The following is a 72,089-nucleotide window of genomic DNA, read 5'->3' as shown; positions in this document are numbered from 1 at the left end:
AAGTAAGCCGGCTCCGAAAATCAGGGGCGGCCGGACTTCCGCGATACCTAAATATTTCAAATTCATTGTAAACGATAAGTTCTAAATCCTTGTATTTTTTAAATGTGTCACATGCTCTGAGATGAGTTTTGTTAGCGAGAAAAATATCAATACCATGACGATTAATGTAATTAAGTATCTCGGTATTTTTATTTTTTATACCATTTGCATTAAAATATGCGACATTTAAACTACTCGAGGCAGTGATATGATAACTAGTAACATTAATATAAGGATTAGAATTCATAGTTCATATTGCTTAAGAGTTCAAATGCTTCAAATCCGATTTGGATTTTGTCAATTAGTGATTTTGCTGTCATAAATTTCTGGAAAAGTAATTTGCCTTGGTTGAATAAGTTTTTTAGCCATAATATGAATCCGGGGGCGGAGTTTTGTGCTTCTCCTGAACTTTCTGTGTTCCGATTGGTTTGACTTGTATTATTTTCGTTGTTATTATTTTCAACATTTTGGGTTTGATTTTGAGTAGGAAGCGGCGGAAAATTTTCTAAGTCCCTTGGAGGTGGGGGTGGGTTATTTCTCCTGGTATTACGATTTTCTTCTCTTTATTTCTGCTGGGCTATCTTCTCTTTTATATTATCAGGGTGCATTTCACATCCACGATAAGAACTTATATGCGTACCTCCGCAAAGGGCACAGGTACCAGGTAGATTTTTGTCTTTAGTACAAGTATACGTAGCATGATTTTGGCCGCATTTTAAACAGCGCGTTTTATGCTTACAGTGTGTTTTACTATGACTGTACCTTTGACAGTTGTGACACTGTGTCGGGCCTGGCGTAGTTTTGAAGCTAACAACTTTAATTCCTAAATCTAGGATATGCGTAATTTTATATATATATTTCCCTTCAATGCTTCTTTTATACTCCACTAAGAAGGTGAGCATTTTGACAATCTTGCCATTAATTTTCTTGGTGAACTGCTTAACAGCTTTAACTGGGATTCCTTTTTCAGTTAACTCTTCAAAGATGTCTTCTGTTTTAGTGTGTGCTGGGAGTTTTTTTTATCACAGCACGTATGGGTTTTTCATTTGGAAGAGGAAATGTGTGATACGGGATAGTTTTATCATCTAGTGATTAATCTTAAATTTAGTGATTAATCTATAATCATCTGAACTTTTAACTTTGATGTGTATATCAGTGCCTTTTTAAGTTACATTCTATTTGGGGAGTTAGCTTTTTAATTTCATCGCGGAGTTTTTTCCAATCGTTTACGTCCGAAATGATTATAGGAGGTATTCTATTAGAAGTTTTGAGTTTAACGAATCCTCCGCTATCTTGAGGGTTCTGAGAACTAATCACTTGAACATCCATATCGTCTTCGTTAGGGAGAGCGGAATATTTATTTTTAACAGATGTGGTTGAATGATTGTTATCTTCGCTAAGATTGCGTTTCTGGGTTTTTTTGGGATAGATCCATTCCTCTTTCTGTTTATCAGCAGTAGCCTTCTGAATGTTATCGGGATGTATTATTATGCTTTGCATATTTTGAGAATCAGTTGGTTTGCTAGTACTAGGCTTACTAACAGAAGATTCATTATCAATGGGAAAATTTTCATTAAGTTCATCAACTTTTTTGAACATTTTCATGACTAAGGACTTCAGTGAGTTTACAAATTTCATCAAGAGTAACCTTTCCATTTAGAATTTGATCACGTATTTAAGTTAATCCATAACTTATACTTATCAATTTAGAATTTGATCACGTATTTAAGTTAATCCATAACTTATACTTATCAATTTAGAATTTGATCACGTATTTATGTTAATCCATAACTTATACTTACCCTCGGGAGTGCCATTATCAATAATATCATGAATTAAATCCCTAAGAAAATCTAAATTCATAACATTAACCGAACCGAACATTTATAGCCGAATTATCGCGTGAAGCGCGATGTAAGCAGCTCAGCGAAATATGCCCTGTGGGCTGCTGACGTTAACTGCCTGGACGTAGGATTACGGAGTCATGGAGGTAGGAAGTAAGATGGAGTCGCCCTAAACAAGTTACTTCCGTACCCTGCTCTGAAGCACCGGCGATCCCTACGTGGTGACCAAAACATTGGGTCATTTACCATTGAGTTCTATGGGATTTGACGCGTTCGGATGTAAATATTTTGTAATTACGTCGTAAATATACATATGAATGTATATATTTTCTTTTTCTACAACACTTCAGAGTCCTAAGTATGTGAAAACAACATATTTTTAAACAACATTTCATTCTGAACGGAATTAAATGCTATACTTTTCACAGGACAGTTTTCTCAGAATGGTTTAATTTGAATGAAATATTTTCACAAGTTTTCGTTAATTACATTAGGAAAAAAAATTAAGGTAATTCGATTTTATTCGGTTAAGGTACAAAAATTAAGATCAAAGTTTATTGTATTATTAATATTAAAATTATGCATTATTTCTTTTCTATTTATAGAGCTTCTTCCTAAAATACTTTCTTAAATATGACATGATTTTTTTGGCTTCTGAGGCATCTTTTAAATCGAAAAATGTAAGTCAATTTACAATTAATGCTCTATTCGGTTCAGTTTAAATTAGAGATTAAATAGGTATTAAATAGTACTTGACTTTCTCTGAACATTTCTGAAAGGGAATAAAATAAGTTTTTTTTTTTTTTTTTTTTAAAGTATTATTTAAAACTTGTAACTGAGTTATTATAAAATGTAAGGGGAATAATTCTTTTAATTATACTTATCAGATTTTTTTTTACCCTTCATTTCAACAATACATATTCCAAAACTCTTTATTCCGTTCTTAAGTGCGCATCTCATAGCATTTGCTTTATAATACCTTTTAACAGATTGCTTTCCAATACGAACAATTCTTGCTTATATAGTTTTATAACGTATTTGTCAACAGGATTTCAATTTATGTTTACAATTCAATATTAAGGTTATTATATATTTAGATAACATTTATAATCATTATAAATTAGATGCATTTAATAATTAGATTTCTTCACAGCACTTTCATAGTTGTTTATAAGTGAATAAATTCTTCATTTCAAATGCATTTATAAATAATTTAATGAATATTTAAGTATTTTGTCAAAGGCAGATACATGCTTTTTGCAAGCACATGCATAAATACCCATACATATTTCCTATTTTTCATTTCCGGCATGTGCAAATCTTTAATTTCTGCGCATTCACTATATTTTTCGTGTAAAGTAATTTACACTAATCTAGCATACACCCGAAAGTTTTACATAAAAAATATATATGAATATAATTTGAACGAAAATTATAAGTATTATTTTTAATACCCACTCAAAGGTCAGTTTTTCTTCAAAATTCCTCCACGATGGCATCTCTCTCTTTAGGCAGATAGCCCTTGCATGCGTTACTCTATTTAATAAAAACTTAATCTGACCTATGTGCCTAATTACAAATATTTTAACATACATAATTTTATATTTACATTTAGCCATCAAGTTTCAAACTTTTCAAATCTTCTAGAAAATAAATTTTGGCAGATCTCTTTTAGCAATTTTCTTAAAATCTATATTTTTGTAGTGCAACAGCTTAGAATTTTATAAAACAAATTCATAATCAAAGTCGCTGTTGTTATTTATCGAAAAATAACCAAGATGTGATTTTTGCGTAAATGTCAGTAAACTATACAAATTGCTATTATCCATCACACTATGAATGTTTCTTTAATGCGAAAGTGTCCCTTTTTCGATTTCTATGGAACTGTCGTGTGTCGAAATACTATCAGAATCTTGTCAAGCGAGCTTCTGAATGTAAACAAAGAACACCCCATCTGGTGACCCAAGCTTCAAAGCAGTGCTTCACTTTTAGCGCGGGTTGGCCCCTCCTCCCTTTCCTACCTCCATGTACGGAGTACTAAGGTAGGAAGGTAGAGGGTGTGACCAAGAAGCCACATGGCCCGAGAGAGCGCAGAGAACCTGAGAGGCGGAGCCTAGGAGCAGTAAGGTGCTAGGACGGTTGATGAGAAAAGATCAGTGGAGAAAATCCTAAGTTGACAATTCCTAATAAGTTCACAGCTGAGATAAAATATGTTAAGATACAAAACATGAATACAATGAGATACAAAATAAGTACGAAGGGATTAAATAAGAAAATACAGTATTACTTTTAACATTACATACTTAAAGATACAATACACGTTTAAATTAAAAGGGTGTGCTATATACATATTTACAGGCGGAAAGCACGATACGTCGGAAAGTTAGCGTCCCGGGTCAGGTGGGCGGCCAGTGGTCTGAGTTGACAGTCGTCTTCAATTCAATTAATTGCTTTCTTAAAGAAATTGTCGTTCATCCGGTGCAGAAAATTTAGGACAGGCTCGATTTTAAGATCCGTGTGTAGAGTTTTGTTTGAGACGTAGTAATGTGCATGAGTCATAGTACGCAGCAGCTTGTTCCGCATAATTTGCAGTTTATCCAAATCCCTAATCCTCATAGTAGGCAGGCGAGGCGTACGAGAAAATGGGTCTGATGACCGAAATGTACAGATGCCTCTTTCTTCGTAAGTCTAATTTTGAATCGTAACTGAGTAGAGGGGTGAGACTTTGAATCACGCCGATAGTTTTCCCCCGAAAATGCATAATGTGGTCCTTCCAGTTGAACTTGATGTTGAGTACAATACCTAAATACTTTGCCTTGTTAACGCGGGGGACCTCAGTGTTGAAGAGCATAAGTTTTTCAGTAATATTAGTCCGTGAGTGTTTCCTCCTTATAATCAGTAGTTGGGACTTATCCGCATTGATACGTATCCGCTATTTGCGACACCAGTGCTCAATTGGATCGCAAAGTTGGGGTTTGCCGACTTCACTGCTAGTTCAGTGTCGTCAGTGCAGCATCCAAGAAAATAATTATAATCCAGGTTGGCCCTTGGTAGATCTGCGACAAAAAAAAAGTACAAGACCGGACTTAAAATACTCCCTTGTGGTACGCCGGCCCTAATTCTCTTAAAGTCCGAGCAGTCTTCTCCTAGAGAAACGTGAAATTTACGCCCGTACAAAAAGGAGTGAATAATCCTGATAAGAGCAGGCGAAAAGCCGTGGTTAATAAGCCTGAAAATAAGCCCCTCATGCCAGACGCGATCGAAGGCTTTCACCACGTCCAGCATAAGGCGACAGTCTGATGATTATGTAGAGAGCTGAAGACAGTCTGAAGATTCAAGATTCGTAATATCCGACTTTGTAGTTGTAGCGTCTGACTGTGATTTTGATGGGAAGTTTACATCTTTCAAAACTGGGAATTCAGACAACGGAGGAGAGTTTTCTGATAGCATCTTCCGAGCTGGATTCAGTTTCTTCTTGGTAGTGGGTTCACGAATTTTTACACGCAATTTGCACATCTTAGACGTGGATATGTGTTCCTGTTTGCAGTTCGCGCAAGTAGGTTTCTGTTCTTTAGTAAGTTTGCAGGTGTAGGTTAGGTGACCCTGTCCACAATTGAGGAATCTCAGCGCGTTATTATAGAAAATCTGGCTGTGGCCATAGCGCTAGCATCTAAAGCAAATCATGGTGCTTCGGTTACTTCTAAGTCGTCGAAACTTTACCCGGAGGTCTAGTAAGGTTTTCTTTCTGTAAATGCTCCTGCCTTCGTCAAGAAAACAGGGAGCTTAACTTCTTTGCCGTTTATTTTAATGGTAAACTGCGAGACGCTGAGTACTGGAAATCCATCTTTTATTAATTCATCCTTGATTTTATTAACAGGTGAGTCATCTGGTAGGCCGCGGATAACAATTTTCAGCGGTGTTTCCTTCGTCTGTCTAAACGTGCTGAACTGCATTTCATCCTTCATGAGTACCGCTAGTGCCCTGTCCCTGTTGAGAAGTCCATGCGGGCTGTTCGGTGTGTTTTCGCCCCACCGGCACAGTCAACTGAGGAAGGCCTCTGTATCATGTTTAAGGTGCTCTAGAAGCTACCAGGTAATGTTGCCAACTTGGAGTTAATATCCCTATCTCTGCGATCAATCGAGTTAAAAATCAGGGTGATTTTGTCTCTTATCAGGACGCCGACGTAATCATTAACGCCGTGCTTGGTGAACTTTTCCGTTAAATCGCTCCATTTCACATCTGGTCTGGAGCAGATAATCGGAGGAAGTCTTTCGTTTTTAACATCAGTCTTATTCGCCATGTCATGCGTAGGATCGATGACTTCTTCATTAACTTTCTTAGCACAGTCCATGGGAACAGGAGCAGGAACTGTGGTAAGAGCTTCAAAGCTATTCTTCGTGACTAATTCGAAAGTCGAGGCAGCAACGGGAATCTTCTTGATATTAGATTTCAGCGGTTCCGCAGCCGAAGCAGTTACAATTTTCGCTACTCTGGTCGGAGTTTTCCACTCGTCATCTTTTGGCTTATCAGGCTTGAGAAACTGCTTTCTCTCCCTTTCGGCTTGCCTTCTAGTAAATTCCACCACAACCGAATCACTCTTCGGATAATCCTTTAAATAATCGTTTTCGTAAAATTGCTCCACAGCACAATGTTCCTGTAACATTATGGTGTAGAAAGTCTTCAGTTTTGCGCAGCGCCGATTTCACAGGCTTGCCGTTTCGTAATTCCTCTTGTAAAACATCTACTTTTTGTAGAGCTTCATTAATTTCTTTATTGTCACTATCATCAATTTCATATCCAAACGACTTAAGAATAGCATACGCTTGATCAACAATGACCGTGCGATGTTCGTTAGGCATACTGAATATGCGAGGCATGGGACGTGCGTCTGATAATCATGTGGTAAGAACCAAATCGTAGCGTAGAAGCAGACAACCTTGACGCATGAAAGCCTTCCCTCGAGGAGCGTATCTGGATCTGGATCGTAAATTACTGGCCTCTACTACAAAGAGTAATCACCAGTTGATATCTTGGCCCTTGGGCTCTTACTTTATTTTATTTATTTTTTTAAAAATTCAATCAAAGGCCACTATCTTGTGTGCCGCGTCCTGGGGACGAAAAAACTAAGAAACACAGGTGGCAAGTCAGGAAAATCATTCCTTCGTGAAAGTTCAAGCATTTAAACAAAGATGCTGAAATTAGTCCATTTAAGCAATAATTCGTTCGTAAATACATGAATAGGTGCAGCTGAAGTCTTACAGTTAGCAGCTACGTGGGCGTGCATAGAACAGGAGAAACAAGTACATCGTAAAGTCACATGACTTAAAGTCAAATTCAGATTGATCCTTGCTTTAAGCAGAGCGGTCATGATGATAAGACGCAAAAAGTTGATATCTAAAATGCTTGTAATTTTTAACAATTTTTGGAAAACAAACAATTTTGCTTTTAGAACTCTGTTTCTGGAATTCTTTTATTCAATAATATGTCAAGTGGATTTTTGATGCGATAAATTTATATATGCCCTTTATATCATTTATATATGCCCTTTTAAGATTTTTAAATGGTAAAACGAAGTAAAAACTTAAACACTGAGATGTGATAATTTTCTTTTGAAGGTAAACACTTATGAGGTCACGTATGGCTCGTAATTCAATGGAACTTAGCTGGGATTATTCTAACTGAACTTCAGAGAGTAAATAATTTCCATGTTCCTAAATATTTAAATTACACAGTTCGGCTTTGCAAAATCAAAGTCCGTTGAAGAAACACGAAAAACACATTTTAAAATAACACCAAACTTAGCTATATACAAAAACGGTGCACAGTTCGCTTTGTCAAGATGATTTATAAAAATCACAAAGTCCTTGGTGCAAAACACTAAACACAAACTAGACAAAAAAAAGTGTGTAAATAAGATACGAAAAATACGAAATATTTATATTATGTACTCGTACATCACCACCAACCGTGGTGTCATGACGTGATGACCACGCATGCGCAGTTTAGCCGAACGGCCTGCAACACCTCTCTCTCATGAAACTGACTGACTGACTGATAACTTATAGCCAGAATACCACTGAGATCAGTAGTTTATCTGGCTCAATCAAATTTATGCCGGATGGGCACAATAACATAGAACTATCTTCACATAATGTCCGCAGTAAGGAGGAGAAAGACGGATAAAGAATAGGAAGACCAGCAACGCAAGAGCTCACTAGCAAGTAACCGGCCCGGTAAAGGCGTGACTAAGTGGGAGTCATAAAATGAGTGTAGAGTGTGAAGTACAATAAATGAGTAAGATACAAAATTAAGAATGCTAATAAACACATTGGGTACATTATTTACAGGTGGGCACTAGGTGGGAAAGTTCGGGTCCCTGATAAGGTGGGCCGCAAGTGGGCGCAGTTTGGCGTCCTCATTCAATATTTCGTAGGTAAAGATATCAAAATTTCTCATATGGTCACAGTTCAGAGCTTTCGTGAAGAACTTCCTGTTGATCTTATTCAGGTGCTCTTCTAGAGTGTCCAGTTTTAAGTCACAGTGCAGTGTAGCATTGCTCACAAAAAAGTGAGCATGGGTGATAAGCCTTAAGACTTTGTTTTGCATGATTTGAAGTCTTTTTATATCCTCCTTGGTAGCCGTGCACCAGGCCGGCGACGCATAAGTCATCAATGGCCTAATTGCCGTGATATAAACTAGCCTCTTCTTCCTGAGGTCTAAGCTAGAATAATTACCCAATATAGGGATGAGACTATTTACAACAGTGAAAATTTTTCTTCTGACCTCTGTTATATGATCTCCCCATTTTAATCTTTCATTTAGCATTACTCCTAAATATTTCACCTTACTAACTCTAGGAATCTCTTCAGAGAATAAGAAGAGCTTGCTATTAATAGTCAACTGTGTATTTTTCCTCCTTATCAATAATAATTGCGACTTGCTGGCATTAATAGCAATTCTCCAAGTCGTACACCACTTTTCTACCACTGGTAGAAGCTCCTGTAATTTCTTGATTGGATGGTGTGCGTTTGCGGACTTTACGGCTAATGCCGTATCGTCCGCATAGCACCCAAGAAAGTAATTTCTGCCAATGTGAGCCCTAGGAAAGTCATGAACATAATCATGAAACTGACTAGAGAAGAGTAGTTAGTAGGTAGTAGCGAAGTAACGAAGGAAATGTGTTGTATGTCAGCTTAGATGCAAGATACGAAGTGATACTTGTGTGTTCATCGTTTGTACTTATTATTTTTATTTGTGTGTTAATAAAGTTTTTGTGCCGTTAAAATGGCTGTTTTATGCAACGCACACAATACGGTACGTCTACGGTAGGAAGTAAATACATATCCAGAAACTACACGCCCAAGAGAAAGAAGGATATGACAGGTTGAGGTGGATTGAACGTGGGCTTTTTACAACACTCTCCTGAGTATTGTAAAAAAAAGTGTGGAAATAAGATACGAAAAAATACGAAATATTTACATTATGTACATCACCACCAACCTTGGGTTGAGGTGTATTGAACGTGGGCTTTTTACAACACTTTTCTGAGTAGGCTCGTAGGTAGTAAAATTTCTTATGGCAAAGTAAGGAGAATTTTGCATATTTTTGAAAAACATTGTGTACTGTGGTCAGAATCTGTTCCTGAATTGGTAGAATTTTTAACTCTTCATAGAGCTGCGAGTTTCTTCTGAACCAGGGAGCGTTTGTGATAGATCGAAGTATCTTGTTTTGTAACACATTCATCTCGCATCACTATTTCAGAAATTACCTTTAATTTTACGTAAAAAATACTCGATTTAGACTCCGAAAAATAAAAAATGTTTCATAAAAAGAAATTCTTTTTAAAAATTTCAGATTTTTTTTATGAGAAAATTCTCTGTGTTTTAAGAGTGTTTTGAATTATGAGCACATTTCAGAAACAAATTTATATTCGCAAAAGAAGGCGCTATTGTAATTAAGTTTTCATATACCGTCTGCCATATTTAATTTTTAATCTTTAATTGTTAAAAAATAATGTTTTTTATGGAATATAACTTAATACTCATTCGTAATCAGTGAGAATACTGTTCTGACGGTACCCTTTTAATCAGGTTTCAGGAGTTTTTCAAATGATAACAATACAGAATGATGTAACCCAGTAAAGGTTGCGTACAGAACTGATTTGATAAAATCTGTCTGCGCAATTGGAGATACAAAAATGTTGCACAACATGTGACCCTCGCTTGGAAAATGCTTGGCCTTGGGAAAAGAGGTATTTACCCCTAGAGTCTTTTGAGGTTGAATGGCTTTAGATCATTGCTGGAAAATAAACAATTTTGCTTTTAGAATTCTGTTTCTGGAATTCTTTTATTCAATAATATGTCAAGTGGATTTTTGATGAGATAAATTTTATCTTGGAGCATTCAGAATACGTTTCTCACTAAACCTTTGACCGTATTTATATCAATACTTATTGAATTTTTTTAAATTAGGAAAATAGCAACCTTGTATTTCGCAAATATAGGTTAGCTGATACGAGGGCCATCCAGGAAGTAGATTACGTTTCCGTCTGTGTCCGCTAGGGGCGGGGCTAGCGCGGCCATCTTGGGGTCAGAGCGTTGCGCAGCTCAGTCTGCATCTAGCCGTGCTAGTGAGAGGTTCGTGCTGTGCTCCGTTCAGATACTGTGACGGTTTGAAATGTCTGCGTTAATTGAAAATCCCGCGAGCTGCGAGGTGCGCTCAGTAATAAGGTTTCTGACTGCAAAAAACTGTAAACCGATAGAAATCTATCGGCAGCTTCGTGAAGTGTATGGGGACAACATTATCACTGAAGGTGGAGTGCGTCAGTGGGTCATAAGATTTCAAAATGGCCGAACCAATGTTCACGACGAAGATCGAAGTGGGAGACCCAGCATAGTGACCGCCGAACTTCTCGAAAAAGTCGATGCTAAAGTCCGTGAAAATCGAAATTTCACAATAACGGAACTTTCTTTGAGTTTTCCACAAATTTCGCGAAGTTTGTTGCACGAAATCATCAGCGAAAAGCTTGGTTACCACAAGTTTTGTGCAAGATGGAAGGCAAGAAGAGGTAACGAAGTGGTTGAAGGCGCAGGCGGCCGAATTTTTCGACGAAGGAATTTCCAAGCTCGTACATCGCTACGATAAATGCCTTAATTTGTATGGAGTAGTATTTGAGTGTGGCTTTCATCTGTATATAATAAAATTTTTCCTATACTTTGTTTATTTTTTTATTCCAAAACGTAATCTACTTTCTGGATAGCCCTCGTATATATTTCGTCGTTGATGTTTAGATAAGTAGATAAGTTAGAGTGGGTTTATACAGTGCTATTTCGCCTAATTTGAAGTTTATATTGGCCTGTTTTTCTTCCCTCTTGACATGTTGAGTATGTTTAATGAAAACATCAGACAACATTTTAAGCTCGATTTACGCATAACAAGCTGAGTGTTGCCATACTCATGTTTCCGAAAATGCCAAACATTTTAATATATAAAAGAAGTAATAAAATGTAGTTTTCTCTGATGCATGTGTTTACTTCGTCTTCCTTTCAAACTTAATTTTTTATTTTCGAAATTAAAATATTAAGCTTATAAATTAACATCCTTTTAGGCAAAGTCAAAAATGTAAGATGTTCGAATACTCTTAAGGTTGCCAGCTGGTTTATCTGTTTATTAGCACTCGTTTTTTCCCAGCATCCGCACACCGCTTTGCACTATTTTGTTTTAAATACTGTTTTTCAATAAAGATCACAAAAGACTAATCAAATACTGTTAAAATATATCGTAAATAGAATAATGGGTGCATCTATTACAAATATGTAGGTTCTCATTCTTGCTATCAGATGCAGGGGAATGTCATTGCGGCTTTATCATCTCCTCATCAAATTATGTCCCCAAACTTTAAAACTCTAATAACTTTCAGTGTATAAAAATTACTGAAATGTATTATCAGAAAGAATTTGAATTTTTGATAGAATTGTTTCGTTTTAGTACAAACTCGAGCGGTTAACAAGAACTGACCATAAAATTCAGAAGCAACCCATAGCTATAAAATCCGGAAATGTCAAGTATCTTTGAACAAAACATTTGGGTATGGAAACTTAAAAGTTAAAATTCTTATGCGGTCAGGAAGTCTTATCTTGAAAAAATGGAAGGAGAGAACATTATTTTTAGAGCCAGGGGAAACTATAGTGCTGAAAACTCTATTAGGTCTCAATATTTCATTCACTTTTCCCCTTGATATTTTGAAAAAAATTAGCATTAGGAACTTTAATTTCATCATTTTCACTTGCTAGTTGTGAAAGAATATTCAGCGAATCATAGTTTTAGAAGTTTTAGAAGTGATATATTTAACATAACATCTGCTTAATCATGTTTTGTTGCATTAAAAGACATTTCGAATTCAATTAAGCAAACAAATAAAGCAAAAACATAAAAAAATTTTAAAACCTGAAAAGCTTTCAGACTTATACTAATTCAGAAGTCAAACAACAAAAATCCGTGTTATACCTACAAAATTTTCACAGGACTAGTTTCGATGGTTTTACCGAACCATCATCTTCAGCTGCAAAACCGCAAATGAACAAGATAGGAAATAATGATTAGATAAGATAAAAAAGCCTGGACAAGAATAAGCAAGTGGCGCCATCTGTTGGCGAAACCAGAACTAAAACATAATTTCTCTAAAAGCCGAAGGCAAATTTGGATTGGAATTAGGATCGTTAACTAGAACAGAAAGATTTTTATGAATGTGAAATGCCTCTAGAAAATCCAGTTCTCCGATGGAAGATGTTTTTTGAATAATTTTGGCAGCAGAAAAATTGAAAGTGTGATTTTCGGACCAACAATGTTGAGCAACAGAAGACCTCTGTGTTTCCTTTTTTCTAACATATGCCTCATGTTCTTTGACGCGAAATTTTAAGGCTCTCTTAGTTTGGCCAATGTAAATTAAACCACACTGGCAAGGAATCCTATAAATACCCCAGGAATTCATATCCGGAATGGGGTCCTTGAGTATAGAAGTTGGAATTTTATTGATGGGAGAAAAAACAACCCGAAAGTTAAATTTCTGCAAAATATGTGCAACTTTATAGCTAATTGATGGAAAGAAGGGAATGACAACAGAATTTTTATAATCTCCTAAAATAAGAGTGTGGCTTTTAGTGTGTTGAGATGAGAATTTTTTAACTGCTTGATTAATAATGTTGGGTGAAAAGCCCCTGTCAATAGCTATTGCTTTTAAATAATTTAGTTCTTCATCAAGGGCTAGTTTGGAGGAGCAAACTTGAAGAGCACGGAAAACATAGGAATAAAATGAAGCTAACTTTTGTTTAGTCGGATGACATGATTTAAAGTGTGGTGGAAGGCAAACCGATGAAGGTTTACGGTAAACTGTAGTACTGAAGTTGGATGTGTTACGTGTGACCAGAATGTCGAGAAACGGAAGAGAATTGCAAGTCTCAAGTTCAAAAGTGAACTGAATAGCAGGATCAATAGAATTCATTGTTGAAAGAACTTTATTTAAATCATCTTTATTACCTTCAAACAGGGTAAAAGTATCGTCTACGTAGCGGAACCATGCCGGGAAGTTTAAAGTTTCAAACAATTTTGATTCATAATAATGCATGTAGATATCAGCCAGGATGGGACTGAGGGGACTTCCCATGGCTAATCCCTCAGTTTGCTTGTAATATTTATTTTGGAAAACAAAATGTGTTTGTTTCAAACAGAGTTGAGTGAGAGAAATTAGCTCATCAATTTCGATGCAAGAGAAATGAAATTCGCGAAGTCTGGTTTCTAGACATCTTAATGCACCCTCCACTGGGACATTGGTGAATAATGATTTTACATCAAAAGAAACCATGAGTAAATTACTAGGAGAAATGTTTTTAACCTTTTTTACAAACTCTATTGAATTTTTTATGGTGTAAATGTTATTGTCTAATAGAGTGGAAAATCTAGAAACTAAATATTTAGCTAAAGGATACGAGGCAGTACCTAAATTTGATACAATAGGGCGGAAAGGAATACCACTTTTATGAATTTTGGGAAGAGCATATAATCTGGCACAATTCGCAACAGATGGGATAAGCGAATGTTTTAAGTTGCTTGAAATGATTTGCGAAGATCTGATCGCAGTTTTTATTTTGGATAAGTCCGAAGGTGAAGGATCTTTAGGGATCGGATTATATGGTCCTTCCTTTAAGAGTTTAGTGACACCATCGATGTAAGTGTTCTTATCCATGACGACTATCTGGCCACCTTTGTCGGCCTTTGAAATGATAATATCCGGGTTAGAATGAATTTCGCGCATTGTAGCTCTTTCTCTCGCAGTTAGAATTGGTTTCAAAGGTTTATTATTGAATTTCACATTATGAGCGATAAGATGCCTAATCATTTCTTTCTGTGAATCTGAAACTTTACTGAACTTGAAAGCTTTTTCGATAGGAGCCAAAATCTTTGGAATCGAGGGTTTACAGGTTTGTGAGAAGTTAAAATTATATTTTAGAATTCTCTCTTGTTCTTCTGAAAGACTAACATTAGAAATATTAACTATTGGCTTGATGTTTACAATGGGAAGATTTTTTGAACTACTTGAACTGGAAGACTGTAAAAGAAGTTTTTCGAATTTAACTGCAAGGGTGTTTTTATGACGGTTAACTGCATTCTCCGTTGTAGACCAAGACTTTTGCTCAAGGCCAGTGAATTTTGGATATGATTTTGCGAGTTCCAGATGAAGCTTATTATGTTCAACTTTGGACAATTGTTGACGTGTATCCCTTATCACGGACCGAAGTAAGGCAAGCTTGCAATTTAACAGAATTCTTGAAACGCGACTCGAAAGTTTTTGATTAGTTTTGAATTTCAATAATTGATTAAAAGTTTTTGATTAGTTTTGAATGAATGTGAAATTCAATAATAAACCTTTGAACCCAAATCTAACTGCGAGAGAAAGAGCTACTATGCGCGAAATTCATTCTAACCCGGATATTATCATTTCAAAGGCCGACAAAGGTGGCCAGATAGTCGTCATGGATAAGAACACTTACATCGATGGTGTCACTAAACTCTTAAAGGAAGGACCATATAATCCGATCCCTAAAGATCCTTCACCTTCGGACTTATCCAAAATAAAAACTGCGATCAAATCTTCGCAAATCATTTCAAGCAACTTAAAACATTCGCTTATCCCATCTGTTGCGAATTGTGCCAGATTATATGCTCTTCCCAAAATTCATAAAAGTGGTATTCCTTTCCGCCCTATTGTATCAAATTTAGGTACTGCCTCGTATCCTTTAGCTAAATATTTAGTTTCTAGATTTTCCACTCTATTAGACAATAACATTTACACCATAAAAAATTCAATAGAGTTTGTAAAAAAGGTTAAAAACATTTCTCCTCGTAATTTACTCATGGTTTCTTTTGATGTAAAATCATTATTCACCAATGTCCCAGTGGAGGGTGCATTAAGATGTCTAGAAACCAGACTTCGCGAATTTCATTTCTCTTGCATCGAAATTGATGAGCTAATTTCTCTCACTCAACTCTGTTTGAAACAAACACATTTTGTTTTCCAAAATAAATATTACAAGCAAACTGAGGGATTAGCCATGGGAAGTCCCCTCAGTCCCATCCTGGCTGATATCTACATGCATTATTATGAATCAAAATTGTTTGAAACTTTAAACTTCCCGGCATGGTTCCGCTACGTAGACGATACTTTTACCCTGTTTGAAGGTAATAAAGATGATTTAAATAAAGTTCTTTCAACAATGAATTCTATTGATCCTGCTATTCAGTTCACTTTTGAACTTGAGACTTGCAATTCTCTTTCGTTTCTCGACATTCTGGTCACACGTAACACATCCAACTTCAGTACTACAGTTTACCGTAAACCTTCATCGGTTTGCCTTCCACCACACTTTAAATCATGTCATCCGACTAAACAAAAGTTAGCTTCATTTTATTCCTATGTTTTCCGTGCTCTTCAAGTTTGCTCCTCCAAACTAGCCCTTGATGAAGAACTAAATTATTTAAAAGCAATAGCTATTGACAGGGGCTTTTCACCCAACATTATTAATCAAGCAGTTAAAAAATTCTCATCTCAACACACTAAAAGCCACACTCTTATTTTAGGAGATTATAAAAATTCTGTTGTCATTCCCTTCTTTCCATCAATTAGCTATAAAGTTGCACATATTTTGCAGAAATTTAACTTTCGGGTTGTTTTTTCTCCCATCAATAAAATTCCAACTTCTATACTCAAGGACCCCATTCCGGATATGAATTCCTGGGGTATTTATAGGATTCCTTGCCAGTGTGGTTTAATTTACATTGGCCAAACTAAGAGAGCCTTAAAATTTCGCGTCAAAGAACATGAGGCATATGTTAGAAAAAAGGAAACACAGAGGTCTTCTGTTGCTCAACATTGTTGGTCCGAAAATCACACTTTCAATTTTTCTGCTGCCAAAATTATTCAAAAAACATCTTCCATTGGAGAACTGGATTTTCTAGAGGCATTTCACATTCATAAAAATCTTTCTGTTCTAGTTAACGATCCTAATTCCAATCCAAATTTGCCTTCGGCTTTTAGAGAAATTATGTTTTAGTTCTGGTTTCGCCAACAGATGGCGCCACTTGCTTATTCTTGTCCAGGCTTTCTTATCTTATCTAATCATTATTTCCTATCTTGTTTATTTGCGGTTTTGCAGCTGAAGATGATGGTTCGGTAAAACCATCGAAACTAGTCCTGTGAAAATTTTGTAGGTATAACGCTGATTTTTGTTGTTTGACTTCTGAATTAGTATTTATTCGGCATGTTATTGTGTCTTAATTTCAGACTTATATTACATCCAAAGGGGCGTTTCTTCCATTTACACATACCTAAACGTTTCGAGAGCATTTGGGCTAACGTTCCTTTGGGTTAAAATTATTTAAACACAATATATTATTAGAATTTTCGATAGACAGTCTCGCGCGCTGGAGATAAAAATATTTTATTCCCTACAGAGGATTGTCATTGCTCGCTTTGAAATCTTTCAGTTTATTAATCAAATATTCTTTAAAATTTCAAAAATATGAAATAGATAATAAATCAAATTAGAAATTCAAGGTTCGATCTCATATTCGGGTGGAAGACTACGTTATTCAGAACTTAATGGCTCTAGGTATCGTTCTTTTTTTCAAACGCATACATACAGGCAAGAAACATATATACATTCATGAAGATTCTTCATTATTTAATTTCATTAAATATAATACAGGGCAATAATATTTGGTGGTAACAATTTGAAAAGTGACACAGCCGTTTATTCCACGCAAAATGCTGTTGCGAGACTAATACCCGTTTGGCTAGGGCCCCTTTGGGTTAAAAACTGCTTTCCAGTTAAGCAAACAATGTAAATTCATTCGGTTTACGACAATACATTTCATATTCTAATTAAAATTTGAAAATATTTAATTTTCTTTAGCTTCTTCGATCAAATCTTTTAGATAAGAGTAACAATTTCGCAAAAATTAAATATTCTTTAAATGATCTTTCTTTTTAACGCCATGAATTTTAAACATATGTACCAACTCAAGACTTACATTGGTCAAGAGCTACTACAGCCAAGATTTAAATTTCGGTAATTCATTCATGAGTTTGTCTTAGTGTATTATCGGTAATGAACCTACGGTAAGGACACATCTCGATCCACGACTTAACTGCACGAAAAACAAGAAATCGCTAGTTTAAATATTCCCAAGCATAATAGAATATAATTTTACTGTAAGCAACTGTTACTATTGTGCAGAGTACTCTCATTTTAAAGAAAAGATATATGAACTTCCATTCGAAAATCAGTTTGAAATCAAGGCAAAGTTCTGAGTCCCTTAGTTCTTGACTGCATAACTAAAATTTATACTTGACTAGTAGCATCTTCTACAAGCAACGTAAAAGCGAAAATAGCGAAAATAGAATTCTTGTCATTCTTTATTTAAAAAAAAAAAAAAAAAAAAAAAAAAAAAAAAAAAAAAAAAAGATTATAAGGTATTTTCTATCTCCTTCCCGCATGCCTTTGCGATGCGACTGTAGCACATTCGGTGCGTATTCGAGGGGTTCGTTCGAGTTCCGGGGAGGGCATTGCACATTTTTCACATCTCTTGCTTCAAAATAACCTGATGACTCTAAAAGATTTAACGTCAATTGGCAATTGACAATTGAGAGCAGGATCCGGATACCAGGGCGGCTTACACAGGCTGTTCGCGTATTGTCCGAATCTCGCAACTGTCCAGAACAAAAAACTTCCTTAAAACAGAAAGATTTAATATTACCATATAAGGGTTAGTTGCATTGTACATAAAAACATTTGTTCGTATTTGCTGACATACATGACACGTGGATAATTGATACACATATTAGATAAACATACTGATTCACAATAGATAAACATATATTACACATAATCATACAAGTAAATTTCTGAATCACATACAAATACTGAATTATACAAATCAAGCTTAGTGATTTGCGTAATTCAGTATTTGTATGTGATATTGAATACAAGCTTATAATAATAAGAGCTTAATGTGTTGTGTGTGTGATATGATCACTTTGTGTGTAATTTGGTCATGGCGTGTGTTAGTTCACTCTGAACAGGTCATACATTACATACGTTTACTTACATACATGATACATATGATAATTGATAAGCATAATAGATAAACATACTGATTCATAATACACTCATGTCCATAAATTAAGGATATTGCAAAATCAGGCAAAGGAAGAGTTAGAAGCAAAACAAATTTGACTTATTTGTAAAGCTAATTTCTTAAACAAAAGGTAAAGAGCAAAAAAAGATGCTATATGTTTGGTATTATTAAAAAAAAATTAGCGATTTTTTCTGCCTGGATCAAATTAAAAAAAATACCTATTTACAAAAACCAATATTACATGGATGGTATGATTGTTAACACATTGTATGTCTCCCAGACGATGCAATACAGTCCGTACAACGCCTAGGCATGCTGAGTATCAAATTATCAATCTGATCTTAAGGGATATTACACCACTCAAAAAGCAATGCTCTCCGAAGTTCCGGTAGACATGTAGGAGGAGCTTGACGGGCTGCAACTCGTCGGCCAAGCATGTCCCACACGTGCTCTACTGGATTGAAGTCCGGTGAGAATGCTGGCCAGTCCATACGGGTGATATCCTCCAATTGAAGGCATTCGCTTACGATGTTTGCACGGTCAGGACGGGCGTTGTCATCCATAAACACAAATTGTGCGCCCATGGCGGACCGAAACAAATGTACATGTTGTTCCAGAATGACGTCCCGATAGATTTGGCTTGTCATGGTTCCAATTTGAACATGCAGGTCAGTTGTGGAACCCAGAATAATTCCACCCCAAACGAGCACTCCTGCACCACCGTAACGGTGTCGTTCAATAATGTTTTTTTGGTGGTAACGGGTACCTGGAGCTCTCCGTATGAAAGTCCGACGAGAATCAGACCGCAAGCTAAACCTGGACTCGTTGGAAAACATCACACAAGCCTATTGTTGCGGTGTCCACAATGCATGCTCTCTACTCCAGGCTAATCGCAGGCGACAGTGAGTTGCAGTAAGTGGAACGCATTTGACAGGTCTACGAGCATATAGACCAATCTGCCCTAAGCGTCTGTACACGGTCTGCCTTGAAATTGTCGTACCAGTGGCTGAAGAGAGCTGACGAGACAGGTCTGAGGCTGTGCTCCGCCTGTGTTTTTGGCAGTAACTGCCAAATACCGGTTCTCATTCGGCGTTGTAACTCTGGGGCGAACTGTGCTGTAACGTCTACTCACATTACCATCATCTTGGAATCGTTGCCAAAGCCTGGAGATGATACTCTGGGCAATTCCAAGTTCGTCTGATACTTCTAGTTGGGTACGCTCACATTCCAGACGGCCGATAATTCTACCACGTAAGAAATCGTCCTTTGTGTCCTTTGTGTCATAACTATTCGGTTATTGCACGGAAATAGTTATAAAGCGCCTGCGAAAAATTTTACTTCTTTGCCTGTATTCCTTATATATCACTCTCTTACACTCTCGTCATTGTGACGTACCATCGTTGTCATCTGGTTACTTCCTGAAATTTGCATATGATTCGTGAAGATGTGTGTAGTGATTTTACAGCTGATATATTTATTTTAGAGTTCGATTTCCGCGTGACTCCGAATTATCCTTAATTTATGGACATGAGTGTAGATAACCATACATAATACATAATCGTTCAACTACAAGTAGATTGGTCCATGTACATACAATTACTGATACCGAGTCCTAGCAGAATAATATTCATGAATAATCATACTCTGAATGACTTACATACATTTACTGAATTACATACGGAGTGCTGAAGAAATCCTAAAATCCGCTGAATTGGTTTTCATCCCAGAGTATTATATAATCCATACAGAGTGGGCCTTGAAGATATTCAATGCACTGTGTTTTTTAGAAAGCCGAAGCTCTTACCCATCATGCATAATACAAGCATACTTACTAATACATAATACAAATATAAAATATAAATCCAAAAATATTTAATAACATTGAAAATTTTATGGAGAAAATTTGTTTTGGCATTAAATTTATGTTTTAGTTTGGTTTATTTAATTATGGCAAAGCACATAAGGGCCATCTGCCTAAGGGAAGGGATGCCTTCGTGGAGGACTTTCTAAGGGAAATTGGCTCGTATACATGTTACACATGAGGAAAACCACGAAAATGCCCATGCAGCCAGCCCGTTCGCGGGATTCGAAACTCGGACCGAACTACCAGTGTTCAGCGAATTTACCGCTCGACCGCTGGTGGTCCTCAAATTTATATGTAATGTATTAGTGACCTCAACTAATGAGATGCATAGAGGACTCTAGCTCTCCATCTGAGAGGCACCAAAAGTTCAGTTTTCTAAGAGGGGGACCTAGAGCAAGGCCATCTTGATAAGAGAAAGCCGAATCGAAAGGGGTTCTCCCCTGATGTGACGTCACGAGCGAGGACAACTGTAGTAAGGCCATCTCCAAAACTGTATGAGTGTAAGCAGAGCGTACGATTAAACTAGAAAGTATGTAGCATTAACTGTTCAACTGTAGTAAATTTAACTTTTAGCAAGATGTATCGAAAGTTAAGTTTATTTACTAGCGCACTTTAATGTTTTCTTTTAATTAATTCTGTTTGAGCTGCATTTCTTAAAGTTAGTTCATGATTCAAAATAAGCACTTTTATAATAAACGAAAGCTAAAGAAATCCCTCCATTTTTATTCACGTTCTAATACATATTTATTACATACGCCATAACACTCATGTTAAATATTTAAATATTATAACAATCTAGTAAATTTCTCTTGTTCTTTCATTTTCAAACTATGTATCAAACACGAATCTCGTAATGCTTCATTAGAATAATTCCTTCTTCTAAATTAGATAAGAATAATAATATTAAAAAATTCTTGAAAGTTAAAAAATATTGAGCTCGAGTTTGTACATATATTTTGTACATTCACTAAGCTTAAATAGGAGTGTATTAATAATTATAGTTACAGCATATTAATTATATAGCATTAAATAATTCACTGTAATTTCTTTCCCTTTAGTTATTATTTAATTAAGGTTAATTGAATTTTTACAGATGCCCCGAAAATGTAGTTCCGAGATGCAAGTCAAATTACTATCCAAATGAAGAGCATATTACACCTTTTAAGTCCCCCAAAGATGAAATACTGTGTAAAACATGGATTAGTAAAATAAATAGGAAAGACTTTGTACCAGGATCATGTGCTTGTGTGTTCATTTTGCATTTTGATGAACGTTTAATCATTAGAGACGATAAAGCAACACCACCTGATGGGACAGTAATAATACTCCTATCAAGATGACCTTGCCTAGAGAGAGGTCAGATAGAGGAAGGTTCATGAGAGCAGTTAGTGAAAACAAAGTTATCCTGTAATTGTTGATGTACATATTTTAGTTATTAGTAGTGTAGTTTTAGTGAATTTAGTGTGTAATTTTGTATGCATAATAAACATTTAAAAATATGAAGAAATGTGGATAATTTCTGCGGAAAAGCGAGAAAAATACTGAGTGATATTACAATATACATAATAATATAGCATGGTCATTTTTCAGTAGTTACAGTTGCTTTCTTCGAATGACACTCATTTTAAGCAAATATTCTAAGCGTTTCGAGAGATACTGACACAAGTCTGTCTTCTCCAAGTTCTCATAAACTAACCTGTTTTTACAAACTGCTATCTAAATCAAAATCAATTTTTAAGTGAAAACAATTTTAGATTAGCCTTGAAAAATGCTGCATAAATTTGGATAAAATCTAACTTAGTTACCTCTTCATCAGCGAAGCAGTAGTTTAGAAAGTGTGGAGGCGCAACGTCTTTGTAATTTCCTTCCCGGTTCATTCCAGGCACCTGAAAGAGATGACCTTGAGAAATTTTCTTTGTTTTGCTACTAAGTAATGTAAATATAGTCCTTAGAGAGACCTCCATGAAAGCATCCTCCTCTCCAAGTAGGCAGTCTATATAAATTATCCATATATTTATTCCCTATGAGCCCTTATTTGTTCTTTAAAGGATGCAACTTCTTTCAATTTTACTCAGAACTTCTTCATAATAATCTTGATATTAAAGCGAATCTAACATGGAATCTTTTCCAGTTTAAAATTGATCTCTTAAAAACACTTAACCTAGCAATGTTTTCCGGAAAAATAATTCTGTAATTTGCTGTGAATAAGATTCCCCCCTTTTTTTTCTTGTAAAATAAAAGTACCGACCAATAATTTTTACGAAAATTTTCATGGCAGAGTTCTTCACTTGTTCTATGAATCTTTTCCGAAACTGGTATTTTTTTGTTTAGCTAGGAACAAATACAAGCTGTTTACTTACCAATTTGTGTACGGCCCCTGAATAAAGTACATAACTTTAAAAATCAATATCTTGGTCAATTACTGTCGCAGGAAAATCACACTTTTTGAATTGTACTTTTTATAATAAAAATGCAACATTTTCCTAAATATAAGTAGACCAGAAAAACGTATAAAAAGTTAGCTTTGGTAATTATTTATTTTTCTTTTATTTATAAATGCCGAACATGAATATTTACATCATTTAAAACATTTCTGTAACTAGAAATATATGTCTACGATCAAAGATTTCAAAAATAAAAGTCGGGAATGATCACGGTGCATATATAGTAAGTACAGTCAAAAGTCGTTAATTCGGACACCCATAATCCGGAATGATCTATAATCCGGACCTCTAAGCTAAAAACTTTCTGCGCATGCGCCTCGTTGGCACATGCGCACAGGCGTATACAGTTTAGCACACTTACGCGTGCGCGTAAGACCTTGACTACTGCGCATATGCGTGTGCGCAAGTGCAGAATGCGTTTTTGCCTGCGCGTTTAATGTATAACGGACGGTGTAAGCTAAAATTATCTAATTATCTATTTCAGTTAATGTTAATGATTGCGTTGTTCCTTAATCTTCGAATTGGATCCCGCTTATTATTTTTTGCAGACTGTAAGAGCAATTTTATAAAAGTAAACTTGAACTTTCGATTATGTCAAATAGAATTTCCGATACTGGAACTTCCAAAGGATCTACAAAACGAAAGTATGTTTAGATGTCCAACAAACAAAAAGTGGAATTGCTGCAAAAAATGGATAAAGACATGAAGAATGTGACAGAGAGGTTAGTGAAAACGAAAAAATTTCGATTGACAAGTTAGTCGGTATTCTCGGCACAGCAATTAACGGGACTTGAACAGCGGAACTTTGTAACTGAACAAGAAATTATGTCTGTTTATAGAATTAAAGAGAAAGTATTATCACATAAAACGAAGCAACTTAAACAACTTACATTGAAAGAAATGTTTAATAAAGTAAACAAATAAATATTAAGCTTTTTTTTTTTTTTGTAAATTTTGATACCCTTTAGATAATAATTGTTCTTTATTTCATTAATTATGGTTTTATATTTTTAATTTTAGAATTTCTGCATGCCATCTTACGAGATTTAAACTGATGATCGATAATCCGGAATCGCCGAAGTCCCGACGAGTCCGGATTAACGACTTTTGACTGTACTGTGTTTATGTGAGTATCGTTTGCTTCATTTTATTGTTGCAAACAGCGTAAATTTCTTTTGTTTCTCTTCCTTTAGTTTTGAACTTTATGTGTGGCAACAAGTTAATTGATTAATAGAATTGTGTTGTGTAGCCTGTAGAATGGCTCGCTTATTTTGTACCAATTATTTCGCATCGCTAACATCTTTTTATAATTAGTGTAATGAAGTAAAAGTGAAGGAATACAGTCCATGTGTTAAGTGATTATTGTTTGTGAAACATATTAAGTAAAGATCATTTATTATACTGTTTAGCGAAGAGGTAAAAGCTAATTGTAATTTACTGAAGAGAAACATTATTCTTCAAACAAGCTTGGAAGTAAACAAGCTTGCAAGTAAAGAGTCATTAAATTATTTTGAAAGAGACATGAAAAACAAGCAATGCCCTCGCCGAGCATCAAACCTGAACCTCTCGAAAACGCGCCGAGTGTGCTACCGTTACACCAAGAGGGCTTGCTGAAGAGGGGGGGGAGGGGAGAAAATAACCTTATAAAGTTTATTGTAATAAACTGTATTTAATATAAAATTTAAGAAAGACCTAGTACTTTAAAGCAAACTGCTATAGAATAGAAATAACTACAGTTTGCAATATAATGTCCTAAAATGTTCCACACATGTTAAGTGTGAGGTTTCTTATCGGCTAATAATTATTCGCTAAATCTCTTCTCTACATATAATAAAAGAAAGAGTCTGTCTGTGTGTGTGTCTTTCGTTCGCGCTTGCGCGTAAGCTAATAGACCCATGGCTACGAAATTTGGTACATAGGTGCATCTAGACAAGAGCCAGTGCACCTCGAAGCGATTTTTTAGAAATTCGAATTAGAAATTTTTTTATTTTTTGTTTTGTGACGAAATCGCGTCATTCTGAGACATAATGGGTTTTAGGAAAGCGAGATTTTACTCTACACACTCCATTTTCACATCGTCATGAAACGTAGGCACTTAGCTATTTTACGAACTTAAAATAAATTTCGTGTTTCAATAAATCGATTAAATATGAATTTATTTAACAAAGGGAGCTTAACACCTTTTCAACGGGATTTTTTCTAAAAATTTTTATTTTTAAAAATGTACAATTTATTTTATTTTATTTTATTTATTTATTTTTTTTTTTTTTTTGATTTTTGGACACGTTAAAATTTTATCCTTGCGACTGCTTTTACAAAAAGAATTTTGGAAAAATGATAATATTTTGTATTTAAAAAAATTTTTTTTAAATGAAGCTTCCGAGTACACTTCTCACATCTCACATTTTTAAAAATGTGATTTTGGCAACAATTTTCCTGTCTGATTGTTGCTAATATTTTGATGAAATCGCATCATTTTGAACAGTTTCATTCTTTTAGAAATATGGATTTGGCAACAATTTTTCATCGTATTTCTTATGTCACTTTTTAAGAGACTGGCATATTTCATTGTCATTTTATATTTAAACAAATTTAAAAGATATTGCAAGGTTTTGCATGATTTTTTTTCTTCAACGGAAAGTTGGTTAATTTTTTATTAGGATAATTAGGATAATTAATATTTGTGTTAAGGGATACAGCTTATTTCATTGTAATTTTTTTTCTTAAAAATATAAGTTTTGAGTAATTTTTTTTTTTTTTTTTTTAGGAAACAAAGTTCTTAACCTCCTTTATACCATTTGAGTTCTTAAGATTTTGCAAAGAGAAGTTGGTTAATTTATTTATTAAGATAATTAATATTTGTATTAAGGGATATTGCTTATTTCATTGTAATTTTGCTATATGTAATAACTTTTTTTTATGAAGTTGTTCTGCAGAGTAAAATTCTACGCAGTTTTTAAATTTAACGTTTGGTGTTCCCTTCAGCCATTTCTCCGGTACATTTAAAAGCCAGACGAAGGCTGGCAGCGAAGCTGCTAGTATGTAAGTAAAAGATTAGATTTAGTTACTAATCAATAAAAAGTGTTATAGTTATTTGACTTTGAATAGATCACGCTCATAGAATTCTTTATTTACTTCACTGATTTCGGCCAGGGTTAATGATCGAAATAAAAAAAAAAAAAATTGTTTGCATCTTTTTGGCTTGGTGATACTCTTAGTGCCTGGATTGTTTTCTTGACTGGAGTCCTTATGCATTTTGTCGTTGGAAAAAATACATAGACGGAATGTGGCTGGGTTAGCGTTTGTTTGGAAATCATTTGCATTTTCTGCCACTAGTTTGCCCTTGCTTAAAGGAAAAGAAATTAAATTATATATTGTAAGAAAAATGAATATATTGAAAGTTTTTGAGAAATATTGCTTGCCAAGTTTCCTATAAATTTCATCAATACCTATTACTAGTTAAATATTTATTAGCCCAAAACGGTGCTGGCTCAAGTGAGTTTGGTCTCGGAACGAGATTTCGCGTCGTACAGTATAAAAGGCAAATAACTTTTCAAGTCGTTGCCACCAAATACTACCGCCATGTATTAACTTTAAAGAAATTAAATAATGAAGAATCTACATGTGTTCATGTACGTATGTTCCTCGCAATTTTAAAAAATGACTGTAATCAGGGACAAGGAATTTTGAATAACGTTATCCTTCATCCGAATATGCACAAATAGAGGTACGAATTTTGTATTTCATATTTTATCATGCTGTAATGAATTTCTGATGAACAAACTCAACAATCTGATAGCAAGCAGTGGCAACACTGTACGGAATAAAGTATTTTTATCTCCACCGTGCGAGTCTCTATCGGAAATTCTAAAAATATACTGCTTTTAAATATTTTGTGGTTTTGCTGTTGAATTGAATTTTGTGTGGCGTAATTGCGAAGAAAGGCTATTTAATAAATAAGGTCAATACACAAAAATGTTATTAATATAAAGACAAAAAAAGTTTTGCACTCTGCCTTAGTAAGGAAACTGAACACTGATATGATGAATTGAGAAAAAAAAAAAAAAATCTGAAAGGTTTTAAATTACGTCCAAAGGGGCGTTTTTTTTTTAACGTTTTGTGTGTTACCTTTATTTATTAAATATCATAATTCTTTGCACTTAAACCATAATATTCAGTTCAATAACAATGTCGCAAAATAATTTTAAAATGAGCATACCTTTTAGAATTTCCGACACACAGTTCCGCGCGCTGGAGATAAAAAGGTTTTTTTTCCTCCGTGGAGTGTTGCCATTACTCGCTTTTAAATCGTTGAGTTTGTTACTCAAAAATTCGTTAAAGTTTTACAAAATATGAAATCGATAATAAAGCAAATTCCAAATTTCAAATTTGGTCTTCCACATGCCCATATTCGTAGGAGGATTACGTCATTCAAAATTCGATGGCTGTATGTACCGTTGTTTTATCACAATGCGAGAAATAAACATACATTTATGCAGATTTTTCATTATTTAATTTCTTCAAATATAATGCAGGACTCTAACATTTGGTGGCAAAAGTTTGAAAAGTGAAACGGACATTTATAATGATTCAACGCAAAATCGCAAAACGAAAACACTAGTCCTTCAGGGCAAGAAGGTTAGAATACAACCTCTTTGTACTATTCTAACCTCCTTGCTTCAGGGACAAAGTCATTTGTACTTAGAAGGAAAAAAAAATACATGTATGGCAAATGTATGCCACTGCATTAGGAATTCTAAACATATGTTGCTATGCTGCTTTTAAAATTTTTGTAATTTTGCAGTTGAATTGCATAGCGTAAGCGAGAAGAAAATGGTGCTTAATCATAAAACTAGCAGGCGTGATTTTAACTACCAGATTGGTAGACTACGAGTTCAACGAGAGCGTAAAATGTCTTAATAAAATCCTTTTGGGCGATCGTTAAAATCAGTCTCTTCAGATTTTTTAAGTTTTTTAAGTTTCTAAGATTTTTATATATTTTTTGTGTTCTATATATTTTAAATTTATACCTAAGAAGTTAGTACTGAAATTGAAATCTAGAAATACTATTTAAATTAATATCTAAATTAGCGTAAATAAAAATTATTTGTTCGTCTAATCAGGTATAAATAATATACACACATATAAAATGCATTTATGTGTCCAGTAGTTATGCACTGAAAACATTATGAGTCAATTAAATAAAAAAATTTAATTAAAATACAGAAATAAATCCTTACTTTAGAAATTAAAAAGAACTGTGATTTTTAATAAAGGTTTAAATTTGAATTAGACATTTCTTCGCATGACATATATTCAAATAATTAAAATAGCAAGAAATATATCCTTTTTTGGAGAGGAAAGGAGATATTCAACTTCAGCAAATAAATTAATGAATTAAAGAAATTGGTCTGTTTAGAGGAATTAGTTCTTAAATTTATCATTTTTCTTTTCAAAGAATTACGTTGAAAAGCAAAACAGTTATAAATTTCAGCTTTGACTTCAATCTATGAAAGAATTATTGTTTTAAAATTTAAACTTTGACTTCAATTTACATTAAACTGATAAAACAGTAGAAAGAGGCGTAAATTCAAAATTTCACTTGCGTAACATGTTTATTGTTGATAAGTCAGGTAATCTTATTTTCGTCCTTGTCCAAGCTAGCTCGCGTTAAACCACTTCTTTTGACTAAGGGGGGGGGGAGCAGTTTTTTTCATTTTCATTATGTTCTTTATCACTTTTTTTTCGTAAAAACTGGTTTATAGATAGAAGCGTTCGCTGTTTGAAAGGGTAGAGTTTTCTTTATCGTTTCAATCTGCCGAGTTGACAAATTTTACTGAGATTCGTTTAGATTTCAAACAGCTTTCGATACAAGATGACGTTTCAGCCTTTACCGTTCTTGTTAAAAGGTTTGACACCAGAGTTGGAAACTAAAGCTTTCTTAGAGCTTGGAGAGACACCTAAGGTCAGAAACAATGCATTAGAAGAATTAAAGGAGCTCATCAAAAGTAAATACAATTTTTTTTGCATTTCTTATTTCGTTATGCTACGTAGTGAAATTACACTATATGTTACATGGTGATCGTCGCGCGTTATTTATCATCTCTATAAATGAGCAGTATTTAAGAATATACTCATTTATAGTACATCAGTGCATGAATAATACATCGAATAATACATCGGTGCGGATACATCGAATCAATAATACATCGGTGCGGAGAGTTCTGTTTTTCTGTAAGAAGACCACATCAGAATCCAAACAAGGTATTACAAATATTGATTGAAATTTGCTCAAAACTTCTAAGCTTAAAATATTTTTTAATATTCTATGCATTAAAATCTGCATTACTCGAAAAAGCCTTTTTTAATTAAATTAATTTTTATGCATTTCTGAAATATAAATTTTGTCCTCTAATTAATGCTTTGTACTTATGTAACATTCAGAATCGTCTGCGACGCAGTACACTTTAAATAACTGAATACATTTTTAAACTGTTTTCACTAACTTTTTGCATTTCCTGTGATATAGTAGCTTCATTACAATAGTTAGCACCGCTAATAAAAATTATAATGAAGTAGTAACCTTTTATCATAATCATTTAACCCTAATTATGATGCAATCATAACCGCAAAAGTATGTGGCCATCTCAAATAACGAGATTCTTAAGAAATATAATATTCTTTCACAAATGGCCTTCTCAGTTATTAGAACTTCCTATTTTATCTTCTAGTTCTATTTATCTTTGATTTATTTGTTTCTTGCTTTTGTGTATAGTTTGGCACTTTATTTCAATTTCATTAGCCTGCATTTTTACATTTATTCATTAAATTATTTATTTTTACTTTTATTCATTCTGTCTTTTTTCTTGCATACCCTGCTAAGCTGTCGTTTTGTTCTGCTTCCTGTAAGTTTAAAACCTACAGTCCTATTGCACTTTTCTCAATTCATAATTTCCTTTTGTTGGGTTATCTTTCTCATAATGTTCTCATTTCTTTTACTTAATGTTTCGTAATACTTTATTTGATTTTAAGCAAGAGTAGTTTCTGCTGAATGCGTAATTCCAATATGCCAGTGTTATGTTACAGTAGAATAATATGAAAATCAAAAATTCATTAGTCTGCATTTTTACATTTATTCATTAAATTATTTATTTTTACTTTTATTCATTCTTTTTTCTTGCATACCCTGCTAAGCTGTTGTTTTGTTCTGCTTCCTGTAAATTTAAAACCTACAGTCCTATTGCACTTTTCTCAATTCATAATTTCCTTTTGTTGGGTTATCTTTCTCATAATGTTCTCATTTTTTTTACTTAATGTTTCGTAATACTTTATTTGATTTTAAGCAAGAGTAGTTTCTGCTGAATGCCTGATGCCAATATGCCATTGTTATGTTACAGTAGAATGATATGAAAATCAAAAATTTTGGATAGCAGGAATAATTTTTTATAAGCTCCAGATTCTGTCAAGCAAGTATGTGTGTGTGATTATGGCAAAGCCTTGAGGGTTATCTGCCTAAGGGAAGAAATGCCTTCGTGGAGAATTTTCTAAGGGAAACTGGCTCGTATACACGTTACACATCGGGAAAACCACGAAAACGCCCATGCAGCCAGCCCGTTCGCGGGTTTCGAACTTCGGAACGAACTACCAGTGTTCAGCGAATTTACCACTCGGCCGCTGGTGGGCCTCAAATTTATATGTAATGTATTAGTGACCTCAACTAATGAGATGCATAGAGGGAGCTAGCTTTCAATCTGAGAGGCACCAAAAGTTCATTTTTCTAAGAGGGGTCCTAGAGCAAGGCCATCTTGATAAGAGATGGCCGAATCCAAAGGGGTTCTTCCCTGATGTGACTTCACGAGCGACGGCAACTATAGTAAGGCCATGTTCCTAGTATTTCATAATGACAGGCAGATAAGTTTACCTTATTTACCAAACCTGTAAATCTATAATTCATCATACTTTTGTGCTTACTAGTTTATATCTTCCATTTTCTTTAACACATTGTTTAACGCTTAGCATCTCATCAGCCTAATTTCGCCCACCAGCGGCCGAGCGGTAAAGTCGCTGAACACTGGTAGTCCAGTCCGAGGTTCTAATCCCGCGAACGGGCTGGCTGCATGGGTTTTTTCGTGGTTTTCCCGATGTGTAACGTGTATACGAGCCAGTTTCCCTTAGAAAGTCTTCCACGAAGGCATCCCTCCCTTTAGGGAGATAGCCCTAGTGTGCTTTGCCATAATTAAATACACCACCAGCCTAATTTCAAGAAGTCTCACGACCAAGCTGTAAAGTCACTAAACATTGGTAGTTCGATCTGAGTTTCAGATTCCAGAGATACCCAAGCCCTTTCTTTCTCTATACATATTTCATATCGAGAAAATGCACTGTAAAAACTTCAAATTATAAAGCAAAAATATTTTTTTAATTTATTTTTTTTAAATACCACAAAGTTTTATTCATTGGTAATTTTCACCTTTACCATAGGGTACCTCCTTGTAAGTCTCTTTAATAAGAAAATAATAAGCAAGAAATTAACTCGGTTTCTATGATTGATATCTTCTCATAAATTATACGCAAGTTTTTCCAGAAACATAGACTTTGTACGAATATCAATAAATTATGGATTATTTCTCATCTAAATTGCTTAACATGTTTTTTCGAGAATTTTCCTGAATGTACTGTCCTTTAACATGTTTATTCCAGAACTATACTTTAGTACCGAACGACTGTTTGCACGCCGAATGACTGTTAACTATATTAAATATTCCAGTTTAGTTCAGTGACCATGACTACTATTATCAAAGAAAGAATCAATAATAGTATTAACGGATGTAATTTATAAGACATATAATTCGTATGCTTTATAATTATCTAATGTATAATATTATTATGACACTGTTTGCTCTAATATTGTAATTAATGAAAGATGTATCTAATGCTAAAATGTGTGTTTACTAATATCTTTTATTTTATCTGCTCTTGCTTTTATTACTATTATTTAAGTAATTAACCTGCTTATTAGATATTCTTTACTTGTTCTTGTGACATGTAATTCTATTTGTTTCTTATTGGCTGCTGTTGGCTTCCAAAAGTAAAACTAAGTAGTAACTGTAGTAAACAGAAAAGTAAAACTAAGTAGTAACTGTAGTAAACAGAAAAGTAAAACTAAGTAGTAACTGTAGTAAACAGAAAAGTAAAACTAAGTAGTAACTGTAGTAAACAGAAAAGTAAAACTAAGTAGTAACTGTAGTAAACAGAAAAGTAAAACTAAGTAGTAACTGTAGTAAACAGAAAAGTAAAACTAAGTAGTAACTGTAGTAAACAGAAAAGTAAAACTAAGTAGTAACTGTAGTAAACAGAAAAGTAAAACTAAGTAGTAACTGTAGTAAACAGAAAAGTAAAACTAAGTAGTAACTGTAGTAAACAGAAAAGTAAAACTAAGTAGTAACTGTAGTAAACAGAAAAGTAAAACTAAGTAGTAACTGTAGTAAACAGAAAAGTAAAACTAAGTAGTAACTGTAGTAAACAGAAAAGTAAAACTAAGTAGTAACTGTAGTAAACAGAAAAGTAAAACTAAGTAGTAACTGTAGTAAACAGAAAAGTAAAACTAAGTAGTAACTGTAGTAAACAGAAAAGTAAAACTAAGTAGTAACTGTAGTAAACAGAAAAGTAAAACTAAGTAGTAACTGTAGTAAACAGAAAAGTAAAACTAAGTAGTAACTGTAGTAAACAGAAAAGTAAAACTAAGTAGTAACTGTAGTAAACAGAAAAGTAAAACTAAGTAGTAACTGTAGTAAACAGAAAAGTAAAACTAAGTAGTAACTGTAGTAAACAGAAAAGTAAAACTAAGTAGTAACTGTAGTAAACAGAAAAGTAAAACTAAGTAGTAACTGTAGTAAACAGAAAAGTAAAACTAAGTAGTAACTGTAGTAAACAGAAAAGTAAAACTAAGTAGTAACTGTAGTAAACAGAAAAGTAAAACTAAGTAGTAACTGTAGTAAACAGAAAAGTAAAACTAAGTAGTAACTGTAGTAAACAGAAAAGTAAAACTAAGTAGTAACTGTAGTAAACAGAAAAGTAAAACTAAGTAGTAACTGTAGTAAACAGAAAAGTAAAACTAAGTAGTAACTGTAGTAAACAGAAAAGTAAAACTAAGTAGTAACTGTAGTAAACAGAAAAGTAAAACTAAGTAGTAACTGTAGTAAACAGAAAAGTAAAACTAAGTAGTAACTGTAGTAAACAGAAAAGTAAAACTAAGTAGTAACTGTAGTAAACAGAAAAGTAAAACTAAGTAGTAACTGTAGTAAACAGAAAAGTAAAACTAAGTAGTAACTGTAGTAAACAGAAAAGTAAAACTAAGTAGTAACTGTAGTAAACAGAAAAGTAAAACTAAGTAGTAACTGTAGTAAACAGAAAAGTAAAACTAAGTAGTAACTGTAGTAAACAGAAAAGTAAAACTAAGTAGTAACTGTAGTAAACAGAAAAGTAAAACTAAGTAGTAACTGTAGTAAACAGAAAAGTAAAACTAAGTAGTAACTGTAGTAAACAGAAAAGTAAAACTAAGTAGTAACTGTAGTAAACAGAAAAGTAAAACTAAGTAGTAACTGTAGTAAACAGAAAAGTAAAACTAAGTAGTAACTGTAGTAAACAGAAAAGTAAAACTAAGTAGTAACTGTAGTAAACAGAAAAGTAAAACTAAGTTGTAACTGTAGTAAACAGAAAAGTAAAACTAAGTAGTAACTGCAGTAAACAGAAAAGTAAAACTAAGTAGTAACTGCAGTAAACAGAAAAGTAAAACTAAGTAGTAACTGCAGTAAACAGAAAAGTAAAACTAAGTAGTAACTGCAGTAAACAGAAAAGTAAAACTAAGTAGTAACTGCAGTAAACAGAAAAGTAAAACTAAGTAGTAACTGCAGTAAACAGAAAAGTAAAACTAAGTAGTAACTGTAGTAAACAGAAAAGTAAAACTAAGTAGTAACTGTAGTAAACAGAAAAGTAAAACTAAGTAGTAACTGTAGTAAACAGAAAAGTAAAACTAAGTAGTAACTGTAGTAAACAGAAAAGTAAAACTAAGTAGTAACTGCAGTAAACAGAAAAGTAAAACTAAGTAGTAACTGCAGTAAACAGAAAAGTAAAACTAAGTAGTAACTGTAGTAAACAGAAAAGTAAAACTAAGTAGTAACTGCAGTAAACAGAAAAGTAAAACTAAGTAGTAACTGCAGTAAACAGAAAAGTAAAACTAAGTAGTAACTGCAGTAAACAGAAAAGTAAAACTAAGTAGTAACTGCAGTAAACAGAAAAGTAAAACTAAGTAGTAACTGCAGTAAACAGAAAAGTAAAACTAAGTAGTAACTGCAGTAAACAGAAAAGTAAAACTAAGTAGTAACTGCAGTAAACAGAAAAGTAAAACTAAGTAGTAACTGTAGTAAACAGAAAAGTAAAACTAAGTAGTAACTGTAGTAAACAGAAAAGTAAAACTAAGTAGTAACTGTAGTAAACAGAAAAGTAAAACTAAGTAGTAACTGTAGTAAACAGAAAAGTAAAACTAAGTAGTAACTGTAGTAAACAGAAAAGTAAAACTAAGTAGTAACTGTAGTAAACAGAAAAGTAAAACTAAGTAGTAACTGTAGTAAACAGAAAAGTAAAACTAAGTAGTAACTGTAGTAAACAGAAAAGTAAAACTAAGTAGTAACTGTAGTAAACAGAAAAGTAAAACTAAGTAGTAACTGTAGTAAACAGAAAAGTAAAACTAAGTAGTAACTGTAGTAAACAGAAAAGTGTGCTGCTTTTTGAAGGTGAGGAAATTTCTTCGGAAAGTGTGAAGACACTCTGTAAGAAAAGACAAAAAAGGGAAGAAAAAAGCTTCTTTCGCTCTGTGAGGTCGTTTAATATCCCAGGCAGGCAAAGGGGGAAACCTTGATTCGCGCAGTTGGTGTATATCGAGTGGGATACATATGTAGTCGAAAAAACAAAGATGCGTTCATTTCTTTTTTATTGGTGAAGATTCTCCTTTGCCCATTCAAGCAAAATGAATTAACTTTTTACGCTTAGTGGCTATAAATTTCAATATGACATCATCTTGTTTCTAAATTGTAAAATTTATTTCCTCCAAAAATTCTACGCAGATAGTAATTTAATTTAGTTTCTTGAGGAAAGTACATGCGTATTAAATCTTTCATTCAAGTTGTTAACAATGAGGACTTTCACTTAAAGACACACAAAAGAAATTTCCCCAACTCTTTACAGACGGTTCCGGCCTAGAAGAAGGTAAAGGCAGCGCAATCAGAATCTACCTAGATCCCAATTCGACAATAGAACAAAAGTTCCACCTAGATCAACAAAGTAGTGTATTCCAAGCGGAATCAGTAGCGCTCCTTGAAGCAATAAAATACAACATCACAAACTCCCTAAAAGCAGCACATATCTTTACAGACAGTCTTTCAGCGATGCATGCCATCGCAAACACGCGGCACCGATCAAAATTAATCCAGGACATTACAGAAAGAACATCAGCATCACAAAATCAACACTTCTCTGTCACTTGGCTGAAGGTACATGCAGGGAGAAAAGGCAACGAGGAGGCTGACATTCTAGCCAAAGAAGCAGCTAGGGGTCAAAATGCACAAAATTTATCAGTGCCATGGCCTGGCTCACACCTTAAAAAAATCATAACCAACAAATCTAAAGGTGAATGGCAGAACTGGTGGGACTACGCCGAACAAGGAAGAAGGTCTTATCAGTTGTTCCCAAAAGTAGGAACAGCTCCCAGTTTAATAACTAGAGAAATAACGTGGTTCTTATCAGGGCATGGCCCTTTTCCCACGTACTTCTATGCAACGAAACTAGCAACTTCAGATCAACGTGCATGTGGAGAAAGGGGCAGTCCCGACCATTACATATCCAAATGCCCCCTTACAGCTGAACATCATCTAAAAGTCCCGATTTCAGAGAGTGAAGTGACTCCCTTTATTAAATACGCTACCAAGAACATCCATCTCTGAAAAAAAATCATAACTATAATGAGCTTCCTGTCCACAAGAGGCATTGAGCTATACAGCACAACCTAGAATAATATAACAAAGCTATCACATGAAACATAGTATGCAAGCAGACCTGGAACTGCCCTCCATAGCATGTACCTGCGAAAGGCACCAACCGTAAAAAACCAATGTATATTTAAGGGAAAAAGAAAGGCACTGCCCGCGGTCTGGTAAAATACAAAGCATTGCAAGCAACGCCTGGCAGGATCCCCTGTAAGCCCTGTGGGGTGTAATTTATCTGGATATCTAATGTGGCTGGACAATACCCACATATCCATATCCATATAAATATCCATATCCATTTCTCCATATCCCCCCATTTCTCCACATAAAATCCATATCCATTTATCCATATCCATATAAAGACACACATCAGTTGAGATCAGCGGTTCTTAACCTTTTGACTAACGCGTACCATCTAAATAAAAACTGAAAAACTTTAGTACCACCGCTACATTTTACAATGATTATTTTTCAATTTCTCAATAGAAATAATAAAAATAAATATATTTTGCCATTTGTACAACCCATTGACTATTTGTATTAAATATGCATTCATAAAAAATATTTTAGATTAAAAAGGGTTACCATTTTTATTATCAAAATTTAAGTTATAATACTTTAAGTCTCACATTTAGTGCGAAATTTGGGCTTATTTAAGAGCAACAAATTTCTTTGTGTCTGATCTTATTTTCTTTAATTTTAACCGTAAATTAGGATCCACTTTTAATTTTGTTCTGTATTTAATTTTTAAATATAACTTGGAAGAAAATCCTTGTTCACACAAATAGGTTGTGAAAAAAAGGAAATAAATATTTAATAGCTTTGTTTGAGATACCTTTAAAGTTATTTTTCGGTTCAAACAAAAGCTAACAAGTATATTATTTTTGAAATCTCTAGTTCGAGTTCGATCACAGGAAGTTTCTATCAATTTTTTTCTTTTCTTCACGAGATTTTTGAATTTAATAGTTAAAAATACTTTTTCCTTGCGTACCATCTATTTTTCCCTTGAGTACTACTGGCTGAAAACCCCTAGTTTAGATCTTTATTTATTGGGATTAAGAACGACAGACCTCTTCTCTGAATTGAATCAGCTATCAAATTTTGTATTTATGCCTTTGTTTGTTTGAGGAAATTACTGTTACATCTGGCTTCTGTACTGAAATATTTAGTTAAAAATATCAATATTTTCAAGAATCACATACTAACAACTCATAACATTATTTAAAAAAAAAAAAAAAAAAAAAAGAGAGAGAAAGAGAGAGAACGAAAAGAGAGGAATGCTTTCCCTTTAGTAGAGTTGCTAAAAATCGTTTGTAATATCCTAGCTAAATTGGAGTTCCTTAAGAGCTAGAATATTGACGAACTGCCTCACGACTATTCACTGAGTTCTTGTAAGTAACAAGTCCAAACAAGGAAATTCACCCTTTTTGCCAACTAAAGTTAGTTAACAGATGGCTCCTTCTCGGGCTTACACTGAGCCTTCATTCAGGCTTTAATTCAAGATATAAAATATAAAAGTAATCTAATATTAACTAAAATAAATCAGCCGAAGTTGCAAAGAATTAACTACCAGAGTTAGCCCTTACTTAAGATCACCGACATATTCTAGCAGGCACATAACAATACTGTGATATAACAGTAAGCTTAGACTAGAAGCAACGACGTGACCGAAAAACAGAATACACTTTTCTACTGAAGTATACTTTTGTAACATACTGCTCCACAACAGAAGATTTATTTTCCTGATCTTACCAGTTCCTTAATAAGTCCCAAACGGGTCTGGCGGAAGTGAAAAACATCAGCGACGTTTCTACTGAAGTGACCCAGATCTTCAGCTTAAATATTCGTTTCTACCTCATTTGCATAAATTGAAACCATGAAACCTCATTCTGGTAGGGAAACGTAGGTGGGAAATGAGAAGATAAAGGAAAGACTAGTTCCAAAATGAAAATAGCTCTTAGAAAAGTAACGTAAACCCTACACACTCATTACGCTGACTCATGATAACCATCTCAATTCTAAGAGCAATATTCAAAAATGTAAGTTGCATCTGTTTCGTAAAATTCAACTACCATTTTTGCGATCTGTTAAAAAGATACAGCAAGCTTTTCACCACACGTTTTCGCAACTAATGCTTATTAGTTCAAAAAACCGCGAGTTATTATAACGAATGGAATTTCATTGATAACTCTAGATAGCCTTTATATTTCCGCGCACTAACAGTGCGCCATACATACGTACATCAATCAGCACAGTAATTTTATGATAGAACATGATCATTGAGATAAGTAACAAGAGAAAAAATAACATGGAATGAGTTTGTAGTCTCCATCCTTTTATCTAAACTACTGAATGTGATTTTTTATCACACCATATCTTTAAACTGATATTTGAGAAACTAAAAAAAAAAAAAAAAAAAAAAAAATGCTGACCATTTCATTTTACATGTTGACAAGTATCTATTCTAATCTTTTCAGAACACTATAGAACCTAATAAACTCTTAAGGTAAGAGACTGTTTTCTTATCTCTGAACCATTAATTCAAAATATGTTTTTTTTAACGAAAAGAAGAGATAATAAGATTTCAGAAAAATTCAAGTGTGCAAAACTACGATTGTTATCACTTTTGAGATAAGTATGACTGTTTTAGCTCTTGATTCAAAAGGAAAGAGGACGTATGAAAAAGAATTTATAAAAGTTGGTTTTATTAAACAGTTCTTCTCACCCTTCTAAATTTCTGATAAAAATGAAAAAATGTAAACTAGAGAATTTAGCGAGTGAACTCTCTAACTTAGTAAATAATTGATAATGTAAATGTTGAGGAGTTCGCATCATTCAATAATGAATTATCCACAAAAGAAATTAAATATTATTTCATTAAAGTTCATTTCATACTACTGATAGTGAGATTGTGAAGAGCGATGAAGAGTTTGAAACCAGAGATGAAAATGGTGAAGTATTAAAACATACTGATTAGTTTTAATTTATAAGATAGTGATGGATAAGCCATAGCTTCTAAATTAAAAATTCATGTAGAGCACAGTGTTTATGTGCAAGAAGATAAAATAAATGGTTTCTCTCTCTGATTTATTTAAGTAAAATTTAAATGTGCTTTAATCCTTTGGGTACGCTTGACGAGTGGGACTCGTCACCTGCTTACTTGGGTGAAGTTACGGTGGACGAGTCTGACTCGTCCACGTAACTTCGCCCAAGTAAGTATTTTGAATGCAGAACTGCTCTAAAATTATCTTCATCTTGCAATTATGAATGAATGACAATTTGGCAACATTGGTTAAAAAAATTCGTATCCGTGAGAATGTTTGACAGCATACTGTATGCTTAACGACTGCAGCAGTTCAAAATATGAAATCTGAATGTCTGACACATACACCTTCCGTACAAATAAATTGCATGTGTGAGACATTCAGATTTTTACATCGCTTAATGTGACATTTATGCGTTCTGATGTCTGAAAGAGACGATGGGCGCCAAACATTTCCAAAGACACGAAGAGCTGAAAATCGCGTGCAAGGAGGACTATAAATACCATCCAAATGGGAATTCTTCTCTCGAGGTATCCATGCACTTCCAAAACGCCTGAGTACTGTATTGCACGTCTTTGAATCTACTTTAAAAAATTATGTATGTGCAATATTTCTGCATTTCCTTTTTTGCCTCATTTAATTTGCAGGGTTAGACAGTACCAATTTAGTGGAATGCGTAATTTTTCATTTTCCTCTTTTGGGGAAATTTGATTTATTAATTTCAAAAGTAACTTCAGAATATTGCTTCAAAATCTTAAAATGACCTAAAAAGGGAAGGGAAAGTTTTCTAGTGTTAGAATATTGAAGTCCAGTTATATCTATTAACTCATGTTATGCAGATTCTTATTGCTTATTAATTTCGCTAAGCTCTGCATATTGTTGAGAGCTATGGATTTTTAGAGATAACTTTAATCACTATACCACGAAAACAAAAAGATATGGAAATTTTATCGAAATAAATAGCAGCTCGTAGTAAACCCCTATAAACAGCTCAAAGAAAAGAACAGAAATAAAGAAAAATCTCACGAACAAGCAAAAATATCGCAAATCAGTAATGTCACTCACAGAGTAAACTCTAAGCGATAACCACAGAGAAGGAGTTCGGTATTAACTCATAGTTTCGAGCTAACTCTCACGACTCACACGCAGCTTATACTATAGGACTTTTGGAAGCTTTGAGGTAAATTTGAGCTAGATTCTCAAAAGTGAGAATTCTGGTAAATTCTAAACTGTCGTCAGAATAATGTCGCGAGAAATTGTCTAAAATGTCAAGAGAAATTGCCAAACTGGCGACGAAATTGTCGCTAAGGCGTGATATGATAATTTTCGTTTCTGCATTTATTTATAACTGAACTATCTTCACAATTTAAACCTAGATCGATTGAAAATTAGGAGATCTAGAACATAATGCGCGAAATAAACAGTTCCAAACACGGAGCTGAATTAAATAAAAACGCATACTAAAATTATTTCATAACATGCACCAAATCAACAAACAAAGAAATAAAAATATGAAACCAAAATACAGCTAAATGAAGGAAAATATTTGCATACATTTAAAATGCTATATACAAATACGTAGTAAATTCATCACAACGAACAGTAATAAAGAATTTCTAAACTGAATTTTAACCAAGTAGTTTAATGACAAAAAGAGAAAATGGATGAAAGTCAATATTCACTTTCGGGATGAAATGTAGGGTAAAATAAGGAAACAACATAAAAAAATATGTCTAATGAAATTCCTTGAATTTATAAAAGTAAAATTTCATGCAGGAAAAATGGAGAAAAATCTAGTTATTTTGCTTCATGAGACAAAATATATTTTTCTGGAGAGAAGGGATATATGTCATGTTCTCTTCATATCAGTGAGAGTTTTATTCCAAATGTATGCCACTTTAAGTTACGATACTTTTAGGTTATTTTGAAGCAGGAGACGCGAAGCTCTCGTCGGGATTCTAACACCAAATCTCCCTATGCTAGCCGGACGTGCTGTCCATTTACATCACGAAGGCGCGCGGATATACTCCCTAATATACTCCCCCTTTTATAGTTACATTTTTGCCTAATTTTAAATTTTATATTGCTTTGTTTTTTTCCAACTATTTTCTTTTGTTTTCTCTTTCTACATAAATCACTGCCAAAATTCTAAAATTATTCCGCAATTCTTATACTATCATAAGTTCTGACAAGAGTCAATATGTCGTTTGCTTTTACTTCAATATTGTGACATGGAGCTCGCATAGGGTAACATTTTTTTTTTCACTTTATTGATTTGATTTTATTCGTTTATTTTACGTGTAATACTTTAAAAATACCGTATTTTACATGCAATGCAGTCTGAATCACTCATGACTCTAGATAATTGTGGTATTCTGTCAGGTTATTTCCTCAGAGAGGCGATATTCAATGTCAGCTTTTGTTTGGTATCCTTATGTGCTAAGAAATGCTGATAATATTTCAGAGATAGTCATTTACAGAAGGTTGTTGTGAGTAATTTCACTGCATACAATATGTGCATATATATATATGTAAGATCACCCTTAATAAGAACATAGTACATCACGGCTTAAACATAACTAGCTTTATTTTTGTAATATGAAATAAAATGAATGAAAAGATAAATTGGGTGAAAGTGAATGTTACAGGTGGTAACCTCACAATTAGTCTCAGTCCAAACAGAAGTCGATTAATGTAACGGTGAATATTTCTCTCACATCATCAGTCTCTAACAGTTCTACAGGCACGTCTGCCCTCATATGGCTAGCTCGACATTTCAGCTTGGTTACAGGGAACTTGAGATTTTAAAGGAACACGTCTTGTTTCCCACCAACTCTTAAAGCTATCTGGGCGTTGTCTCGATTGCTCCGCGCTGTGCTAAGATGCGATGACGTCATGCCTTGCTGGGTAGAAGTAGAAGCAAAGGGAGTCGAAGAATATGCCCCCACATATATGCGTATATAAAAACTATTTTTAATATTTTATTATTTTTAGGTACTTTTATTAACAATTTAGTGAATCTGTAGAGTGTCATTAGGTTATTTTCAATCAAACGTGAAAAATATATAGTGCCCTAGCCGGCCTTCAAAAACCAGACCACCCAATGCTAGCCGGACATGCTGTTCAGTAAACCACGAAGGCACGCGGAGAGGAGTCAGAAATGATTCTTTATTTACTCCCCTCTTTTAAAGGGCGAGGACACCCAATCGTAAAATCCGAGTGGTGATGAATTATCGTCCACCACCTCTCTGACTCTGGTACCAATGGTGGTTGCTTTAAAAAAAAAAAAAAAAAAAAAAAAAAGACTTGAAAAATGAGCTATGGTCTCGAACACAGGATCACCCGATGCTAAATGAACGTGCTATCTAGTTACACCACGGAGGCAAGTAGGAAGGACAGAGAAAATATATTATAAATTCACTTACTGTCTTTTCATTAGTATTCTCCTTTAATTAAGAATAAGCTATTACAATATGTCTGAAATGCTATTTGTTCCAAAAATTAAGTTTTAAATTTATATCCGTGATAAATTTTGAATAACCTGTTTATTTTTTATTATTTGTTTATCTTTCGCAGAAAAGTCTAATTTTGAGCCTTTCATGGAGAACATTTTTCTGATGTCGTTCCTTAGATGGTCAAAATTCAATGTTCAGAAAGCATTCAAAGCACTGTATGATTTCTATAGGCTTAAAGAGAAACATTCTGGTGTGTATCTTGATGTCAAGCCTTCAGATCTCGTGAATGTACTGGAGTTGAATCACTTGACTGTAATGCCACTGAGAGATCCTGATGGTTGCAATTTAGGAATTTTGAGATTAGGTAAAAATATTTATTGTATATCATGTTAGTGAAGAATTCTATCTCGTATTTCTTGTAAGAAGTGATAGTAAATAACCAAATCATGTTTCTTCACCTTGTATGTACGTGAACCCACGGGGATATATTTGATCCAAATACTGCTGATTATACTCTTCTAGATTTATCTTGCATTGCTGTTATGATTTTTTTACCCTAATTTTGAAAATGGACATTGTATTTATGCAATTTTTATTTACAACTTTTATATACTATGCCTCCAGTTAAATATGGGATATTTGATTAAGACACAATAACACGCCGAATAAATACTAATTCAGAAGTCAAACAAAAAAAATCAACGTTATATTTTCAAAATTTTCACAGGACTAGTTTCGATGGTTTTACCGAACCACCATCTTCAGCTGCAAAACCGCAAATGAACAAGATAGGAAATAATAATTAGATAAGATAAGAAAGCCTGGACAAGAATAAGCAAGTGGCGCCATCTGTTGGCGAAACCAGAACTAAAACATAATTTCCTTAAAGGCCGAAGGCAAATTTGGATTGGAATTAGGATCGTTAACTAGAACAGAAAGATTTTTATGAATGTGAAATGCCTCTAGAAAATCCAGTTCTCCGATGGAAGATGTTTTTTGAATAATTTTGGCAGCAGAAAAATTGAAAGTGTGATTTTCGGACCAACAATGTTGGGCAACAGAAGACTTCTGTGTTTCCTTTTTTCTAACATATGCCTCATGTTCCTTGACGCGAAATTTTAAGGCTCTCCTAGTTTGGCCAATGTAAATAAAACCACACTGGCAAGGAATCCTATAAATACCCCAAGAATTCATATCCGGAATGGGGTCCTTGAGTATGGAACTCGGAATTTTATTGATGGGAGAACAAACAATGGGATATTTGCTTTAAAGCAGATAGTTCTTTCTATGGATGAGGATGTTCTTCAGTAAGTGTTTTTTAATATTAATTAAAAACAGCAAGCATTCGACTATCTGTCATACCATTTTGTAAATTTAATTGCATTTGTAGTTTCTGCTTTAAATGTTTCCCTAAAATTTAGTAAATTTCGCATTATTACAGGTCTTCGAGAAGATAGTCAGACAATTAGCTTAAGATTTACGATTATGAACCTTCAAATGTTATCAGTGGCAAGTTAAATGTTATTAACTATTGCCATCAGTTAGAAAGAGATATTTTGTCGGATTGTTGTAGAATGGGAGGCCAGCTGGTGTTATATTTCTATTTTTCTTATCAAGCCTAAAGATTAAGAATTTCTCATCGCTCCAGCTGCGTCTTAAAAGAAAGTTCTTAATGTCACGTTCACCATAGCAAATAGGCATACGAATAGGCATTACATATGCCTAGGCATTCGAATACACCAAAAGCAGTTAATTAAAAACATAAATATACTTGTACATTGAGATATTATTGCGAAATGCCCAGCTGTAGTAAGATAGCTTCCCCACAAAGCAGGCTTAGGGTTGCCAGAAAATGGCAAGGAAAGACAGGGTTGCTAGATTTGGCCCAAGCTGCCATCTCTTATTAGTTCCATCGTCGCTTTCCCGTAGTCGTTATAAGACTCCATTTCAGAAGTGAAGTGTGTCCTAGAGAGCGCAGGATACTTCACTCATTTCCAAAAGCCTGGGAGCGGTTTATTCAAGCGGTTCAGTTCAGTAATTATTCATCCTACGTTGAAGTAGAGGGAAAGTATAAGAAATATCATTCATTGAATTTTATTACATTCCTGATTTTAATATTGGTTTATTACTGAATAGGAAAATTAGGAACCACTCTTAGATGAGAAATCGAGGTGGCTTCAAATAATAAAATATATGAATTAAATGTATGTGTTGCTGTCATAACTTATCATCCGTATCTTAAAGTAAGATAGACTGTAATTTCTTCAAAGAAATGCAGTTTTTCCCTCTTAGTAAAACGTACACGTGATTACAACACGAATAAGGCAACATTACTGTATGGGTTATGCAGACATTGCACACTTAATTATTCATAAACTCACTTAAAAATACAGTGCTTATTGCATCTTCAAAAGTAAGCCATAGAAATTTTAGTTAAATAGTAAAGGAGACTTTTTCTTATAATTAGCCCCAAATGCGATATTAATCTCGAAACGTCACTTTACATTGTATTACTATAAACGGCGTATCACTTTTCAAATTGTTGGCATCAAATATTATCGCCCTCTTCGAGAAATTATTTAAAGAAATTAAATAATGAAAAATCTGCACGAATGCACTCATGTTTCTCGCATTATCAAGAACCAACGTACCTGGAACCATCAAAATTCGACTAGCATAGTCCTTCCCTCGAACATGGGCATCTGGAAGCCCGAATTTTTAATTTGTTTTATTACCTATTTCACATTTTGTAAAACTTTAACAAATTTTTGTTTAGCAAACTCAAAAATTTCAAAACGAGCTGTGACACACAAACATTTTTATCTTCAGTGCGTGAGAATATCCATCGGAAATTCTAAACATATGCTGTTTTTAAATATTTCCCGATCTTGCTGTTGAATCGAATTGAATGTGGCGTAAGTGCCAAGAACTGATTTTTAATAAATAAAATAAACACATAAAACATTAATAATAAAATACAAAAAAAAGTTTTGTAAAACCATCTTAGTAAGAAAGCTGAACATTGATATGATGAACTGCGAAAAGATTGGGAACAAAATCTGAAAACTTTCAGATTTTATTTACCCCAAAAGGGGCGTTTTTTTTTTTAAGTTTTGTGTGTTATCTTTATTTACTAAATACCAAGTTCTTCTCACTTAAACCATAAAATTCAATTCAACAGCAATATCAGAAAACAACTTAAAAAGAGCAAATCTTTAGAATTTCCGATACGCAGACTCGCACACCGGAGATTAAAAAATTATTTTTTCGTACACTGTTGCCATTGCTCGCTTTGAAATCTTTGAGTTTGTTAATCAAAAATTCATACAAAAAATACAAATATGGCATAGATAAAAAAAAAAAAAAAAAAAAGCAAATTCCAAATTAGGTCTTCCAGATGCCCATTTCGGGTGGAGACGTACATAATTTGATGTTTGAAAGTACCAGTGGTTTTTCACAGTGCGAGAAATTTACATATATTCATACAGATTCTACATTATTTACTTTATTTAAATATAATGCAAGACGTTAATATTTTGTGGCAACAATTTGGAAAGTGAAACGCCGTTTCTATTGAACCAAGGCAAAATGTCAAAACGAAATAAATAGCTCTTCTGGGCAATTTTGGCATCTTTGGGCTTTAAAAAAAAGAAAAATATATGCCAATACTTAACACTGCAATCGAGAATTCTAGAACGTATATGCTATGCTGCTTTTAAGATCTTTGTAATTTTGCTGAACTGTACATGGCGTAGGGCGAAGAAAATTATTCTTAATAATAAATCTAAAAAGAAAAAAAAATGGATTAGAGTAAAGTTAACTGGATTAATGTTAGTAAGAGCCAGTGTAACATAACTGTACTCCAAACTAACTCACCACTAGAATGTTTATGCTTTTTCTTACGACAAACTTCTTATTTCTGTTTACTAATTCTCATTTCTATTACTAATTTTATTCAAAAGCAATGAAACGTTTTGATTTCTTAATGAACTTTAATTATTTACTACTGATTAGGTTATTTTTAGGTTATCACGACCTGAAAGCTTTTACAGCTGAAAAACTATATGCTGCAGTTTTGTGCATGGGCTTAGCGACAAACGACATAGAAGCTTTCCAAGTGAGTGGCGTCGTTTTGATTTGCGATTTCAAAAATCTGTCATTCGAGATGCTCCAGTCACTAGCGCATCCGTATCAACTCTACTTTCTTGTTGAAGTTTTGGTAAGTGAACTCTAAAACACTTGAATTTGATAATCTGATTTCAGACCATTAATAAACTGAAATTATTTAACATAATTTAAAAGAAATTTTATAACTAGGAAAAACACAAAGTAAATTTTAGGACTTTTTACTCCTCTCAATACCTGCTAACATTGAATTCTCATTATATTTTTGAGGAGAGAAATTGTATACACACCGAAGAGCCATTACATTCTGACCAGCCTGTTATCAATATGTAGGACCAACTTGAGCCCTCAAAACTGCCAGCACCCAGCGTGGCATTGACTCCACAGGTAGTCTGAGGTATGGCAAATAGGAATTTCTAAAGAAAATGAGAACCCCTTAGAGCTTTAGAACTTAAAGTTGAATACTCAATTTTGATTGATTTTCGAACGATATTTGGTGTTTATTAGAGCGATAGCTGAAAATTAAGCTTCGCACAGATAGGATGTTCTAAAGAGAATAAGGACCGTTAGAGCTTAGAATGTTCAATTTTGATTGAAATCCAAAACTTCTAATTAAACTCTCTTCGTCTTGCGAATGAAAAGGATCTTAGACCAACATAAATTTCTCTATATTATCTTCCGCAAAGTATTTTTCGAACTAGTCAGTGAGCTTTGAAAAATGTTCCATGAAAAACGACAGCAATTCCTATAGAGGACTTTATTAGAAGTTGTGTATTGGTACAATGTAGAAAAACAATCTTGAACACTATCGTCATTCAGTTTTTTTATCCACAACTGCAGCTTTTGCCTAAACGCTGATATCTTTTCTACAAGTTTCAAGATGTGCATACTTTGCCTTGTAGTGACAGATTCGAGACCTTTAGTTTGACGAAAATGTCCCCCTAATATGTTAGTGTTAGCAAAAAGTCTGGTTCGGCAAAATTCTTAGCGATTGCATGACCGTCCTCTTGCAGAAAAGTGTGAATTTTTCGATGAAGTCCGAACGCACGAAATAGGGCGTTGTTACTCGAAAGCCATCGTGAACTGCAATAGCATAGCATAGCCGTGTGTTCAGCTTCCATAGCCTTGCATAGATTTTAGAAAAAAAAATTGCTTTCAGCTCTCTGGCTTTTATGTATTTTCCTACGTCTATGACACAATCTAATGCATACTCAACTGAGGACTAAGCGACTTCGATGCAAATGGCTCCCAGTAGATAATGTAGTAGGTGCGATGTTTCGTTGCAAATAAATGCCTGTAATCTCGCATTGCAACCGTACATCGATTGAAAACCATCAGTACATACACAGATCCACTTTCTTCAATCTAAATCATTTTCCATTATAAATTGTCAAGCATTTTGAGTAAGCCTCTGCACTTCCGATGATGCTCTTACAGAACAGATCTTCAACATTATTATCCAGGAAGCGTGCGTGATGTATAAGATTTGTATTTGCATCGTTTTTACTATCAGTAGACTCATCAGGCTGCAAACAAAGTTCATTTTCTTTCATTTTCTTGATCATTCAGATTCTGAGCTTTACATTGAATTCTTCGTACATACGAGCTATACATTGAATTCTATCACTGTTGTTGGGTACAGGTACCTTAGAAATGAGTTTCCGCACCATAATATTAAATATGTCGATAGCAGCTCTTTTGCGGCATTGTGCAGCTTTTTGCAATGCATCACTCTATGAGGTTTGAAAGACGCTAGCTGTGCGTTACTTAGAACTGACACTTGCTTAGTGAATACACTGCTTTGCTTTTGCAAATCTTGCAATTGCCTAATAAAAAAAGTGCGAGATTTGTCGAACAAGCTAGGGTGGTCTCAGAATGTCCCTTTAGTTTACTTGGGTCCATACATCTGCCATCGTTGTTTACTTCTTCTGAAGTAAAAACAAAGTAACTTTCCTTATAGTTGAGACATTTTCCCCTATTTTAGTCTCCGCTAGTTGTCGAAACCTTGTCACTCAAACTTGACCTATCGTTAGTATCTGTTTGCTTGTTTAATAAAAATCTTTTCGTTTTGTGAATTAGTATGGATTCGTCGATTTTTTGCAATATTTCGCGCGATCACGACTTTTTTTTATTAGACCTATAAAACTGTACAACCTTCTCCAACCATTCCTGAGTTTGATGCTAACGGTCGTAACGGAAAAAAAGGAGCGCCAACAGAAGCCACTACTAAGAGCAATCATGTGACAAGAAGTAATAGGTACAAAACTATATGAGAATAATCCAACACAAAGGAAGTAATAAGTACAAAAAATATGAGAATAATCGAATACAATCTGATGCAATAACATAGAATTATTGCAAACAAAAAAACACCAAGTGACAGAACAAAATAGCGCTTTAAAAAAAGAAATTGAGAGCAAGAATTACTTTAGATGAAAAGGAGAAATAAAAATGTTAAAAATAGTATAATTCAAATGGAATTGAACCATCTGAAATATAAATACAGAGAAAAATTTAAGGAACTATTATTTTAAGAAATAGAATAAAATTAATGAAAGTATAATTAATAAAAAATATGGCCGAGCTTTCAACGCAATTTTTGTTTCTTCCTGAAACAAGGAAGGGCGCGCTTCGCGGCTTCCCTGGCTTTACATCACGGCGCCCCAGGGCGCCGTGGCGCACACTTTGGGAACCCCTGCTCTATTGGATTAATGTCACGTGAATTTAGAGGCCAAGACATGATTTGAATAACAGTGGAATGTTCCCTGACGATTATCACCTTATGACATGGAGCATTATCCTGTTGGTAAACACCATCCCCCGCCGGAAATACTGTTGTCATGAATGGCTGATCGTGGTCTGCAAAGATGTTCACGTAGCGCACAGACGTCAGGGATTGTTCTATGGGGATTATGGTATCTATGGGGATTATGGGGGATTATGTGCTCTATGAAATCATTGCCCACACCATAATACCCCCGCCACCGGCTTGTGTCCGCCCAACTGTAAATCCGGGAGCCAGGGTTTCGTTTGGAAATCGGGTTATTAGCATACGCCCGTCGATGTAATGAACCAGAAAACGGGATTTGTCGGACCATGCAATTTTCTTCCTTTTTTCTAATGCCCATTTCCGATGTTTCTCGGCTTATAGTCAGTGCAGGGACGTGCTTCGGCCTCCAGCTGCGTAGGCCCATATTAAGCAATGTGCGCTGCACAGTGTGTTGCGAAACATTGTCTGGGTCGCCACTGTTGTAGCTGGTGGTGATTTCGGTTGTTATAGCTCTTCGGTTATGGTTCCGCCCAACTGTAAATCCGGGAGCCAGGGTTTCGTTTGGAAATCGGGTTATTAGCATACGCCCGTCGATGTAATGAACCAGAAAACGGGATTTGTCGGACCATGCAATTTTCTTCCTTTTTTCTAATGCCCATTTCCGATGTTTCTCGGCTTATAGTCAGTGCAGGGACGTGCTTCGGCCTCCAGCTGCGTAGGCCCATATTAAGCAATGTGCGCTGCACAGTGTGTTGCGAAACATTGTCTGGGTCGCCACTGTTGTAGCTGGTGGTGATTTCGGTTGTTATAGCTCTTCGGTTATGGCTAACAATGCGTATCAATCTCTCCGCTCACCGCTGGAATAAATGCGCTGTCAACGACACACTGCTGGCCTGCGACTTCTGGTTTTACCAATCCATACACCACTTTCGATATGTGCTCACAAAAGACTTTCAATATGTGCCCATTTAACGTGTCATTTCTGAATATGACGCTCCTAGTCGCCGATCCATAACGATTTGACCTTTATCGAAGTCGGATAAATCAGCTGCTTGTCCCATTATGTCGCTAATCGCGCTATGATTAGAAGATGCTTTCATGCTTTGCTTATTCTGGTGTTCAGCAGGAATTTATGCTGCTCTTACCAGAGCTTATCACGGAGTCCCACCTGGGGCCTCATACATAACGGCTGTTCATAACTGTACCACCATAATGATGCGAAATGTTTGAAAAGACAATGGATAACCGCTTTATATACGTCAGCCGCGCACGCGCAGTGGTTTTTGTTCCTTGTCAAGCCCATTGTTATAGATGGAGGATGGCCATAATGTAATGTTTCTTCAGTATATATACGATATGTATATAATTATTCTTCTTCTATAGAAGCAGACACACTATAAACCAAAAGTCATGTTATTTCTTTGCTGAATGTATTATAAATTACATATTACAAGATTATTAGAAACGATGTGTAAAATTACGATGTGTAAAATTACCTAGAATTTTTCTAGGTACAATTCCAATTTTAGAACTGTTCTAATCATATATAAAATATTTTGAGACAACAGTAGCATCTGTCACTCATATAGTAGTTGTTATATAAAATAAATTCACATTTTAAAATTGAATAATTTGTTTAATTTCAGCGTTGTCTTCCTAGTCGAATTAAAAGCATCCATATGGTGAACGTACCAAAGTTTTTTAACACTTTGTACAGTATGTTAAAAATTTTGTTTCCCAAAAAGCTTTTAAAAAGGGTAAGTGGTTTTAGTGCTTCTTGCATAATTTTTTTATATTTAAATTTGTAATGAGCATCAATTATTAATCTGATGGTTGTCTCACTAATTAATTTTTTTATATCATATATGCATGAAATGTATTATTAAGATAAATTATTAGACTTAAAGAACTAAAAATAAAATAATATTTAACTTTAAATGAAACTTATTGAAGAATGATTAAGAACTGTATGTACAAAGGTATTATGTAACATAATTTTCCATGTTTGCCAATGGAAATTCGGTTAAATAAGGCCAATTTATTCAATACAAAATATTACATTTAAAATCAAGTCTATGGAAATTTAAAAAACATCTCTTCAATTTTGCAATAAATATTTCTTTAATGTTGAGTATAGTCATTTGGTGAACAGTCAAATCCAAATCTTACATATTGATTTCATAGAATTTAGCAAAATCTGTCACTTTCCTGTAAGTTTCCTTTTCAGATCCTGGAGAATATGGGTAAGCATTTGGTCCGATGCAGTTTCTCATCAATCTCACACATGACCAAATTTGTCCAATTTTAGTGAGTAATTTGACCAGTGTATTCGAGTGATATGTTCCGTTTCCTAGCATTTTGATACTAAATGCTCAGTACGGGCGAGAATTGTATTAACTAGCAAAACACAGGGAACCTAAATAGACATATATGAAGTTCCAAAACTTTGTCCACGTATCTGTGAACAGTTTCCCGACATCCATTAAAATATGTAGCTTGGTATGGCCCTTTTTGATGATTCTACCCTAAATATGAAGCAACTTCAGTGGAAACGATAAAAACTTTCATGAACAATAGCAGACAAGTTGTGTGCTTTCCCTCTAGATCAGAATACATCTAGAATCAGCGTTCATGAGTTTTATCTGCACATATCAATAAACAATACATGATTTCACTGACTGAACGGAACATGACAATGACATCTTTAAACGATATCTTCAGGAAAATGAAGCTGTGAGACACCAATCATTGGTTTTCTTGCATAATACCAGCGTCATTAAACCGTCTTTCAACAGTAGAATGGTTTATTTGAAGTCCTGTAGCAACCTGAAAGTCTATAACCAATTATTTTGTTGTCCATTCTCAGTTTCTTCCAGCCAACAATGAGAGAAAACTGTCTCTGGGGCCAGCTGTTGACCTTTGTTTTCCTTGATCAGGCAGTCTAATCCACCACTTAAAAAAGCATTTCTAAGTTACTGATCTGACACTTTGAGAAACATTCATTTCATCTACGATCTCCATTTAGGGCTCCCTGTTTGTCTCTTTTCTGCCCATTAATTTTATACTTTCGTCTTACAGCAGGAAATATTTTCCCTGCTCTTACTAGTACCTTAAGGATTTCCATTTAAGGCTTGACATTTGCGAAATCCCCAATTAAAAATATTCCCTAAATGAGGGGAATTTGTCAGGGAAGAAATTTGAAGCAATTGCCTCTTGAAAAGACTTGCACTTTTACACTTCACTTGGACAGCTATCATAAATAAATGCGCGGCTGGATATTAATTAAAAATTTTAATCAATCAGCATATTTTTTCAGATTATTCTTAAGTCTTGAAAAGTTATATGTACATATTACAATGTAGTATTAGAATATTGATGAGCAGAAGTAAAGACATTCGGAACACAATGCGAAAACTCCGCGCTCATCACGGCATACACCGAGAGTTGGAGCAAGTTTCGTTAACAAAGGGTTTACTTTACAGGAATAATTTTAAAAGCAGTAACTGATGGCAACTACGAAATGCAGGATAAGATTATTCTTTCTGAAATAGATATGGAATTAACTTAATATCTCCACAACCATTTAATATACTTGTAGAATAAAAGCACTTATAATAGCTGGAAAATAACTCTTGAACAAACAAAAGCAAACAAAGGACAAAGCAGCCTTTTCCGCTAGTGTTTGTGCATTGCATATTTGTTGAATACTGTGGAACAACTTATACACCGTACACCTTAATGCAATACCTTTACAAAATTACTTACTGTAGTAAATTATACTTTTATATTACTTAAATCAAGGAAACGGTAAACGCATAAACATATGAAAGAATTTACTTATTTTATATACTTATCGTGTGAGAGAGATCCAGTAAAATGTAGTAAAATATGTAAGTAATTATTGCCTTTTTTTTTTTCTTTTTTTTAATGTAAAATTGTCTTGAAATCTCCAAGTAAAAGTTTCAGTAGCCAACAAAGGAAAAAGACAAGACACGTAACTGTTAGATTATAGTATGTTTTTAATTTCTCACTGCTGATCTAAAGCACACATTAAATCGAAATGCATATATGAAACTAAATGTAACTAAGTACCCGCAAGTCAGATAAAGGTTATTTGATACTTAAAAGTATTTTTATTCTATTCTCATTCACAAATTTTTAATTCCTTTCAGAAACGATATAATGAATCGTTTAATTTAAAAATTGCATAGTAGTTAATAATCTATTGTTAAAATACTTCGCAGATTAAAAAAAATACGAATAGATTGCAATTAAATGCATCTTCCATGATTAAACAACTAGGGAGAAAATTAAAAAGATTAATTTCTGAATTCCAGTGAGAAAATGGATCAGTGAAATGTTTTAACGTCATTCTTTTTGTGAGAAATTCAGATACAGTTCACGTTGCAATGTAACTAAAAAAATCAAAGCAGTTATTCCAGAGTCCTGCAATGGAATCCAAGTGAAAATACGACTCATTTTCAAAAACTTTCGCTATTAAATTCCTTTTATGACCCCACAATCAGTAAATTAGTTTTAAAAGATAAAGCTAACTGAGATTACATGCAACTGTTTATTACAATTATTACAATATTAAAATTTTATAAATTTTATTTAACAAATGTTAAGAGAAACCATTCCTTCTAGAAAACTGTTTTTAGCAAGTTGAAAAGTTTAATTCAAAATACATTCAAAAAGGAAAACGAATATAAGTTCTAATTTTGTGTTTGTTTTTCAGGTGTTTATCCATACAAATGATTTCACAGAATTTCACAAGCATGTGCCACCCGAAATTCTCCCAGAAGAACTTGGAGGAACTTTAGGTCCTATAGATAATGTTAAATATATAAACTTTTTTCTAGGTAAACAGCATTATATTGAACAGATAAACAGTGGTACGCTAAAGTCTGAACTTTATTATGATTGAGCTAAATTGTTTTGATGATGCATTCAAATGAAGAAAAATTATTCCAAATATAATGATTATTTCCTCTTCTGAAATTTTAATACTTTTATATACTTTCTTTATTATATTTGTAATTCTACACAGTATTTCGAACAAAGACACCGTACACCTTAATGTACCAAGTTTGTTTTAAAGTATTGTTTTAAAGCACCAAGGTAAATTGTATCGTGCATAGCTATTGAAATTTGTGTTTAGTGTCTTTATCGAAAAATTAAAGAAACTAAAAAAGCTCAACATCTTTACAAATGAAAATACTCATTTCTCTTCTTTCATTTTCGGTACATATATATATTTATATATTGATAATCGAGGATATCAAGGAAATTGAAATTTCTGATATATTTGGAATTCAGTGTGATATTTTCAAGTTTTCATAAGCGACATATGATTTTGAAAACACATAATGAAGTTTACTACATCACATTTGCTTCACACGAAACATTCATCTACTATAGTTATGATTAAAATAAAGAAATCTTTCACATAACATCCTTATACTATAAAAATACTATTTTGAATCACTTTTAGTCTCTGAACAGAAACTTGCAAGAGAGCTTACTTCACAGTAAGATGTTCGGACAATGTATACGCTTCGCATTTTATAACGTAGACATCCAATCAAAAAGTTAATCGAAGGAAATCAAACTATAATTTCGTTATCATTTCCATGATAAGATTTACAGATAATGACGGTTTATCAAGAAATCTCAAGCGCCGTAAAAAATAATCTATTGCAAGAATTTGTATAAGTAATAAATAGTGCGTCACGTGCTATATATGACTGCAATATTTAACAAAAAAAAAAAAAAAAAAAACTGAAAGCTCTTAGATTTTATATTATGCCCAAAGAGGCATTTTTTTCATGTTTTGTGTGCTACCTTTATTTATTAAATGTCATGGTCTTCGCACTTAAACCGTAAAATTCAATACAACAGCAATATCACAAAATATTTAAAAGAGCATATCTTTAGAATTTCCGATACACAGTCTAGCGCGCTGGAGATAATTTTTTTTTCGTACAGTGCTGCCCTTGCTTGTTTTGAAATCGTTTCTTAATCAAAAACTCGTAAATGCTTTACAAAATATCAAAAAGATAATAAAACAAATTCCAAATTTGGGCTTCCAGATGCCCATATTATGTGGAGACGTGACGTACGTTATTCAAAATTTGATGGCTATAAGTACCGTTGTTTTATCACAATGCGAGAAACGTACATACATTTATGCAGATACTTATTACAGATTAAGCAAAATGCCAATACGAAATTAATAGCCCCTTGGGCTAAAAAAAATACAATGAAAACAAGACAATTCTTGAAATGATAAAGAAAATATATTTTTATTTCTTTCACCGTGCTGCTTTCTTATGTTCCCAGGGAGAAAACAGTCAGTTGTTTGAAAAAACTTATTAGGAGCGGAGACAGTGTCCCATTTGAAAGCGGAAATTCTCCCCATATTTCTAGAATTGTAAATGTTTATTGCTGAATGCTGTGTTTAGGGAAAAGTGAACATCCTTGTGTTAACGCTATAATAAACTAGAAAATTTCATAAGACTGTTCCGTCATCATTAATTGTTATCTACAGCCTTATCAGAAAGATAAAGCTGCTCTCCAAAGAAAAAAGTAAAGTGTATTCCTTGTTTTAACAAACCGAAAGAACATTCTAAGCTTCTCAATTTGACAGCAAGTGTGAGAAAGTGAGGAACTCATGGATTAAAAATGGCTTATAATTCACAATGTTGTTGCTGTTGCTTATCCTCGAAAGATTTGACATATGTCAGATCAGCTCCAGAAGGTTGTTGACCGCCAAAAAATCAATAACACTTAGGGGATTGGATGTTAAGTCCTCCTTAGGAAGTCAGATGTAACCGAGTATGTCATCTGGTAAAGCTGGATGGTCATGGCATTTTCTACAATCGAGGTTGATTTTTCTGCCACTATCAAAGGAAAGACATTTAAGGTGGCCACTTGTTAGTCTAGCCAGAGCAGTCTGAGAGACACAGTCACATTTGATTTCCATTAGGGAGCCAGGAGAGGTTCCTGTGTACCATTGGTGTGTAGATGGAATGGTTAGAGCCGAAACCATCGCGGACGAAAACGTCGCGGACAAAACAACGCAAGGCGAAAACGTCGTTATACAAAACATCGTGGGAGAAAACATCGCAAAGAGAAAACATCGCAGTTCTAAAACATCGTGCTACAAAATATCGTCGTCCAAAATATAGCGGTTCAAAAATTTCGCAGTTTAAAAACATCGTCGTCGAAAATATCGCGGTAAAATATAAAGTATCTACAAATCATCGCATGACGATAACATCGCAGACATGCTTTTTTCAGGCTTTAATAATTGTTAATGAATATTTCCATAATGATTTGTGAGCGCAAGATGGAAAAAGGATAATCTTTATTTTCATATTTTTTATTAACCAATAAATTTTTGCTGAAAAAGTAAGAAGAAAATTTAAGCATAAATTAAGGCAACTTATAGCACTTAATAGAATTTTATACTGACATAGTTGACTAACAAAGGTCATTAATAAATCATTTTTTGTAAAGTTTTTACTGGTAATTTTTCATTAAAAGTATAATCTAAAAATGTTGAGAAAAAGGAAGCTACGTAACTGCATGACCTTAGCTATAAAAAATTGCTAATTATGAGATTATTTTCTTCATTTTTGTCAATCTAATACTCTTATAATGAAAATTATTTCTTGTTCTGCTTCAGTTTATTCTTAAGTATTAAGTTTCCTTCTTACTTTTTCAGCAAAAATTTATTAGTTAATAAAAACATGAAATTAAAAATTATCTTTCTTTCCATCTCGCGCTCACAAATCATTATGGGAATATCCATTTACAATTATTAAAGCCTGAAAAAAGCAGGTCTGCGATGTTATCGTCCTGCGATGATTTGTCGATACTTTATTTTTTACCGCGATATTTTCGACGACGATGTTTTTAAACTGCGAAGTTTTTGAACCGCTTTATTTTCGACGACGATATTTTGTATCACGATGTTTTAGAACTGGGATGTTATCTCTTTGCGATGTTTTCTCCCACGATGTTTTGTAGCACGACGTTTTTTTTAATAAAAATAAAACCAAACATTTATTTCTTAAAGCCCAAATTAATACCACATTATTATTTCTTGCAAAAATAAAAACAAAATATAAATAACAAAACGAATATTCTTAAAAAAACAAATAAAATTCTAAGCCAGTCATATTTAGTTAGCCTTCCGCGTTTTCAGTGTTCTGCCTTTTTGTGACAAAAGCATCTAATGTTGTTCTCTTAAAAGTTCTTCATAAATGGATAGAGCATCTCTAACATCACGCCTTACTTTTGAGCTCCTGTCAAAATTCGGATCATTTTCAATGAATTGATCCATTATTTCAGTTATGGTAGACAAACTCCTTTTTACAAACGCCATCGAAAGTTCTTTTTGCTCTTCTTCTGAATCACTGCTGTCAACATTTTTGTTTTCTTCTTGTTCAGTTAATTCCTTGAGCTCATCATTAGAAAGACTAGCCGCTGCTTCTTGAATTATTTCTTCGACATCTTCCACATTTAGCCCTTCAAAATATGTCTGTACAATACCGCACCAAACAAGAAATACAAGTACACTCTTTCGGATATATACTTGAAACCTATCTCTGCATAATATTTCGGGGAATCCCCGTATGCTGCGAGCGATTTCGTGGAATCCCCGGGTTGAAATAAAAGAGCGCTAAACCGAAACAGCGTTAAGCGGGGTCTTACTCTACTGACGAATGTTCCTTTTTGTTTAGAAAACGAGTTCTAAGATTCAGATTCCTTTCTTAGAGTCAAAGATCCTATCTACGAGAAATGTTTCAACCAAAATTTGGATTTAAAAGAAAAAATATATTGAAATATCGTGATTGATATAAACAAATAAAGTTATTGAATTTGTATAAAACAATATCTTTATTAGAGCTATTGCTTACAAAGAAAGAATATTTTAACATAACTAAAGATAAAACTGATACGTTTCTCACTTGGTTCTAAAGATTTCCAATCTTTATCTTAAAATGTGAGATGTATTTTTGCTGAGACAAATGGTAATGGCGCCGTTATTGTGCAGTTTTTAATCAATGGCTTTTCATCCATGTTAGACTAAAAAATAAATTTTTAGCAGATTTCACCTTGATAAGCAGATATCCCAATGTTTTATCCACTCACATGGATGTACTTCTATCTCTGAGAAACATTTTTGAATTTATAATCTTTCAAGGTCAAATTTCGTCTGGGAGAGCATTTGTTGGATGCAAATGTTTGTCTTTATCTTTGAATTAATTTATTGAGACATTTAAAACAATTCTGTATAATCTTTTATAACAAACCTGTTTTTTATGTTTATTTATTTGTTTATTTATTGTAATAGCTGTCGATAAAACGTAAGACGGAATTATTTTTGTATTGTTAGAATGAAGTACTTTTATTGTAGCTAGATTTTCAATATTTAATATAATTTCAATAAATTGAAAGTCATCTCATTAATAAGTTTGATATTCTTTTTTTAAAACATGCGACTGATCTCAAGAGAAATAATTCTGTCAGATAAATACACTTGGCCTTTGCTTATCACTAAGATGCACAATCTACGGGAAGTTTGAAAATGACAGAAGTTGATTGTTTAATTACGATTCATTGAATAGCAGTATTTTTCTAAACGTAAATAAATTTAAATAAATATTTGTTTCGTGCAATGGGCTGTAGTGTAGAATTGGGTGCCCCTTCGATTAGCGACAATTTTTTTCAAATTTCGGCGATGAAACCTCACTTCTGGTTACCATGATAGTTTTAACTTTGTTTTAGCTTCCTGATTTTATTTAAATGAAAATAGGTTGATGTGTACATGGACAAATTTAAGCCAGTGCGCAATGCCTAGTTTGTGCAATTCTAGGATGTTTTTTTAAGTGAAAACAGATCGATGTGTACATGGACACAGAGTTTGTGTGATTCTTTGACTTCTTATTTTGATTTTGTATAGCGGCCATCTTGAATTGTGCCTTCCCGGCGCCGATCTTGGCGTCAAAAAAGAATCGCCAAAAAACAAGGGGCACCCAATTGTAAACTTTTACCGTGTAATGTAGTCAAGGTAAATAATCCATTGAAAACAAAAGCCGAATTTAGGATTGCAGTACCCAAGTAACTGCGTTCATGCCGTACCTGCATCAAAAGGATTCAATTCCTTTGTCTCCTTTGAGCAATTAAGAATTGATCCATTAAAACGCTTTATGCAGATAAACGAGATTTTCAAGAGCGTGAAGGCAATGACTTTTTATGAGCTGAAAATTCTATTTAGCAAATTCAAACATGCTTTTAAGTTACGATGTACTAAAAATCCGTGATGGGTGCTTAGGGGTACAACTACTGGGAGTTTTGACATATCCTGAATGTGCTAAGAGGCGTGAATCCGTGAATCCTTGGTGGGTGCTTAGGCTTGCAACTACTAAACCATATCGATAGTATAGCTCAAAGGCCGATGGCGTTAATTAAGGAATAAGCGCATATGCACAGCATGAGAAATAATATTTTCCATGCTAAAACAGTCTGTGTTCTTTAAACACGAAGTGAAAATAGCGAGAGGACAGCTGTCGAACTGGTGATGGGAATCCACTGGGAAAAGTAATCCTGGAGCTAACTGATGAGCACACGAGATACTAGCTATGCTTAAGATAAAATGGGGGCGTGAGGGCGATTTGAATGTCGATAGATTAAACCCTTAATATACAATTAGACAAATCTTCGCAAATCAATCAGACAAATCTTCGCTTATTAATTAGATGTGCTACACTGAAGTCTTTACCTATCTATTTATCTCCTTTGAAGGTATCCTAAAAGTGAAATAAAATCCATAAGATGGAACAAACCCGTGCATAACTTCCAAATTGTGTTGCATAACTTCCAAATTGGCAATTCGTAACAGTGGCATAACTTAGGCAAAATAGGAATTTAGCATATCAAGGCATAACTTAGCATAACTTTCACATCGCAGGTCCTTCTTGCTTCGTGTTTGGTGGCTAACTGAATGTCGTGGGTGGGTTAGATGAGGGATATAGCAAAAGCGACCAGAGCATACTATGCAGCGACCAATTGGAGATATTTACGTTTTTAATTAACTTTTTTGGTTTAATATAATGAAATTGAAACTATTTCAGAAAAGAAGTGGTTAATAAAAGAAAAAAACAATTAAGCTAATTTCATTGCATAAATAATGACTGTTTTCGGAACTGATTATAATGAAAACCTTATAATGAAAGGTCTTAAGACTTTACTTTATAACGCTATTACTTTATGCTTCTATTACTTTATAAGATCTAATTTTCTGTTTTAGAATATAATTCACTTACAATATTTGAGAAAATTAAGTATAAAGTAATTCCTTTTCTAAGATACTTTTTGCTGTATTATTTTTGTGATTACTTTTTAATTAGCATTACAGTAATCATAAACCAATATACCACACTTTCAGTACTTTTCTTCAGTATATGTATTTCAGTTTTTTCTTCAAAGAATTCCAAAACTATTAAATAGGATCTCCGAAGCATTAAAACCATTACAGATTTAATCCTAGAACTCAAGTTTTAAATCTTTTATGCAAATCTAGTAATCGTTGATACCGATAATCAGCATCTTTAGCATGATTACCTCTAAAGAAGACTGAAATAGTCTGGAAACGTCGGAATTCATGCTCTTTTCAAAAACGAAGATCGTGATGGAACACAAAGACTATTGATTGTTGTTCCTGAAAAATATCGGAAGCAGTTGATGACCATTTTTCATGAAGAAACTGCAGTTCATCTTGGTGCAAAAAAGACCAAAGATGCATTATTCAAAATTTTTATTGCCCAAATTGTTACAAAGATGTCGAGAATATTCTTAAAACTTGTGACAAATGTCAAAGAATTGGGAAGCCGCGAAATGAAAAAAAAGCACCTTTGAAAATTGTCCCTGTTATCACAGAAATATCTTCAGAAATAAATGTTGACGCTTGTGGGCTTCTGCCGTCAGAAAAAGGTATCTTATAACTGCAATCTGCATGTCTTCAAAATATCCGGATGCGGTTCCTGTCGCAAATCTTTGTTCAACCACGATTGTTGATGCTTTCCTTCAAATTTTTAGTCGAATAGGATTTCCAAAGGAGGTCCAAACCGACCAAGCTACATCTTTTACGAGTGCGCTGACATTGAATTTCCTAGAAAAATTTGGAATTCGAGTTGTACGAAGTTCTGTTTACCACCCACAAAGCAATCCTGTAGAGAGGATGCATAGAACTTTAAAAAGAATTCTTCGAGTCCTATGTCTAGAATCTGGTCTGGACTGGGATAAAATCTTACCTCAGGCTTTATTTGCTCTTCGAACGACTATTCATGACAGTACCGGTTTCTAGCCCTCAGAATTAGCCCATGGCAGAAACTTAAGAACTCCAATTATGCTATTGTACGAAAAATTATCTGGTAAAGAAGAGGAAGAAAATACAGTAGTGGACGATATTTTTGAACAAGTGAATCGAACGGGGAAATGTCAAGAACTCGCTATCTAGCATATGGAAGAAGCCAAAGAAAGGCAAAATCTCTGGTATGATCACAAAGCCGTAGAACGTAAATTTCAAGGAGGAGACCTAATTCTTGTTGTAGCTTCATCGAAGCCAAACACTATCAGGGTAGGTTCTGGAAAAATAGTTCAACAATTATCAGAGACAAATTATGTAGTCGAGGTTCCCGATAAAATTAAAACTCAGGTGTACCATATTAATATGCTGAAACCATATTTTCAACGAGAAGAAAATATAAACTTGCTATGTTTAGAAGGCAGGAAAACGGCTATGAAGATGAAATACCGAGTCTAAATTATAGCGCAGATACTGAAATGTATGAAGTTTTGAAAGGCAGCTAGTTGAGTTCACTATTATCTGAAGACCAACGAAAAGATTTAAAGCAGTTGATATACAAGTATTCCTGTATTATCTATAATGAACTAGGATGTACTGACCTTAACATGATATAGAATTAGAAGCAGAAAGACCAATATGCGCAAAACCTTATCGCATGTCTGCCAGACAAACGAGATTTAAAAAACTGAAGTAGAAAAGATGATAAAACTCAAAGTAGTAGAACCAAGTGGAATCGAATTTTACCTCTCCACTCATACTAGTTGAAGTTCCTGAAAAAGAGAATTGTGATGCATTGATTACCGTCACTTGAACAAGGCAACTAGGACACAATATTTTCTCTTGCCAAACCAGAGCTTAAATTGCGCCGGAGCCCACCGGAGCCCGGCTCCGGTATTTCTTAGTTTTCGAGATAAATTATATTTTCAGCCGGAGTGCACAGGAGCCATAAATAAAAGGACTCTTTCATGTAAGTGAACCACAGTTTTAAGACATAAATTTTGTTTTATTAGTAAACATACCCTGAAAATAAATTCTAACTTCTGAATGCAGGCCTGTCTTTCCCTCGCAATCAAGCCTTGTACAGAGGTTGAGACTGCTGTCACTTGTACAGAGAACTCTTATGTTTATTCTCACGTCGTATTTAGGTAAATTTATTCACGAAACGTATTCAGGGAAAATTTCTACTTGACGGTTAGAATTATATCGACAGGGCATCGTGATCAGAAAGTCTTGAACTCTTCCCTCTTCATTTTCAAAACTACAGTTGTCCGTTAAATTTCTTTCCATATCCTCATACTGTTTCTAGAACTCTCACTATTCTCCTTAGTGGAGCTTTAATCGTTTTACCTTTTTTCCTTGGCGTGCTGTGCAAAAAAAAGAATGGTACCTGACATCCCTTGAAATAGTACATTATACGTCTAATCAGGGCATATAAACTCAGATGGATATCGGTTTAGCTGCTTTTTAGCATCTATGTGGAATTGTAATTCCAGCCGATGCGCAAAATAAGACAGGGTCCTAAACTTTTTTTTTTTCTATTTAACTATCTAAAATTAATTTAATAATTTATTAGATTTCTGGTTATCTCTTTACATTTGTCTTAATTTAAATTTATTATTTATTTAATTTATCAAATTTAATTAATTAATAAATTAATTTCTAAATTAAATCAATATTAATCTTAGTTTAAATTTATTATTTGATTATTTTAATTTAGCTATTTTATTTACTTATTACTTTTTTCTTTCCTTCGACACAGTCTTCCATAGAGCTCCGGCACTTCTAATTTTAGAAATTAAGCCCTGTGCCAAACATTGAACATTTAGAGGAAAACGTGTCATCTGCCAGATATATAACTGTTCTAGATCTTACTTGAGGTTACTGGCAGATCCCACTAACTAAACAAGCCCAGCGTTACGCTGCTTTTGTGACAAGTTTTGAAACATTTAAACCCTTAAGGTTATCTTTTGGGCTAAAAAATGCACCATATGATTTTAGCTGCTTGATGGCAGCATTATTAAGGAACTGTGAAGAATTTTCTGTACCCTATATTGACGATATTGCAGTATTCTCGCAAACCCGGGAAGAACAATTGAAGCACTTAGAAATTATTTTGGAGAAGATGAAAATTGCTAAACTGCATATTAAGCCTTCAAAATGCCAGTTTGCTCATACAACCATCAAATATCTAGGTCATATAGTAGGAAAAGGTCAAGGAAGACCAGCAGAAATAAAAATCCAAGCCATAAAGTACTTCTCTAAACCTATCACGAAAACACAGGTCCAGTCATTTTTAGGACTTACGTGGTATTACCAAAGGTATATTTTTGAATATTCTGTGATTTCTGCACCACTGACAGACTTGTTAAAAGGAAAATGTTGCAAATCAACCATAAATTGGACTGATGACTGCCAAAATGCTTTTGATGAACTCAAGAAACGGTTAACACAAAATCCAGTCTTATACAGTGCGAACTTTTCTCAACTATTTATCGTTCAGTGCGACGCTTCGAATATTGGTATTGGCGTTGTATTTATTATCACAGATAAATGCCAGCTAATCCCGCTAATTTCACGGATATTCTTATCTACGAAATCTTGGCTAAATACAAATGCTTCCGCCCCTTCGCCGTCCATCTCTTGAGTTCAGATCTCGTAGCCAAAATCTCAAGGAAAAACCCAAATGCGCAGTGACATTGTTTTTCGTACTCAAGTGTTTCTGACGTCCTTTTTATCATCAAATTTAAATTGGATTTTCTGAACATTTTAAATGCTCATGTGAAGTAATTGGCTGTCCTACACAAATCATCCGAAGATCCTCCCTCCAGCCTGTGCTCGACGGAATCCACCTCAGAAGTACCAGCACAGGAGCAAGAAGCTCCTTTTTTTTTTTTTTTTTTTTTTTTTTTTCTTCGTCACCACACATTTTCACCTCCACGAGAGAAAATTCCATTCAGGTTTCTTCATTACCAGACCCTACAAGGAACTACATCAGGAACTGGCAAGAGCAGGATATTGTTTGCCTGCTGATGGCCTGTTTAGCCACAAAGTTCCAAAGTTTCTCCCTCTTGCACGCAATCCATTTGTCGCGTAAATTCTTTAATTTTGTCACGAATGGGTTTGCACTCTTGCAATCCAGATATAATAATAGGTGGAATACGTTTAGAAGTTTTATAAGGCTTAACAAAACCATCTTGTCGTAATTCTTTGAATTTTAAGAGCTTATTAAACTCATATCTATATTGTCGTCAGCTGTAAGGTTAGCGTATTTATTCTTAATAGAAGTAACAGAGCTGTTACTAGAATTACTTAAGGTTACTTTGTGAACTTTTCTAGGGGTTTGCCAACATTCTTGAGAAGTAGATGGTACACTTTCAGAATTATTCATAGTTGGGTTACTTAAAGTAGGGTTATTTATAGATTAGTATTAGTTTTAGCATTTTCAAATTGCTTTTGTAATTGCGAAACATCAGGAAGGTCATTGCCTTCTAATTTGCTGTTAATCTAGCAACTGTTTCATCTATCCATGACGCGATGTCAGAGGTAACCTGCATCTCTCCGTTCTGAATTCTATTTTGCGATAAATGAAGTTCTACATTAACATGCCCAACCTCATCTAATGTGCCATTTTGCATAAAATATTCAAATTTGTCCCTATCTCTGACATAATCAAAATCATTCATCATAGAAAATAATCCCTATCGCAATTAAATACAACAAAACACTGTCTATCATGAAATCAAAACAAAACTTACCAACCGATGCGCTGAAAAACTCCGATCTAGACGCGATTAAAAAGGCAACCAGCTCAAAGCAAACTCGAGCAATTCCAAGATCGTTGGTCTGCTTATGCTACGTGCTTCAGGTGGGAAAAGATATCTTCCGGGATTTAATTAACGGACAGCTAGATGAAAAACTACTGAATCCCCAGACGAAAATATTATGAAGAAAGAAATACTCGAAGAAATCCTATACAAATATCTTGAACGTTTAAAAGAACAAGGTAAGCTTCACAACTATTGCAAACCAGGATCTTTAACTTATGCAGAACATCATAAAGACCATTGTAAATTCGATAAAAATCAACTGTGAGGCAACGGAACCTATAGAAAATAAAAATAAAAACACCGCTGCAAATAAAGATAACTCCAAATGGAAATTCTCTAATAAAACTTGCATGCTTAATTCCAATTCTATGGAAACTGAAGAAGTAGAACAAACAAATATATTCAAATCACTAAGCGAAACAGTAAAAAATGATGAAACCAAAGCAGCTAACGCCGAGGAGAATATTGAAAAAATTCTGCCATTAGTAATAACGCAAGATGACTAAGACTGGCTAGATATTCAAAAACTGTTAAGTAACAACATACTAAAAAATTGTTATGAAACCCAAATGAAATCCCGTAAAGTTTATTTAATCACATCAACTATGAAAGACTGCACTAATGCAAAAGAATTTCTCCAAAAAGCAACAATCGAATTCCATACTTATCAAATTAACTCTCACTCAACAGTAAAAGTTATTCTTAAAGCTGTGCCAAGCACTATACACGAACAAGCCATTTACGATGATCTCAAAACCAGAAGTTCTGCAGTACTTAAAGTCAAACAATTTACCAAAAGAACAGAAAAAAATCTTATCACATTACCAATCTACTTCAGTAAACTCAAAAGGAATAAAGCCGGAGAAAATATCCATAATGGTAACAATATTTTTAACTTCAATGTTACCATCGAGAAATACCACCCAAAACCGATACAATGCTTTAAATGTCAAGCTTAAGGATATTCCCAAACAAATTGCTTTTAAAAAAGATATCTGCTGCAAATTACCCCAGAACCACCGTTCAAACACATGCATACTAAAACGTGAAGAGAAACCTATCTGTTATTTTTGCAGATGTGACTATGTTAGCAGTTATTGTGTATGAACGGTCTATAAATAAAGATTTCAAACTCTTAAAACAAAGATTCAAACTATACCCACCGAAGCAGACTTTCCTACCTTAAAAATAAAATAGACGCATAAAACCTAAAGTCCCAAAAACCTAAAGTTCCCTATTCAGTACGGTGGTTAATCAGCAGAAGATCCCCGAGAAAGAAATCGCTGATGTTTTCCAAATTTTTCAACATCCTAAAGTATTTAAATTCCTACATGAAATTAATGGTATCGCAGAAAAAATCAAGCGCTCAAAGTCCAGCACTGAAAAACTTGCCATAGCTTTCGAAGCATGAAGATAACCTTAAAATTTGCCAAAGACGAAAATTAATCAAAGAAGCTAAATTTAAAATGAAGTTCTTCCCGCGCACACCAGATGGCGAACTCTAGCTGAAGACCTAACCCTAAATCTTGCTTTTCAGCATTACTTTCACCGGGACCAAAGGATGGCGGCACTTTCGACGCACTAGGAAGTCTACTTGTTTCTCCTCTTTTTGGAGTACGAACTATTTAGGAACCCTCTTCATGGAACGATATTTCATTCGAGCGGGAAACCTTGCGATCGACCAACTCACTAGCACCCTAAAAAGTGCTTTTGACGAGCCTTCTGTTCCTAAATTCAGACCCAAATTTTCCAAATTAACGGCCAAAATTAAGAATAAAATCAAAATTAAATACTATCTTCGCAAAGATTGGCAAAATACCCGTCTTGAATCTATTCGGACAGAACTGCGAAAAACCCAGAATGAGATTATGTCTGGCATCAGAAAACACTCAGATGAAACTTACTCAAATTATCTGAAATCCTTAAAGAATTCAAACAATAGCCTCTGGGAAGCTCGGCTTTGCAAACCACAACATGACATCCCCCCCAATGGGCACGGTTAATAACCGGATGGCATTTACAGACACTGAGAAGGCAGAGCAATTAGCTGATAGTCTTCAAACACAATTTTCACCAAACACTGGACTCATGTTCGATTCCTGTGCTGAGCACACGCATGAGGTCCAACAAATGGTTAAAAACTTTCTCTCCTCTGAAAATTCTAATGAGGAAAACATCAAAACTAACATGACTGAGGTTGCGAATATTATTCGTAACCTTAAACCTGGAAAGGCGCCTGGCTTGGATAAAATTTCTAATAGCATGATTAAAAATCTCCCTGACAAGTTCATATTTTACCTAGCAAATTTGATCAATTCATTGCTAAAGCTAAAATATTTTCCTACTAACTGGAAGAATGCTTATGTCATTCCCATTATAAAACCTGCTTTGGACTCCAAAGTCCCGCAAAATTACAGGCCGATCAGCCTCCTGTCTTCACTCAGCAAAGTCTATGAAGCTATATTGCTTAGATTCTTGAATGATTTCTGCCGAAACCGAAAAATTATTATTCCTCAGCAATTCGGTTTTCGAACTCAGCACTCAACTCAGACCCAGCTACTGAATGCTTGCTTGACTAAGACTCTATTCTAACTACCAGCATTTCACGGGCCTCACCTGGCAACCACCTAAATTCCATCTCTTTCCGCTGGACCTAATCTAGCCATATTTTCCGCGATCCCAATCAGAGCTAGTACAATTTCATAGCCCTTTGCCTTGCCCTCTCCTCTGAACCACGCCAGACAGCCTTCATTTATTTTTAAATACAACTTAAAGACTGTAATTTATCTTAACATAAGCTTACCTTACGTTTAAAAATTGTTTAACTCATCTTAACTTATCTCAGTTTAATCTTACGTAAAACTACTAAAGACATCTTTAAATTTATTTATTTATTCATCAGTTAACTTAATCTTTAAACTTCTTAGCTCAAACAGCCTTTACAATAGTCAAACGGGTTTTATTTTTATCGCGACAACTGCAGAATGAACTGACTCCGTCTCTCCCCTTCTCAACGCTCCGTACTTTTCTCCCTTCGCTTTTTCGGTCAATGACCCCTTCAAAGACCACTGATCAAAGCTCTTAGCGAAACCTGCATCGACCTTTCCCGAACAAGTCTTCGACTAGCTTCAATATCTGGTTTTCCTTCTCTTTAGCTTCAATTGACGCTGACGCGTGCTTTTCCCCCTACTTGTTCTTTACCTGTGTTACCCCGCTGCGGGGGGCTTCCGCTCCGTGTCTTGGCTTAATACAGGTAATTGCCTCTTTATCCGCTTAGGAGGACAATCTTATCGATCGTTTTTTTCAGCCCATCGGCTTTCGTTCGTTTCTCTTAGCTTATGCTCTTCTCTCAGCCAATTCATTTTATATTAACGATGATGTGGAGGCTATTACATTAAGTTGCAAAGATACCCCGTAACAATAATGTCTTGGTCCTTGGAAATCTCAAAAGAGATAGAGGTCGTGCCAGGTCTTGTGCCTGCCACCGATCCGTCCGATAACGATCTCACTCCCTATCTGGCTTATCTGTCTACGATCTCTACGATGCCATATTGCCATTGCTTGTCTGATATTTTCGTGTTTTGCGGCGCGATCTTTTACTAATCCGATTTTGGTTGTACTGTCTCTATCTAGTTACCCCCAAGCTCACACGGTCAGGGGCCTGATAGACATCCGCCTGCCCACCTGTCTGCCGAAACGCCTTCGTGCGGGTCCGGCTCCAGGGCGCAGGAATTTTTTACTAACCAGGGCGCTGGATTTTATGGCTCCCATGCGATCGCTATGGAAACCAACCTAACTATGGAGCGACTGATTGAATATTACCGTATTCAAAATCAGGGAATTCGAGAAAAATAAAGAGCTAAATGGCTCTTTCTCAGAAGTTGAGGAGAAATTTCATTCTTTCCTCCTATGCTCATTAGATATGATTAATATTCTTAACGAGAAAAAAAAAGAAATCTAATCAGGATAAAATTGAGCAAAACCATAATTTAAAATGTAATAATGATATGACTAATCACCTTTGCCTTTCAGACAATGACAGGGGCCGTAGCCCTATACATCTACGAGATGATTCTTCAACAAATAGTGATGAGGAACTCACCTTAGACAAAGTTATTAGCTCAGATGAAGACGTCCCCAAACGCAGAGGTGATCAAACTATTAGAAAAAGTTTCCGCATATGGTGGCCAAAAAATCAAATTAAGTCAGCCTACGCATGTTATTATTTCCCACGACAGACAAAACTTATCAAGGAAAAACTCTGATAGATTGTTTACACCAATCAGAGTGGACTGACAACTCGCCTCCGTTTGTTTACGAAATGGATACCGACGTGGCAGTTGCAGGAAAGAATATGCATTGAACATACTTAGATGTTCTTTGGCTGCAGTGCTTGAAGTCTGCGAAGCAGTTTGAAACGAATTAATTTCTGCTCTTGGGAGGGGGGGGGGAAAGAAGAAGAAAAGGAAATGGGTACGTGACTGGGTCATATTTTGCAAAACTTTAACGGTTATTAAATGAATGAGGAGTCTCAAATGAATCGCGATGAATTAGAAGTATCAAATGAATTTTGGACGAGAATGACCAAAGTTACAAAAACGTAATTGCATATCAGATACAAGAATTTAAAAGAAACTCAGTTTGAGAGAAGTTATTTAGTAAACTGTGGTTATTGAAATTCAAATTAACAAAGTTTTTCTATTATATACAACTGTTTATTTACACCTAATTAATCATTTACAAAATAATGTAAAAGTAATAATGTGTTTTATTATTTATTAATAGAAAGAATATATTTATTCATCCAGAATCCGCAGAATCAGTAGCTCTCTGTGCATGTAATTAATTATGCAGAGCTCTGACTGGTGTGTGAATCGTGTTATTTCTAGAGAAGAATGCAAAATTAACACATGGAATATTTATTCAAAGCTACTATTAACATGACAGATGTAAACTGTATAATATCTACCTAATTATTCAGAAAATTTCAAATAAATAAGAAGTAGCAAAAAACTTGGGAGCATTACATATATTGCCCCAGGTAAAAGAATATATATATTATGACATAGTTCCAAGAGGAAGATATTTATTGCAAATTGTTAATTTTGGATCCTACTAAAATTGTGTTTCTGGACAACACACAAAGTGATATCAACAAAATTAATAATGGTTAAATATAGTGATTATACTTTACTTTTACAATGCTAAAACGGATAATTTAAGAAGATTAGAATTCATCTAGCATAATTTGTATAAACCTGAATACACCTTCAGTACTTGCACTCACACATCCAAGCTGAACATTTTTCACATCCAAGCTGAATTGTAACGAATTATAGCCCAGAATGTTTTTATACAAAGCAAGAAATTTAAATATCCCCAATAAAACAGATCTACATATTTTTTCATAATTCCATTTTTATTTTTACAGTTTATAATATATATTTATTGCATCCTCATATAGGGATGCTTGTAGAAAAACGAATATAAGCTCACATAATTATAGAAGTATGCAACATCTTAATGAAGCAGTGAAGTGTTCCCTAAAACACTTCATAAGATGCATATGCATTAAAAAATGCAATGGTTTGGCTATCGCTTTAAATGCCGGCATTATAGAACTCACAGTCACGACGTCCCTGCGAATGCTGCTCGGAGTAACTGCCAGGATAGATTTTTCAACAGGTTCAAAGTAGAAACGGAAGCGCTGACTCATCTCCCCTACGTTTCTACTCCGTCGAAGTGAGCGTTTACATTGTCAAAGTAATCGTAACGAGCGACTCGCTCCGAGCCGCTCTGACAGGTGTAAACTGACCTTAAGAGAACAATCCGATCATGGACACCTCATCTCCAAATGAAACTACCGAAACCAATACCGACAACAGCATAGGAAATAATACTAATCAGGAGCTACAACAAAATAAATTACCTCCGATTATTCTAAAAGAGAACAAGTATTCATACGGGAAAATTAAGAATATCTGTGATCAACAAAAATTCCAATTTATTGGTAACAGTATTCGGGATGGCATTAAAGTAACAACCTCAGACCTTGACACCTACAGATCGATGGTCAAAATACTAAAAGAATCGGGAGTGGAACATCATTTGTATATTCTCCCCCAAGATATGAAATTAAAAGTTGTTATAAAGGAAGTACCGAAATTGATGAAATACAGGAAAATCTCGAACACCTTAATTACAAAATAGAAGACATTAAACAAATGTCAAGACGCAGAAACGGAGAAGTGACAAAGCTTCCTCTTTTCCTCATTACCCTACCTAAAACTGAAGATTATAAATCTATTTATGCGGATTGAAAATAAAAGTTGAAGAATACAAAGGGAGGCAAGACCCCCTATAGTGTTCCAAATGCCACGGGTTTAACCACACACAATTTGGCTGTAATTAGCAACCCAGATGCGTCAGGTGTGCCGGCACACATGAATCCTGGGACTACCCGGATAAAAACAGTAAGGAAAAACCGCTAGTCTATGGCATTTGCTGCCAGAATCATACTTCAAGTTTTAAGGGTTGTATAAAATTCTCAAAACCAAAAGAAGATA

General features: G+C 34.3%; 1 protein-coding gene across 1 annotated transcript; it reads left to right on the top strand.

Moving 5' to 3' along the window:
- The first annotated feature begins 28,592 nt into the window (after positions 1–28,592).
- Positions 28,593–54,517, top strand: LOC118205080 (alpha-tocopherol transfer protein-like). Its single transcript, XM_035377371.2, has 5 exons — positions 28,593–28,891; positions 42,544–42,786; positions 46,448–46,641; positions 50,964–51,074; positions 54,056–54,517. The coding sequence occupies exons 1-5, from the start codon at positions 28,759–28,761 to the stop codon at positions 54,242–54,244; spliced, it is 870 nt and encodes a 289-aa protein (XP_035233262.2). The 5' UTR covers positions 28,593–28,758; the 3' UTR covers positions 54,245–54,517.
- Positions 54,518–72,089: the final 17,572 nt, after the last annotated feature.

The sequence above is a fragment of the Stegodyphus dumicola genome, chromosome 11 (assembly GCF_044657685.1).
Source record: "Stegodyphus dumicola isolate Sdum_Otavi_A_Nest chromosome 11, ASM4465768v1".
NCBI lineage: Eukaryota > Metazoa > Arthropoda > Arachnida > Araneae > Eresidae > Stegodyphus > Stegodyphus dumicola.
Note: the sequence above shows the minus strand (reverse complement) of the source record. Positions and strands in the feature narration are given on the sequence as shown.

Bases quoted from the DNA above. Each gene is read 5' to 3' on its own strand.
- LOC118205080 (XM_035377371.2), top strand. From the start codon at position 28,759: ATGACGTTTCAGCCTTTACCGTTCTTGTTAAAAGGTTTGACACCAGAG. The intron at 28,892-42,543 runs GTAAATACAATT...TATCTTTCGCAG, and splicing joins ATTAAAGGAGCTCATCAAAA to AAAAGTCTAATTTTGAGCCT. The intron at 42,787-46,447 runs GTAAAAATATTT...GGTTATTTTTAG, and splicing joins TTTAGGAATTTTGAGATTAG to GTTATCACGACCTGAAAGCT.